The sequence below is a fragment of the Rissa tridactyla genome, chromosome 9 (assembly GCF_028500815.1).
Source record: "Rissa tridactyla isolate bRisTri1 chromosome 9, bRisTri1.patW.cur.20221130, whole genome shotgun sequence".
In the NCBI taxonomy this organism is placed as follows: domain Eukaryota; kingdom Metazoa; phylum Chordata; class Aves; order Charadriiformes; family Laridae; genus Rissa; species Rissa tridactyla.
This window is the reverse complement of record NC_071474.1, coordinates 21,684,275-21,754,249: the sequence shown is the minus strand read 5'-3', so window position 1 is coordinate 21,754,249 and position 69,975 is coordinate 21,684,275. Positions and strand designations below refer to the sequence as shown.

Genomic DNA, 69,975 nt, shown 5'->3' with positions numbered 1-69,975 from the left:
CAGGTTGCCCAGAGAGGTGGTGGAGGCCCCATCCCTGGAGACATTCAAGGCCAGGCTGGATGAGGCTCTGAGCAACCTGATCTAGTTGAAGATGTCCCTGCTGACTGCAGGGGGGTTGGACTAGATGGCCTTTAGAGGTCCTTTCACACCCAACACATTCTATGATTCTGTATTTAGGGAGTGGCCAGTATGGATTTACAAAGGGGGAAATCATGACTCCTGCAGCTGATAGCCTTCTGCAAGGAGCTAGCTGCCTTGGTGAATGAGAGGAGGGGGGTGGATACTGTTTACCATGCCTTCAGGAAAGGTTTCAGCACTGTCTCCAGCAACATCTTCACTGATGAATTGATGAAGTACAGGCTAGACCAGTGGACAGTGAGGTAGAGTGCAAACTGGCTGAATGGCCAAGCTTACAATATTGTGATCGGTAGCGTGAAGTCCAGCTGCAGGCCAGTCAGCAGTGGTGCACCTGAATCTGAGGCCAGTATTATTTAACATCTTCGTGAATGATCTGCATGATCAGACGGGGTGCAGCCACGAGTTTGCAGATGATACACAAATGGAAGGATCAGTTGACACATTGGTTGCCTGTTGTTCACATGCTGCCACCCTGCTGCCACCCAGAGTGACATCAACAGGCTGGAGAAATGGGCTGAGAGGAACCTCATGAAATTCTGCCCCGGGAAATGCAAAGTCCTGCACCTGGGGAGGTAAGTTTTTTTGAGATGGTAACAATTAATAGCTCAAGGATGCCAGAGAAAATCCACTGGCTTGAAGAGCTATAAAATATTAAGAGAAAAGAGTGAAGAAAATGGAAATCTCTCTCTCCATGAGCACTGGAGGCTGACTTTCCTCCATCTCACAGACAAAGACTTTGGTTGTCTTACTGGGGCAGTGAGCACATCAACGCTTAACCTCGTTACTTTTTGCTATCCAGTGAGTGCAATAGCCAATTTCCGTGTACACAGCAGTTATCTGCAACCTGCCTGCAGCATCTCTTGGTGCACAGTAAAAGTCAACCAAAAAAGTGATCTTGAAAGAAATGGTCATAATGGAGCAGCCCCAAAGCAGGTGTGATTGTGTCCTGGTTCTTATGCCTGTGACAGAGGGAATGAGTTGTGGGAAAGGTGTTACAGAAACACAGAATCCCATCAGCGGGAAGGGATCTCTGCAAGTCTCTCCTGCAACTCCTTGACTGAAGCAAGAAAGTGGATTATGGGTAGAGAGATCATTCAGAATTACCGGTCCCCACCAATATTACTGCATTTAGTTTTGGACCCTTGTGGGATTCTCTAAAGAGCTGATAACATACATTTTCTATACTGTATTGCATATACACATAGTGCACACACGTATATGTTATCTTACGATATTCTTGCTGTATCTTGCAGCATGCTGGAAAGGCCTCTCAGCGAAACAGTTACGGAGGAAAGAGACAGAGTGCTCAGCTTTTGTCTCCGCATTGCCAGCCCGCGGTTGGGGCAGCAGAGCTTCCCCAGCTGCAGAAAACGCCCAGCTTTTTGTGAGCAGGTCTCGGGGACAGTGGCTGCAGGACTGGTGACGCTGCAGGCAGCTTGGATGTGGGCTCTTCCGGAGGGGTCCCTTTCGGCTCCGAGGGTGACCAGTGAAGCTGGAGAGCAGCAGCGCTTTCGTGGCATCTGCAGCTTGCTGAAGCAGAAGGCAGGCACTGCACGGGTGGGAAATGGTGAAAAGGAACAGAAGTGGCTGTGTGGCGGTTGGGAGCAATTGTAGGCATTCCTCCTGCAAACCCCTGAGTGAGATTCTCCACGGGCCAGTCAAGGGGATGTGACATGGCGCAGGTGAGATGAACCCCTGCCTTCTTGTGCCCGGGCTGCCTCTGGAATGGGGGTGGGACCAGCACTGCTGTCATCCAGGGGTTTATTTCAAGGTGGAAGGGTGCAGGCTACATATAATAAGAGGGCTTTTGTTCTTCAGTTTTCACAGTGCATTCATTAACTAGTCTCTGTGTTTGATACCCAAAGCATGCTGTAACAAGACCAAACTGTCAAATCTCTTTGGCTTGTATCTCATTACCCTGATAATCAGAACATGTAGTTAAGGAGCAGAACAAGGCATCTTGGACATGTCAATGCATGCGTTGCCATCAGCTGTCTGGGCAGGAGCAGAATTTATTATTTTGTCTCCCTGTTTTTTCTTTGTCCTCGAGATTTTATACAGCCATCAATTTGCCGGCCTATCCCTGCCCACCCCAAACATTGGCTTCTCCTTCCCCGAGCCAACTCCCTGCTCAGGACCACTCCCTCCTGCCGGAGCAGCTCTGGGACGAGCGGCAGATTCCACCATGCCCCGTTCCTCCCCTTGGCCTCCTGGTTCCCCATCCTTTGGGAGTGGAAGCTGCTTTTCCTCTTTTCCAGATGTCATTCCCTGCAACAAATCCAGCAACCCCATAAGCTTTGATGAGAGTAAGGACCTTGATTATTCCACTTATTGGCCTGAAAGTGAAATGTGGAAAAAGTGAGTGTTCGTCTGTCTTCCTCAGCCAGGAGCGTTCTGTAAAACTGTGGGTGGCAAGAGAGCTGGGGATGGAGGTGTCATGTGCCCCAGGAGGGCAGCTCTCACCATGTCTGACTCCAGCTTGGGAAGTTTTCCTTGTTCGTAAGGAAGGAGAGAGCTGAGGCCAGCCTCACGTCCTCTGATCTTAAGACCATCAAGAGGGACTGTTTGCAAGGGCATGTAGCAACAGGACGAGGGGCAATGGTTATAAACTAGAGCAGGGCAGGTTTAGATTAGACATTAGGATGAAGTTCTTTACACTGAGGGTGGTGAGACACTGGCACAGGTTGCCCAGAGAGGTGGTGGAGGCCCCATCCCTGGAGACATTCCAGGCCAGGCTGGATGAGGCTCTGAGCAACCTGATCTAGTTGAAGATCTCCCTGCTGACTGCAGGGGGGTTGGACTAGACGGCCTTTAGAGGTCCCTTCCAACCCAACACGTTCTGTGATTCTATGAGAAGAGAGTGGAAGTGAAGTTAGAGGGCAGTGGATGACATTAGTGTCACAGGTTAAAACATGTCTTGGACCAGACCCAAAGCCAATCATAACACCTAATGCATTAGATTTTTTTAACATTGTTAGAGGATCAGATCGACTCGACATGTTTAAATGGATCTATTTGTTTAGTCTCCTCTATAAGATCATCCTAACTGATGGACGACTGATGCCAAGATCAGTAGCATGAATTTACGAGGGATTATTTAAGAACATCCCAAATGAAATAAAGGTGTAGACCAGACCAGCAATTGTAAACTTTGAAAAAGTACAGACATGGACTATTTGGAAAAAGAAATACATCCCTTAGTGGCAAGGAGGGACTTATGGTCTAAATAGCTCCAGGAAGGTCTATGGAATTTTCCTTTGAGATTCTGCTTAGGGAGAAGTTGAACCCTACTGTGTACCACTACCTCTGGTCCCAGAAACTACCCCACACCCTACCCTAAACACTACAAGTATGACTACCCAAAATCCCTATAGCACAAAAGCCCCTCCATCACATGGCTATCATCTACCCATACTCCCTGTTGGGTGGGGACCTCCAGGACTTTTTTGAAGAAACTTTATACAAGGGGAAAAAAATGATTACTCAATTCAGGGTTGAAATGGCAAGCACATATATTTATATCATTGGGAAAGAACAATAACTTGGTCCATAAATGGGAGTTTCTGGTCTCTGGTTCCAAGGTAACCATTGTGGAATAGACCTAACACTTGGAAAATATTGACATTGGCTGAGGATTTACGTACAAAATGTGCAGCTGTTGCTATCCCAGAATGGTGTTACCTCCAAGATGATTTAACTACGGGACACTGAAAACAGTGGGATGTATACTATACAAACGGGACTCACCACAGCTATACCTGGGGCATCAAAGGGATTTGTTATTTGGAAGGGTTGGGATGATAACTCCCTCACAGGAGAACATCACAGTTCAACATCAGTTGACTGGAGGTTAGCAAATGTGATGTCCATCTACAAGAAAGGCCGGAAGGATGATCCAGGGAACTACAGGCCTGGCAGTCTGACCTTAGCGCCGGTGAAGGTTACGGAACAGATCATCTTGAGTGCCATTAGACGGCACATAGAGGACAACCAGGCGATCAGGCCCAGTCAGCATGGATTTATGAAAGGTAGGTTCTGCCTGATTAACCTGATCCCCTTCTATGACAAGGTGACCGGCTTAGTGGATGAGGGAGAGGCTGTGGATGTTGTTTACCTGGACTTCAATAAAGACTTTGACACCATTTCCCACAGCATTCTCCTGGAGAAACTGGCTGCCTATGGCTTAGACAGGAGTACTCTTCACTGGGTAAAAAAATGGCTGTATGGCCCGGCCCAGAGACTTGTGATGAATGGAGTTAAATCCAGTTGGTGGCCAGTCACAAGTGGTATTCCCCAGGGCTCTGTACTGGGGACAGTTTTCTTTAATATTTTTATTCATTATCTGGATGAAGGAATTGAGTTGCACCCTCAGTAAGTTTGCAGATGACACCAAGTTGGGCGGGAGTGTTGACCTGCTTGAAGGTAGGAAGGCTTTGCAGAGGGATCTGGACAGCCTGAATCGATGGGCCAAGGCCAATGGCATGAGGTTCAACAAGGCCAAGTGCTGGGTCCTGCACTTGGGTCACACCAATCCCATGGATGCTCCAGGCTTGGGGCAGAGCGGCTGGAGAGCTGCCCGGCAGAAAAGGACCTGGGGGTGTTGGTTGACAGCCGGCTGAATATGAGCCAGCAATGTGCCCAGGTGGCCAAGAAGGCCAACAGCACCCTGGCCTATATCAGGAATAGTGTGGCCAGCAGGACTGGGGCAGTGACCGTCCCCCTGTGCTCAGCACTGGTGAGGCCCCATTTCGAGTGCTGTGTCCAGTTTTGGGCCCCTCACTACAGGAAAGACACTGAGATGCTGGAGCGGATCCAGAGAAGGGCAATGGAGCTGATGAAGGGTCTAGAGCACAAATGTTACGAGCAGCAGCTGATGGAGCTGGGGGTGTTCAGCCTGGAGAAAAGGAGGCTGAGGGGAGACCTTCTCGCTCTCTACAATTCCCTGAAAGGAGGGTGTAGCCGGGGGGGTCAGTCTCTATTGTGAAGTAACAAGCAATAGCATGAGGAAATGGCCTCAAGCTGTGCCAGTAGAGCTGCAGATTGGATATTAGGAAAAATTTCTTCACCAAAAGTGTTGTCAGGCATTGGAAGAGGCTTTCCAGGGAAGTGTTTGAATCACCGTCCCTGGAGGTAATTAAAAGTTGTGTAGCTGTGGCAAATGCCAGGGACATGGTTTAGTGGTGGACTTGGTAGTGCTAGCTTAACAGTTTGACTTGGTGACCTTAAGGATCTTTTCCAACCTAAATGATTCTATGATTCTATGACTATGTAGTGAGTTAGGATAGTCCTGATGGTTGCCCTACCTCAGTCTGCTTTCTAGAGCAGCCGGACACAGAGTTGAAGGAGACAGTGCTAAGGGAAAAGGCAGGGCTTGCCAGAGGAGTTTAACAAGTTTCCAGGAGTTCAGAAGTTGCAGCCTCCTTTGAGAGCAAATTAAGCGAGGCTCTTTGCAGTCCCTGAGGAGAGCAGACCTGTGGGTTGGTCCTTAAAGGAATCGTTGGTGCTATCAACCCCACACCGTTGTGCAATCACTGAAGGAGCTGCAGGGAGAAGGCGGCAAGGTCAGAGAAATGCCTTAGCTCTGTCCCAGGGGTTGGAGAAAGCCCAGGAAAGGGAAGGACATGGTTGGGAAGAGGCAGATGGTGAGAGCCTGACCTTGGTCTTTGTACCTAGGCGCCATGAGCCCAGAGGTCACCCCTTCGTGCTAAGGGCTGCAGGTGGGTGCTGGATGGGCTGAGTCAGGATTTTGCTCCTGTATGTTTGTGCATTGAATGTTTGTGAGTACAAGCTGAGTCTTAGCCCTGTCCTTTGCTGCACGTGTCCCCACCGCAGCTCCCGCTTTCCCCCAGACACCCTGAGCCCCGGCGCTGCTGGGGTTGCTGAGTCGCGTCGCAGCTGGGCTGGGGCGTGTTGGAGCTGGGGACACTCACTCACCTTGGCAGGCGTGAGGGATGAGTCTGGGGAGGGTGTTTGAGACCAGATTTCCTGAGCCCTTCCCGTCTCCTCCCACTGGGCTCTGTCCTTTCTCAGCCCTCTCCTTTTTCTCTCTTTCCCTCATTGTCCCTCAGGCCATCCAGCAGGGAGGGCTTTGCTAATCCTAGTCAGCTCTGCTAAAGCCAGTTGTCTTCATCACTTCCAGAAGCAAACCATCCCAGCTCAGGAGGTGAGTTTGACAATGTTTAGAATAAAAATTATTTCAAGGAGCACCGCCCAGGGGTATCACAGGCACGAACTTTCCCTAGCCATTAAATCAGGCATGTCCTGGGCATGGCCCATGCCTCTGACCCTGCTCCTCTCCCACCTCATGCCCAGCCACCCCAGGGACACTCCTCCCGGAGGCCGACCGTGCTGAGCGCGGAGCACCATGAGTACAGCTGGCCATGCTGAGGTCTTGCTGCTCGGCTTCATGGGCAGGGCCAGCCCCAAAGCCCCAGGAACCACTGCTGAAGAGGGGGGTATGGGAAGTGAACGGTCCTCCCTATCTTTTCGCTTCTCCCCTGCCCTGTCTCTTCCATGCTGCCTGATTGATGCACAGTTACAGTTGTTCCTTAATTTACTTTTTTCCTTCTTTCTCACCTTTTCCTCTACTGTTTCACACATAATGTGGGTTCAAGTGACCTCTGTCATAATCTCATTGAAAAGCCCTTCTTCATCTAAGCTGGAAATTCTTGACCTGCTCTTTGTCAGTGTAAGAAATTGGCCGGTGCAGGGCAGGAATAATCTCTGAAGAGCTGCGTTTCAGACAGCTGAAACCACTCACCCGCTGCTGTACTCAGCTTTCTCCTAGTTGAAGACAGCTTACATGCCTTGATATTTTTACAGAAACAATGTGTTTCAAGTCATGGCACTGGTTTTCCTTGAGAACAAAGGATCTCAGTTCTCAGCAGTTTATTCTGGTTATGCCGGGAAAACTACTGAGCACAAGAACGCGGGTCAAAATGTGAGCAAATGCATATGATGTTTTTATTCCAGTGTGAGGAAGAGGCAGCCCCATGGGGCAAGTCACTCCTGCGGTCAGAGGGAGTGCTCTTGGGACAAGCAGGTTTGCCCTCTTGTCTCCTCTTGATGCGGAGGGAAGCAAAAAAGAACTATGAACAAAGGCAAAGGATATGAGATGTCGGTTTGTTTGGGGTTTTTTAGCAGCAATGTCCCTCATGGCTTTTCTTCAACTTAATGCAGAAATAAATGTGTTTTCTCACAGGCCTCCTTCCCGGCAAGTGCGAAAAGAAAGATAAACAAAGCTGTATGGAAAAACATGAAAGGGACAACCAAACATCACCCACGGAGTTCCTGCTGCTGGGAATGGGGGATATGCCCACACTCCAGATTCCTCTCTTCCTCCTATTGCTCATCATTTATTTGGTGACTGTGGTTGGGAATAACCTCATAGTTGTGCTGGTGGTGTTAGAGCAGCACCTGCACACCCCCATGTACACTTTCCTGGGCACTCTGTCCTCCTTGGAGACCTGGTACAGCTCCACCACCCTGCCCCGGCTGCTGGCCAGCTTCCTAACTGGGGACAGGGCCATCTCTGTCTATGGCTGTATGGCTGTATGGCTCAGTTCTACTTCTTCAGCTCTTTTGTAGCTACTGAGTGCTACCTGCTGGGGGCCATGTCCTATGACTGGTACTTGGCCATATGCCAGCCCCTGCTCTATGTAAGACGCATGACCTGGAAGGTCTGTCTACAGCTGGTGGCTGCATCTTGGCTAGTGGGTGTGTTTGTGTCTGCAACAGTCACAGCCTTTTTATCACAGATTAATTTCTGTGGCCCTAAGACAATTGACCACTTTTTCTGTGACTTCACCCCTCTGCTGGAGCTTTCCTGCAGTGACACCAGTGTGGTAACACCCGTATCTTTCATCGTCTGTTTCCTGAGCATTATCTTCCCCTTCTTGTCCACGCTGGTCTCCTACGTGTGCATCGTAGCTACCATCCTGAGGATCCCGTCCAGTGTGAGCAGGAAGAAGGCCTTCTCCACCTGCTCCTCTCACCTCATTGTTGTCACTATTTTCTATGTCACCCTCTTCATTGTCTACCTGCTGCCCACAACAGCTCCACTGAGGCAGCTCAACAAAGTGTTCTCCTTTTTCTACACCGTCCTGACGCCTCTGGTCAATCCCCTCATCTATAGCCTGAGAAACAGGGAGGTCAGGGAGGCCCTGAGGAAAGTGCTCAAGAAAGCCATGGCCAGCACACAGGGTGCACGGTGCATGTTTCATCTTCAGGAATGCATCATTTGTTCTTTTGGTTTGTGTAAGTAGGTAGGACTTTGACAGGCATGTGGTGTCCAACGCCCCAGCCATTGCTTTGGGAGCATGCAGTACTGAGCATGTCTGTGGGATGGGAAGGGCCAAGGGGAAGAGATTTCCTTTGAAAAGGGGGCAGGCGTTACCCGGGTAAACTACGCTCCTTTCTTTAAAGTTAATGTCTTGCTTCTTTCTTTTAAGCCAGTTGGTGTTTCCTTATTTATGTACAGTGGAAATGTTCTCAGTTTTCTTTCTGTGAACGGAATAAGGGGAATGTTGATGAAAGGTGATCTCCATCCCTTGCAGAAGTCTGCGTGCCAGCCAGTCACGCTGGTCACTGCTGTGTGCAGTGGAGAGGCCCGTTTCAGTACAGCTGCCCATCCCCATGCAGTTACTTCCCATGATCTGAGATGCCCAGAACTGAGATGCCTTCTAGATCTGTGTGTGTGGCTGACACAGACCAAGGGACTTAGGAAGGGCTCTGCTGGGGTTTAACAGCAGTGGGTGACAATGGAGGGAGGAGGGAGGTGTGGGGGCACCGGAAAGTGTGCCCCGCAGCACTCGCAGTGGCAGGCAGGGACTCCAGAGCCAGCCTGCCAGTTATGCAGCCCCGTCCAAGGCTCACAATAACACAAGCACCTTCACAGCACCCTGTTGCGGCTCCTGATGTGTCCAGGGAACCTGTGGGACAAATATCAGGTGAAGGCAGCTCCTGGGTCAGCATTTAAAACAAAATCATAGCTCTCCCTCACTCAATACCATGCATAAACAAAGACTTCGCTTCAGAGCAGAGACATGCTGGCATAGATGGCAGATGGCAATGTACGGCTGAAATAGGGTGTGCACAGAAAGAGCAAACCCTGCTGTCCACTAGGACAGAGAGAAATAGGTTTTGCGCTCTGTGATGGCCTAGGGGGCATGTGATGGAGGGAGGTGAAGATGGTCTCTAGGAAGGACAAGGTGCTGCTGAAAACACCCTTGGGTACAGAGATCCTATGACCCAGGAACATTGTGAAAATCATTGACCTGTTCCTTGACTGTATCACCCAGGGGATGACTAAAGCATGTGGGAGAAGCACTGCCAGCACCTACTGGAAAGGGATGGGAGAGGCCCTGTCTCACGGCAGTGGTGGGAACCAATCACTTGCTCATAAGGACCAAATCTGTCTGAGATGACCCGTGGTATCTGTTGAGTTCTGAATGGGGACAGCTGTCCATAGGTCCTGTGCTTCCCTTGTCGGCTGTGTGCTCCGCTTGTGGTGGATGGTTTTCGTATGTGAATTAGCACTACAGGCCTGTATTTGGCTAATATATTCAGCTGCTGGACTGGATTAGGTGAAGCACCGTAGTCATCCATGAGACTACTGTCGTTATAGTCACTGGACATCTAGTAAATACAGTTAATGGAGGAGAGAAAGGGAGGGACTGAGCACTCTTTCTCTCTGGCACATTATTTGGTCAGATGAAGACCTCTATCAGCTGCCCTGAACATATGGATTATGTTCATAATAAGGGTTAGGGACACGTTAGCTTGTACTAAATGTGGGCATCTGCTGTGTTTTCACTGGGCCAAAGGGGTTTCTCTCCAGCCTCCATGCCTCGTCCCTCAGAATTGCTCCATTAGAGCTTGCAGTTGCCTGCACATATTTTGGACCGCTTCCTGCCCCTCAAATGTTACCAAGTGTTTGCACCTCAACAACTCACTCCTGACCTCCACATCCATTCACTAGCATGGGAGCCGAGACAAGCAGTTCACAAGCAGGTGCCCATTTTGTGCACTGGTAAGGGAAGAGGAATCTCGCATCCTGTGTGTTTGTGGCAGGCTCTGGAGGGAGCTGACTGCCCTTCCAGCCCCAGGACTACAAACCCAAGATGAGATACCTTAGAATTGTAGAATCCCAGAATGGTTTGGGTTGGAAGGGACGCTAAAGCCACGCCCTGGCTTTAGGGACTGGAAGGGGCTCTAAGGTCTCCCCGGAGCCTCCTCTTCTCCAGTGCCACCCCCTGCCCTGGGCAGGGACAACTCCCACCACAACACGTTGCTCCAAGCCCCATCCAGCCTGGCCTTTAACACCTCCCGGGATGGGGCAGCCACAGCTTCTCTGGGCAACCTGGGCCAGGGGCTCACTGCCCTCACAGCAAACAATTTCTTCCTCACATCTCATCTAAATCTCCCCTCTTGCAGTGTAAAACCGTTCCCCCTCGTCCTATGGCTCCCCTCCCTGATCCAGAGTCCCTCCCCAGCTTCCCTGGAGCCCCTTTAGGGACTGGAAGGGGCTCTAAGGTCTCCCTGGAGCCTTCTCTTCTCCAGTCCTTGATTGACTCAGCTGAATCCCTTCCCTCAGCACAGGTAAAGGAGATCCCTCCTCGTCAGTGTCTGGGTGTCTTGTCTAATAATAAGACAGGAAAAGCTGATACTTGGACCTAACTCTGTCTCTGATAGGAGTAATGACACTGCTGGAAATAAGTGTCTCTCCTCAGCTGAGGGAGGGAACATCAGCGATCACTGCAGTCTCTTTTACAGCAGCTTCCCCTGGACCCCCAGGGACACCTCAAGGGAGCCCAGAGGAGGCAGAGAAAGTGCTGCCCTGGGCTGGTGCTCCTGAGCTGGGAACAGACTCCTGGGATGGAAGGAGCTCATGGCAACTTGGCAGCGCTGTAGAGAGACAGCTCTGCCCAGGAGCATCTCCTCTGCAAAGGGCAGCAAGGCTGAGGGAACTGAATGGGTGCTGCCAAGGAGAGACGAGTGGGGCAGAGGTAAGGCAGTCTGGGGTGGAACAGCAGAGGAGAGATCACTGGGGGAGAAATCTCAGTCTCTGGCAGCAGGGCAAGGCACGCGAGTAACCCGGAAGGGTGTCCTAGAGGTGGCATATCCCCAGACAGATATGATCCGTCAGGACGGCTGTCAGGGTTTCCTTAGTGTGGAGGAGGACATGCTCCAGAGCAGGGTGTCCCTTCCGCGCTGTCAGAGGGACTGGGCACAACGGCTCCCTTCTCCCGGGCATGGCAGTTAGGTGTGGAGCCAGGGGTGCCCAGGGCTGTCCTTGAGAGCAGGGTCCCTGCACCCCAGGGGGGGGTTGTGCTGGGGCAGGGGCTCTGCTGCCTGCTGGGGTCAGCTCTCAGCCTGCCCAGGCAGCTCCCCACCCGGCTGTGGGGAGAAGCCATGGGAGGATGGCAGGGTCCTTCTGCTTTCAGGAGGGTTCTGCATGGAATCAGGGCTGCTCACGGCTCCAGATCACCCCCAGGACATTTCTGAGGCAACTTTCCAAGAAGCACATCCAGGTAAGGGCAACTGGGAAGAGAAGAAGCTTTCCTGACTCTCTGCCTGGTTGTCTGAGTTTTGAGCTGGAGAATCCCAATCTCTACACTGAGAGATGAGCAAATCTGGGAGAAGCACCTCAAAGCACCCAGCTGCCCCCCAGCCACAACCTCCCTTTTACAGACACACCAGGATTTCTGCAACCTGCTCCTTAGCTCCTACAGACACAGAGGCACCCCTGGGCAGCATCGTGCCCCTGGCAGGTTTCTGCAGGGCAGAACTGAGTGCAGAGCGAGTAGGATGGGGAAAGACAGAGAAACAGCTCCAGGTGGAGGAGATATGTCAGGGGAGGAGAAGAAACTGCTGTCAAAAGTTCTGTGGTGGGTGGATTTGGGCAACTCCCTGCCGGTTCCTCCTCTGAGGAAGGCCCTTGGTCCCCTCTCTCACCCGCAACAGCTTCTACCATGAAGACGGGGGCAGCCAGAGCATAAGCCACCTCCTCTGCAGCCAGAGCTTTAGCAGAGGAGAGCTGCCTCTCTCCTTACACGTGCCCGTTTCCTCCTGCGTGACAGAGGGCTCGGAGCGGTCGATGTGCCGATGTCTGGGGAACTGTGCACAGCTGGGTGAGAGCATGACAATCCAGAGTGTTTGCCTCTTTGCTTGCCTTGGCACGAGAATGATGGTATTTCTCCGTGTTTCTCCACCTGCCCGTGCTGCTGCTGTTTCTTTTTTCAGGCACGCTGGGATGGGGGTTTCAGCTGCAGCTCAGACGCTGACCCTGACCATCCTGACACAGCTGTGTCTGCATGGGAATGAGGTGTCCCAGCCCCCTTCTGACTTCTGGGACCCAAGGCAAGTCCACCTGGGGGGTTGGGGAATGCACCAACTGGTCCTTCAGAAGATCCCTTCTTTTGCTGCCTCACCATCTTTTAACCCATCCTCACTGGTGCAGTGCAGTCAATGGGGTTTAGGAAACAAGCAGACTCTCTCTGAAAGCCGCACCACCTCAGGAGACTTTACTGTCTCCCTGTAGTGTCATGTCCAGCTGTTCTCCACAAGGGTGCAGTGCTCCCATAGCATCTTTGTGCTAAGAGCCCAACAAGTGAAGCAGTGAAGATACTGAGGCTGTGGAAATACTGCTGGGCCTTTTCCAGCGTGGGTACTTGGTCAGATGACATGAGCCCTGCATGCCCTTGGCTAGAGAGGGAGTGTTGAGACCTCAGTCAGGTGTAGACGCAACACCCCAGAGTGCTTGGTCTGGTCATCTGAGTGAGGAGCCACACCTTCTGTGTCACTCCCTGCACATCTAGGCTGAAAATGATAGAGAGGAGTTTGGAGAGCTGCCCTTTGGATGTGGAAAACCCCGCTCTCTCCAGTTGTTTTTTTGGAGTAACTTCTGAATGTGATCACCCTCCACCTGAGAGAGGCAGAATGGGGCAGCTGGGAACAAGACTGGCAGAGACACCAGCTCTCCTGACTCTGCACAGGGAATCCTTTTGCCTCTCACAGCTCATTAGAGCTCATGCCGAGAGCAATCCAGAAGCTGAGGATTTCTGTCCCTTCAACGAATGCTCCCCCAATGTGACAAGGGCATCTAAAAATGAAGGAAGTGTATCACTAAATTGCGGTGCTACAGCCCATGATCTCGAGCACGGGGTGGGAAGATGCTGAGCAGCCTCCCTCTGTAATGGGTGCCCCCTCCCGAGCAAGGATGTGCACATAGTCCATCCCTGCTCACCTGCTGCTCTCTTGTGATCCCACCTGCAGATGCAGGGTGGTAAACTGATGGGCGGGCAAGGTATGTCTCAGTGGTGGCTGAATAAGACCCGGACAAACACCACTGCTTAGAAAAGTAAAACTCGAAAAGATAAATCCCTCCCAGGGCACTTTTCCAGAGGCAGGTGGCTCAAGTGCTAATTTAATCTCTCCCTTGCAGGACGTGAAGACTATTCCCACAGGGCCACTGCATCCAGGCTCCTGCACTCAGCCCAGGGTGTCCATCCTCCTTGAACTCCTTCATATGTGGGGCTTTTTACCACTTCAGTGTACAAACTGCTGTAGAGCAGGTCTTACTCCTAAGGAGCTCATCAGTTGAGGCCCCTGCTCCTCATGCAACATTCAGCCTGAGCAAATCAGAACTTAAGAGAGAAAGAAACATGAAGGGAGTCTTGAGAAGAAGAGACGTGGTATGGAAGTTTTCTGTAAGAATCAGAAGAGATTTTCTCAGAGAAGCTTGCGCTAAACTGTCAATGTCTTTTCCTCCTTGGACAGCACCTGGGTTCTGGAGGGACCAAATGTCCAACGGCAGCTCCATCACCCAGTTCCTCCTACTGGCATTTGCAGACACGCGGGAGATGCAGCTGTTGCACTTCTGGCTTTTCCTGAGCATCTACCTGGCTGCCCTCCTGGGCAACGGCCTCATCATCACTGCCATAGCCTGTGATGACCGCCTCCACACCCCCATGTACTTCTTTCTCCTCAACCTCTCCCTCCTTGATCTGGGCTCCATCTCCACCATTGTCCCCAAATCTATGGCCAATTCCCTCTGGGAAACAAGAGCCATCTCTTACTCAGGATGTGCTGTCCAGGTCTTTTGCTTTCTCTTCTTGATTGTAGGGGAGTATTGTCTTCTCACCGTCATGGCCTACGACCGCCTCATTGCCATCTGCAAACCCCTGCACTACGAGACCCTCCTGGGCAGCAAAGCTTGTGTCCACATGGCAGCAGCTGCCTGGGGCAGTGGGTTTCTCAATGCTCTGCTGCACACAGCCAATACATTTTCCCTACCCCTCTGCCATGGCAATGCTGTGGACCAGTTCTTCTGTGAAGTCCCCCAGATCCTCAAGCTCTCCTGCTCAGACTCCTACCTCAGGGAAGTTGGGCTTCTTGTGGTTAGTCTTTCTGTAGCTTTAGGGTGTTTTGTTTTCATCGTGCTGTCCTATGTGCAGATCTTCAGGGCTGTGCTGAGGATCCCCTCTGAGCAGGGACGGCACAAAGCCTTTTCCACTTGCCTCCCTCACCTGGCCGTCGTCTCGCTGTTTGCTAGCACTGCCATGGTTGCCTACCTGAAGCCCCCCTCCATCTCCTCCCCATCCCTGGACCTGGTGGTGACAGTCCTGTACTCAGTGGTGCCTCCAGCAGTGAACCCCCTCATCTACAGCATGAGGAACCAGGAGCTCAAACATGCACTGAAGAAGCTGATTCAATTGGTTGTCTTTCAGCAGCAATAAGATGTCCCTGTCTCTTCTGAAGTGATTTCCAACTTCTCTTGGGAACCTCCTGTGCTTTTCACGTTTTGGCTGTAATAATCCTGTTTTTCTAGCAATGTCTGCATTTACCGCACTTCTCCAGAGGCATGAGCCAGGTTGGCCTGACACAGCAGCCCTTGTACACACGTGTCTGGTACGATGGTATAGCTGGCCTCCCACGTCACAACTCTGTAATAAAAGGGATTTCCTCAGTGATAGTGTCTGGCTTTTCTTCCGAAGCTGAAGTGAAAAAAAGGCTGAAGAAATCGTCCCCCATGAGGCTGTGTTGCTGTGTTTGGGTTCTCCATGGGCTCAGGAGAGGAGGGCAGGGGCGACGTGGTGGGGAAGGAGGCCTGGACTGAGCCTTCACATGTGGGTGCCCAGTGCAGCTGGAGAAGGTGGATGATCGCAAGGCATCTGCCTATGATTTTCTCCTTTTAGCACCACAGACCGCTCGCCCTGATGAGCAGCACCACCAGCCTGGGGCCCTGCAGTGAGCACAGGGATGGGGCAGGAGAGGCCATCCAGGGCAACATGGACACGCTTCCCTGTGGAAAGGCTCTCTGGTGGCAGGGACAACCCTGGGGAAGAGCATAGGAACAATTCTGTGCTTCCACAAGGAAATAAATGACAAAGATAAACCTATTTACGGATGCACCAGCTCAGGGCAGACTGCTCCATTGCTGGGGCAGCATGAGCAGCCTTAGGAGCCCCAAGGCCAGGAGCCCCAAGGCCAGGAGCCTTGTGCTGGTGAGACGGGCTGGCAGCGAAGAGCTGCCAGCACTGGGCAATAAGGATTTCTTGGATCCAGGAGACACAGAGAGACATTGGCCTCCGTCTCCACATATCACGGCCATTCCTCAGCTTGGGCTGATGTGGGAATGACACCCCTCTCTGCCCCTCAGGTGCTGCTGTGCCCTTCAGAGGGGCTGGGTCTCTGGCGTGAATGCCCAGAGCCCTGAAGCACCCTACAGTGGGCATTGCCATGGAGCCAGCCCAGGCTGCGCTGCCGTGCTAGGCTGGGCAGAGGGCAGGGGAAGGGGGGCAGAGCAAGGTAAGGAGTGAGACGGGCTGGAAAGTTCCCAGGAGAGGAAAACAGCAAAGGCAGCCGCGTTGTGTGACCACACAAGGTGAGGGCATGCACCAGTGGGTTTCCAGGGCAGAGCCAGAGCTCATGGAAGGGAGCTGAGACATGCAGGTGCAGAAGAGAGGAGGCCAGTCTGTGCCCTCGGACACATGGATAGTCTGGGAAGTTGGTCCAGGGCATTTTGCAACTCCAGCCTCTCACGCTGGTACTTTCCATCTGTGTTCACTCACCCCAGGTTTTTAGGTGAGTCTTGCTGTGAGGCCACCTCCATCCTTCTGCCGGGTTCCGTATCAGGAGAACGGCCAGACCTGCCCAGCCTCTCTCTTGGCCTAGACCACAGCAGATCGTGGAGCACGGCTGTCTTCGAAGACTCATGTGGGACAGGAGGTAGTCACGTGCCCTGGCAGCAAGGGAGGCCAGCAGCATCCTGGGCTGTATGACCAGGAGAACAGCCAGGAGATTGAGGGAGGGGATTATCCAGGTTACTGCATCCAGATTTCAGATCCCAAATACGGGAAAGACATCAGGAAGCTGGAGTGGGTTTAGTTAAGGGCCCAAGACAGTAGAGGGCTGGAGCACTTGGTCTGAGTTTGAGGGAGCTGAGCTCGTCCAGCCTGGAGAAGGGAAGGCTGAGGGGTACCTCATCGCAGCCTGCCAATACCTTTGAAGAGTTTATGAAGGGCCAGGCCCTTCACCATGGTGCATGTTGGGAGGATAAAAGACAATGGCTGGAAGGTAAAAAAGCAGAATTTAATTCTGGATATAAGGAAAAAATTTTCCCCATGAGCTCAGCCAAGCTTTGGTACAGGTCACCAAGAGAGGCTGTGCACTCCCTGTCCTTGGGGGGTTTCAAAATCCGCCTGGATCAATTCTTGAACGACCTGGTCTGACCGTGTTCCTGGCAGGTTGGATTACAAACCTGACGACGTCCTTTCCAACCTGAGCTATCTTATGACCCTCAGACCCTTTTTCTGATGGGTACAGAGCAGACGTTTATGGGGCATGAATCTTCCTATGTTGTATGTGACCATCTAAAACAACACCTAAAACGGTGAAGAGAGGTCGACACCTCAGTGTGACTTGCTCTCTGCAAAGACTGTCATGGACAGTCCTGGGCCAGGCCTGTTTCGAGGGCATGGGACTCTGTGTAACACAAAAAATAATCTTTTCTTAATGCTATTAGCCTGACATATACTAATTAATGTCAATAAAAATGAAACAAAGAAGAACTGAAGACTAAGATCTGAATCAAAGCTTTTAAAATTATTCTTGGTTTTGTTTTCTGTTGGTTAAATGTGCTGGTCTTTGTGGGGATGGTGTGTGCTTTTTCTTTCTTTGAAAAAGAAAGATGCTCAGAGCTGGGTTTGGATGTGCGACACAAATCTCTTCACTTACAGGAACTCAGACACGTGGTGCCAGCATTGATGCCCTGAGACCCTCTGCCCAGGCTCCACCTGCAGCTCCTGAGGGGCTCTGCTGTCCCACAGGTCCTCCGTCATAGTTTCCAGTCCCAGGAAAACACCTAAGGCACACTGGGGCCCTCAAAAGCAGCACTGGTGAGACAAATGAGGTCTGCTTAGAAAGCTGAACAACTTTTTTGACGTTTAAAAAAATTCTGATACACTTTCATCAGCTGAAACAATTGAGTACTTTTAATAAAATGGCAATGTTTTTCCACCATGCCAGAATGGGAATTTCCAGGAAGTGTATTAATCATAGGAGAAGAAATATTGATCTCCCCCTGCACTTGCACCACCAGTACTCTGCTGTTACGCTGCATATTTAATCTACCTCGTCTTCCAGGTGTTCCCACCTGTCCAGATTAAAGGAGCATGTTTAAGAGGGCATCTTTTCAGCAGACTATCTGGACACGTGCCCTTCCCATTGCTCTCCAGAGACACTCTTCCCGTTCCATTTTGTTCATTTAGACACCTCCCAACTAGTTGCTGCTTTGAGCTTCAGGCAGTTAGAAGCTTGCCCTACCTCTCAGAAGCCTAATTTACTCTTTAATTTACTGCACTGTGTTTATATCTAGCCTTTCCCACCTCCTTGCCTGAAAAAGTTCATGCGCGGCTATCCCTTGTGGAAGATGGACATTATTACATGCAGCTTGGGCTTAGCGTACAGTTAAGGAGCGTTACCGTTCATTAAATTTCGCTGTGTGTAACTTTTGTTTGTTGACAATGAAATCTTCTGTGGCAGTGTGCAGGCAGCTCTCTGAGGAAAGCAGGTGGGAGTTTGTGCAAAGGAGCTCTAACATCACGCTGAAGTCGCAACTTCAGTGGAAAAATCTGACGTAAGGAAGAGGGATGCAAGTCCCAGGGGGCAGATGACAGAAACAGCAAGCTTGGGAAGGTGAGGAGGAAGTTTGTTGATATAGTGTCCGGCCTCAAGGACACTGTTTTTCCTGCCTGCCCAGAGCTCCTTAGGTGATCAGTTGGATCATGCTGCTGTCATTTCTCCTGTAAAGTGAAAAATTATAAAAATAGCTTTAGAAAGCAAAAGTCCTTTCTTATTAAATGGTCATTGAACTCTTCATCGCTCACTACTCTCCTGAAACCTCTCCAATTAGCTGTACAAGTCTTGAAGAAAATTACAGGATTGTAATGAGCCCCATGGTGTATTTGGTCCTAAATCAGATACTGAGAGGAGATGGAACAAACTGCTCAAGAAGGCAAAGTCAGAAGGAAATGCTGAAGTTTCTTAGAGTATTAATTGGCCCCGCAGAGGGCCATTACTAACAAAGCCTCCTCATGGCCTCGTTAGTGCAGAAAATTGGAGGCAGTGATGAGAGGCAGGCAGAGGCACTGTGCAGGTGGCTCTGATGCTGAGTAAAGCCTTCATGTGTTCATCAAGCCAAGCACCAAGCCCTGACCACCAACCCGATCGGGGAAGGGACACCCTGTCCCTCAGGCATGGCTCAGGGCTCTTCCTGGGGCAGTAAGATATGGGCTTTGTGACGTCAAGTAAAGGTCAAAGGCATGATACCCCCCAGCCTCCCTGGGGGATTCAAGGAGGAAATGAGGACACAGTGCCATGAGGACAATGTGTTTCATCGTAGGCCTCGGTGGCAGAGACATCAGCCATATCCAAGGGGACAAAGACCTCAGTTCTGTCGGAGCCTTCCAGCCTCGCCAGCACCCTCAGCCATCTCCACTGCAAGCTTTCCTACACTGTTCTACACCTGTGCTGGTTTCCCTGCAAGCTGCAGACATTCCCCCACTTCCCCACCTTGTTCTCACCCCAGCATGTCCTTATTTCACTGATATCTCTCCATCCTCACTGCCTGTTCCTTGAAATACAAAGTTATGGGCTGGTCACAGATGCCCTCTCCGTCACCTGTAGCAGCACAGCACTACCTTTTGAAAGACATTTATTCCTTCTCCTGTTCAGTCTGGACCTCCAAAGCTGCAGTTTCTGTTGGGTTTTGTTACTCATACTCTCTCCCACAGCCAGAGGAACATGCGGTCATCTCTGCCAGCAACTTTCAAGCTTCCTCAACCTACCACTGCACTACCCCGAGCCTCTGCTTCAACAGGCCTAAGAAGCCCAGGTCTCTCAGCCTTTCCATACATGGCCCCCAACCCTGTCTTAGCAGATCTCCTCTGGACCCTCTCCAAGAGCAGGATTTAAGCCTCAACGTTTTTCGTGTCCCAAAAGACCTCTGAGTGCTCTGTGCTAACCCAGGGTAGAGCTTGCCTCCAGCCCCTCTAACACCTCTCCTTGCTGCCCCAAAATCCTTTTGGGTGTTTAAAAGACCCGGAGCAGCTCTCCCTGTTCCTCTGGCTCCCCAGCCAGCCCCTCTGTGCTGGATGGAGCGGGGCAGCGGAGACAGCCCTGCTTTGTTTCCAAATGGAACTCGAGTCGGGCCGCACGCTGAGCTGTGCAGGCACCGAGCAGGAGTCTGGGGAGCTCTCTGATGGACTTACGGCTCTGAGCCCTCTCCCGTTTATCAGCATCGGTACCAGAGCATCCCTGTGGGCCCCCACAATACGTGGCGGGGGACAGGATTCTCCAACAGCCACATGGGCCATTTTGCCCAGGGCAGGTATTCTTCCCAGGTGGGGATCCTGCTCTTTACCACACAGGAAGACTGTCTGCTCTGTTCCAGTGTTTCACACACAGCTCACAGTGATACGGACATGGAGGAGCCAGAAATGAAAATCCTCCTGCTCCCTCCCAGATCTGGCAGCTGTGGGCCTTGGCTGGGGTTGGGACAACTGGTTTGGGCCACGCGGGAGGATATCACTTCCCGGGAGATGATCCTCTCCACATTACCATGCCTGGCCCCTCCCAGCCGTCTACATGCCCACAGCCATCTACAGGGCCACAGCATCTGCCAGGAGGTTCAGAGGCACCGGTATGAGGGGCCCTGGGGAGACAAGAGGTCCCTGTGTTTCCTGTGCGGGCTGAGCAGTACGAAAAAATGAATGTGGTTTCCTGTCCCCACCCAGGCCAGCAGTGACGAACAGATCCGACTCCCCCATGTATGAAGTACCTGCAACTGCAAAGGTGTTGCTCAGAAAAGGCTGCAAATCTGCTTGGAGTGGCGAGGAAGTCTGAGTCTTCAGCGCTGGAAGGACAGGGCTTTTCTTTGCTGACTCAGAGGAAGGTCTGAGCCCTTCTCAGCCCCATAATTTTACTTTCCCACTTCACGGTGCACCATGCAAATTCCTCTGGGGAAGCCTGCAATGCTCCTCTGGATGCTGGTCATCACCTTTGCTGCAGCCCTTAAAGGTGAGCACCCCCCTTTCCTGGGAAGAGAACATGGACGTGGGTTTTTTGTTTTCCTCCACCAGGGACCTGTATAGTTCCTGCCCTCCCATAGGATGTGTGGAGGTTGGAGGACTGATAGAAGGATGGAAATCTGACATAGCCCTGCAGTACCCCACTGCCAGGCATAGAAGAGATGGTCACCAGCCCCGGGGCCGGAAGGAATGTGAACCCCATCTGGCTCTTCCTGACCTAGGCAGATCTGAATTCTGTCTTCCCACGCTATCTTGACCCCTCTCTCCAGATCCCCAGAGCATTGCTCAGCCCTGCACTGTCCTGATGTGGGTGGGAATGGGAGGAGCCAGGCTGGCTCTGGGCTTGGCTCTGGCTGGAGAAGAAGGAGCAGGGGCAGGATGGTCCTGGTGCTGTCATGTCTCCTCTTGGCAGCAACTGTAGGAGGTAAGGCAGGTCCCAAGAGGGGTCCCAGGAGTACAGGGCCATTTCTGTGCCTGGGTATTTCCATGCCCCACTGTAATGCCTATCCCACACATTCCTGCTCTGTCACATCTCACTTATCCACACGTTGAGGTATCCAGCTCATGGAGAGAGAAAGGTTGTGTGGGGGAACAGGGACAGCTTTGAAGGTTTAACTTCCGCCCATAAAAGGGATAGGAGCAGGTTGTAGCCCCCCAGCATTCTCCTCCCCCCCTGCCAAACACCATGCCCTGGCTGAATGGACAGTCTCTCAGTGGTGGGGAGCAACCCTGAGTGAGGGGCACAACAGGTGGAAGCGATAGGGAGCCTCTGGGCACCTTGCACCTATCCTCTTGTTGCTGTGATGGTGGCCGTGTGTCTTCGCAGATGTGAGCCCTCAGGTGTGGCTGGTGGTAGGTGGAGAGGGGCTGACAGCACCCAGCCGCTCAATGTGTCTCTCCTGCCAGGGCTCTGACCTTTGGGTTTCACTTGTACCAACAGATGCCTTGTGTGGAGGCACCAAGTCTGCCTCCTACATCAACCACAGTGCTTCCACATTGCAATATGGGGCTGCCGTGGACAGGCAAGCTACCACCTCTAGGAGCACCTCCCAGGGCAGATCTATGGTCTTGCACATCCTGCATCCTCAGAACCCTACCAACTACTTCTGCATGTGGTGACTTAGCACAGCTTGCAGGAGCCAGGCAGGGACCAGGCAAGATCCTCCCTGGGTCTCTGCTCACCCTGGGACTACCAGGTCCAGTGAGCTCCTGTCTGCGCTCCACCTCCAGCCCCTCCAGTTTCTACCCCAGGGCACTGATCTCCCCTACACAAGGGCCATTGTGAAGCACCACAGGAAAGACGATGGAAAGAGAGCTAAACACTCCTGTGGATGCAAGAGGAGGAAGAGGAGGGGTACTGCTGGGGAAAAGGGAGTGAAGCAGGGGATGCCTCTCGTTCTGCTGAGCCCAGGCTGGAAGAGCCCAGCAGGGCCCAGGGGAGTCCCAGCTCTGACTCGTGCTCCTGCAGAGCTGCAGGGCACACTTGGACCATAGTCCCACAAAGGGTGCAGATGAGCACCAAAGATGAGCCCAGCATGCTCAGCCCACCTCTACCCATGCAGTGGCTGGGACTGGTCTGTCCCCTGGGCTGGTGTTCCCAGTGTTTCTGGGGGGTGTGTGGTGGGGCCAGAAGGGTCACAGGCTCTGTCTGCCCAGCTCAGGTCTTGCCTCTCCCAGCTGGGAGTCAAGAGTTGGGCTCTGCTCCTCTCTGTGTCCCTTTGGGGTTTAGTTTCTCTTATCCCTGCCCCAGAACAGAAGGCCACAATCCCATAGAGGATGGGTCCTTGACTCCTGACCTTGTCCTGCACGGCACTGCTGGGAGGTAAGAGCCGTGAGGGACGAGGAAAGAGACTGGCACTGAGTAGGCTGAGGCTGCCCCTGTACACCTCGGCTCGCTACTGCCCAACTCTAAATGCTACTACATAAGATGAATCCTCACACGGAAATCATCTTCCCTTGTCAGGAGGGGTGGGATGCTGATGCAGTGCAGCTGCAGGAAGTTTTCAGAGATTTTTCTGAGCGTGGAGCAAGGGGAAGATATTCCTAGTCGAAGTCACTAACTGCTGCGCAAAGTCCCACTCTGAGCAGCCTTGGGATTTTCTAGGGAGGTTTAAGAACCTCTTGTCCCTCTGGGGCTCACGTGCAACTGACAAAGCAGCTCTCCATGTGTCCATGCCCGGCCTGTTCTCTGCCCTCTCTGTGCATGGGGGTGTGAGTCCAGGCATAGCTGGCGAAGGGACCAGGAAGACTGGGAAGGGCTGGGGACTCCATGCTCTCTTTCTGCAAAACTTCTGGATTCATATTTAAAGATATGGCATGTTTACAAGCAGTTACCCAGATTCTCCTGGGTGTCCTTTGGGCAGTACAAAGAAATATGGGTCCGCGGTGCCACTGCCTCCAGGGATAACTCCTGGAACTAAAGGCCAAAGTTCTGGTTTTGTGCACCTTACAGCCCCGAGATGGACTACTGCACCCATGAACTTTCTATAAACACTCAAATCTCACACCTGCCCCGTGTCTTTCCAGGTACCCTTTCCCCCATAAAGATGGTGGCGTCTGGTCCCAAGGAGGGGAGGGTCTCCGGATCACTCCCGCTCACCTGTACTGTAACGGGAACACCTCTGTATAGCCCTCGATACGACTGGAATTGTGTCCGACAGGCCCCAGGAGGGGAGCTGCAGTTTTTAGGCTGGATCTATCCTTTTGGGAATAACACAGGCTACGCCCCAGCCTTCCAAGGCCGAGTCACCATCTCTGCGGATGAAGACAAAGGCAAGGTCTCCCTGCGGCTGGGTGCTCTGAGAGCCTCAGACACAGCCACCTACTTCTGCGCCAGGCAGCACACAGTGACGCTGACGGAGGGAGAGGCAGCACAAAAAGGGCGGTGGTGACAGGGCCCTTTCTCGAAATGGCAGCTGCCTGTGCTTGCTCTGGGAAACACCAACGAGGTTTGGGTTAACAGATGTTGGAACTCCAAATCTACCCATGGGCAACTGAATTTGCAGTAAAATTCGACATTTATAATGGCAGTTAGTTAGAAATAAAATTCCGTGTGTGAATAAGTCCCATGGGCGGGTCAGTCCCCCAACCCTTCACACACCTGCATTCACTGACTTCCTCACAAGCTACCATCACCTCCTCTTCCTCACAGCTACCCTGGTGCTCCTTCAGTCCCAGGAGAAGGGGGGCAGAGGGACGACCTCAGGGCATCTCTCTGGGCAGAGATGCTGTGGAGCCAGGGTAGGGGCCACAGGAGAGCACATGGCTCCTTCTCTGTGCCGCCCAAATCTACCTGCAAAGAAGGGGGCTGCACCCCTGGAGGGTGGGTGCCCTCCCAGCTCTGGGCATGGGGGGGTGGATGGGTGCTTCGTCACATGCTGGACCTGGGGGGAGCCTGAGCAGCGCCAGTGTGCAGCAGCACGGCTGAAACCTCACTGCACAAGGGGAAAGGCTTTGGGGCTGATGGGGCTTTTTGGGTGAGAGGAGCCTGCAAGCAAGGGACCATCAGGAGACGGAGGTGCCTCTGAGGGCACGGAGGTGGTGGAGAAGAGGAATGAAGAAGTCAAAGAAGGCAAATGGCATCCTGGGCTGCATTAGGCAAAGCATTCCCAGGAGGTCAAGGGAGGGGGGTCTTTCCCCTCTGCTCAGCACCGGTGGGACCACACCTGGAGAGCTGTGTCCAGTTCTGGGCTCCCCAGTAGAAGAGAGACATGGACATACTGGAGAGACTCCAGCAAAGGGACACAAAGATGATTACGGGATTGCAGCATCTCTCCTGTACGGAAAGGCTAAGAGAGCTGGGACTGTTCATCCTGAAGAGGAGAAGGCTCAGGGGTGACCTTATCAATACATAAATACCTGGAGGGTAAGCGTAAAGAGGACAGAGCCAGGGTCTTTCCAATCGTCTCCAGTGACAGGACCAGAGGCCACAAACAGAAACACAGGAAGATCCCTCTGAACTTAAGGAAACACTTTTTTACTGTGAGGGTAACCAAGCACTGGCACAGGTTGCCCAGAAAGGCTGTGGAGCCTCCCTCCTTGGAGATACTCAAAAGCCACCTGGACATGGTCCTCGGCAACTGGCTCTAGGTGGCCCTGCTTGAGTGAGGGGGTTGGATCAGATGGATTCCAGAAGTTTATTAAAAATACATCTGGAATCAAGTAATTTGAGTTAAAAGTCCTCTTACAATCCAAATTGATCCATATTCAGTGTCACCGGGTACGGGCAATGTTTCAGTAAGAAAGCTGTATTATTACCTTACTCCACCAAGCAGGTGATGCTAGCAATGCTATTTTTAATTTACGACAATTGCTGTGTGGTTTGATTAACCAGCAACAAAGGAGCAGAGGAAGACAAAATGCAGCATTCAAAAGACATCAAAGAAGGGGGGTCACCTGACACTGAAATGAAAACACAGATGTTCTTGTACAACTGTTCATCACCGTGTGGAGTAGGCATCACAGTGGTTGAAGGGGACTGAACCCCCCAACACAAACTGACTTCCTGAAAAGCCTGAAGGTGCAACACACCCTGATTCCTCACAATGTCATCTTCCCACAGACAACTGCATCCTGAAGAACACATTTGATGCTGATTGTGATTCAAGCTATGGGACAGTCACCACATGCCATGCCAGTTTTTCTTGCACTCAACATGAACATTGGGTTCAAGACTATTTAATTTTGAACGTGTAATTATCAACACCAGCTCAGTAGACAGGTTTTTACATGCCACAGTTTAGAAGTTTCTAAGTTACTCATTGTGTCCCTTTTGTATCCATTACGGAGTAACAAGTGGTTCTATGAAGAAATTTGTCGCTTCCTAAGGTATTTTAGACAGACGAACTAGGTCAGTCAGTTGCACTTGCGGCATGACTCTCTCTCCACAACATTCAGATGGTCTCTGGGGAGACCTCAGAGCCCCTTCCAGTCCCTAAAGACCCCAGAACCCCAGAGCCCTAAAGGGGCTCCAGGAAAGCTGGGGAGGGACTCTGGATCAGGGAGGGGAGCCATGGGACGAGGGAGAATGGTTTTACACTGCAAGAGGGGAGATTTAGATGAGATGTGAGGAAGAAATTGTTTGCTGTGAGGGTGGTGAGCCCCTGGCCCAGGTTGCCCAGAGAAGCTGTGGCTGCCCCATCCCGGGAGGTGTTAAAGGCCAGGATGGATGGGGCTTGGAGCAACCTGGTCTGGTGGGAGATGTCCCTGCCCATGGCAGGGGGTGGCATTGGACGAGCTTTAAGGTCCCTTCCAAGCCAAACCATTCCATGATTCTATGAACTGCATGGTTCATATTTTTTTCTACAGCCTAGATCATGTTCTCCTTGTCTTTGCCCATAACAGCTGCAGTTTCTTCCCATTAATTTTCTCCTCAAGGTCCACTTTGAGGAACAATTTCTGAGTTTCTGACAATATCCACTTACCTCACTGTCATAGGAAATCTAAGTTAATGCATTCATTCTTAAACACCTTCATGGTCTACAGATTACTGTGGGAGATGGGCACTGCAGGGTCTAAGGAGACTAAACTCCTGCTAACTCTTTACTAAGGCCTTAGAGGCCTTAGTACTTGTCTGAAATCACCCAGGCAACTAATAGCTTCAGGGAAGAAAGCAGGGCCCATCCACGCTTGGGTCGTTCCCAGGCCTCTTTATGCCATGGTCAGCAGCCAGAGATCTCCCTCCGGTCTCCTTTTTTGTGTATGTTTGCTAACCCTCACTGCCAACTTTCAATACTCATGAACTGTTAGTTCAGACAGTTTTGCACCCTTTCCCCTTGCTGTCCCTTTCACTTGGGTAGATCAATCCTACAACAGCTCACAACCACCTTATCATCTTCCTGCACACGTAATTTTTTTCTTTTTTTTTCCAGGATGTTAATAAATTTCTCTTCCTTCCTGCCCTCTTCCAGTTTGACAGCAGTTAGAGTGACGACCGCGTGGCTCTTTGTTGCCGTCTGAGGCTAAACCACGACCCCTACACACATTCAAACAAAATTTATCTTCACCTGCATATGGTGCTTCACACAAGTCTTTAGGTGCAGGTGGCATGAGGAAATGAGAATTTGTCCATCATGAAGGATTTGATCGATTGCTTTGCACAATACAGAGCAAAATCCTTATTTAATAATCCCTCCCATTTACCAATGTATCTTTACCTAATAAAGACCAATCATTTCCTTTTCACTTTTAAAGATACCAAAAGCATGGTAAAGACTTCCTAAGGCACCAAATGGCCCTCAGCACTGGCCCATCCAGAAAGACAACAACTCTAAAATCCCAGATTGAGAGTATTCCTCTTCTTCCTGGGGAACAAAAATAGTTCAAAGTGAAAAAAAAAAACAACCAAACAGAACACTTCTGCAACTCTGAAGAGTTTCACTAATTGCTGTAGAATAATACTCAAAGAACTTTTGGTTTTTCATTAGACTAAATTCTGAGCCTTCCCAGAGCAACATTATAATCCTTCATTATTGTCCTACAGGTCCCAAGCAGGTTCAAATCCTCTCTTTTGGCCCAGCTTCAGGTCTTTATTTTAAACTCTCTGTGATTTTTTCACGTGGCATATAGGGTATACAACTACCTGTCTCATACGAAATACCGTACAGGAAAAAGGGAAGGAAGAGGCGCTTTTTGTAACTAAGTTTATCACTGTGTTGAGAACTTGGAGTAGCCCAGTGACTCAAACGCTGTAAGGTCTCATACAAAAACCTATGAGGGCACAAGGAACCATACATTTTGAGGAAGAAAGGAAAAAGGGAAGGTGTTGAAGAAGAGAACTGCAGAATTCTTATGTGCATTTATTCTGGAGCTATATTGTTTAGTGCGCTAATCGAAAAGAGTTTTAAAAGCTTTGGCCTGGATCAAGCTGTTTGAAATCACTCTACTCTGAAATTATTGTTTTCACCCCCCACAATTTTGGAAACAACGGTGACTTTGGAGCACTTTCATGGCAGTCCATGTATGGATCCTTTGGACAAGCTGCTGGCGTTTTATTCCCTGATGCTACACACCTTTAGAGGTTGGTGAGGAAAGTGGGTTTATTTGACTGTGTGCCAACGGTGTGGCAACAGACAAGCTCGTATTTGGAACTGGGATCGCTTTCTCAGTTGAGCCAAGTAAGTTCCACTACTTTTACTACTAATGTATTTCTTAAGTCTGTGGTGGGGTGGACAGAGGGGTCGTGCGATGTGAACAGCATAGTGAGAAACTTCTGCTGCCTCGGATCTCCCGAACAGGCATTGTCCAACCAGGTGTTTGAGTCCTTAGCTCATATTTAGTTAACAAAGCTTTTCAGGAACAACAGAGACAGTCTCCCAGCCATGTGCATCAGCCCTTCTCCGCCAACCCCCACCGCCTGCCATAGCCACAGCGCTAAATTTAATACTGTTGTTTACACCCAGTGGAGATGATGTCCTAGCCCAGCTTCAGCATGAGGTGAAAGCAGTTGCTTGCTTTCTTTTGTGTGACACTAAGGCGTGTGGAAAGGAAAAAAAGGAGACGTAAAGAGCTGCCGGAGGAAGCAGTTCCCACGGAAAGACAAGGCACGTTAGTTTTTGCAGCAACTGCTTGAAATGTGAGCAAGCCTTTAATGTTTAGAAAAGGCGCTCTTCTGGACGTGGTCTTTATAAGGGTGGACCATCTTCCCCAGCTTTTGTGTGACAGCGTGAAAGCTGGGGCAATGGGTGAGATTGTTGATTTTTATTGTCCTAAAACATTCAGTTGCACACCACCACCTGAACACACGCAATCCCTGGATGGGCACGGGAGTCTCTCAGGTATTAGCTCACATCTGCAAGCCCCATACAGCTATACAGCTGCCTTGAAATCTTTAGGGCATCATACATGCCCATCTTGGGGTAGATGAATGCAGCTCCAGTTCCTGTGGGAGCAGAGAATCCAAAGACGTTATTTTGCAAAACATCATTTGCAGAAGTAATATAAACTTGCCAGTTATCGGTACAAAAGGTATTCTACCATGAACAGTCAATCAACAAAAGATGCTGGAGGGTGAAATTCTAAGTAATGGTATTGCCTTTCCAGACAAACACAGCATTTTCTCCACAGAAAACATCTTGCATGCTTTTAAAAACAAACTAAATTTCAGATCTGTTATACCAGTAATTGCTGTGTCACGACTCCTGTTCTTCAGGAAAGAGGGAAAAAAATCTTTCCCCAAACAGTAGAAACTGGTTCCTCCAATGACAAGAATAGATTTTCCAGGTTTCCAGAATGCTGGTATCCTGACCCTTTTTAATGTTATTTTTTCATTTCCATGGAAGATATTCAAAAAGAATTAAAACAACTAAAGACACTGCAGGAGCTGGGCCTCCTGAGAATCACCAAGCACAAAAGACACAGAAAACACCCTTTAATCACCGTACAGTTTCTGAGACATCTCCTCCTGAGAATCCAGTAAGAGAATAGCTGAGGAATTATCTGGTTCATTCCCTGTATAACTCTCATTGGAGGAAGCCAAGATCCACAAGAGGATGGAATACGTAGCCAATTCTGTGATTTTTTTAAGATTTAGAGGAAAAAAGAAATATGATTGTTTGCATAAGTATATTAACTGCTTTTTGTGTGCAATACAAGTAGAACTGCTCCCCACCCCCTCCATGCCCCCCAGTATATAGATGGCCTAAGAATCTACAAGAGACCTGTTTCTTTCTGAAGGGACAGCTGGAGAGAAGACAGAATAAATGGTCTATTTGGAATGGCATCAAATTCCTCTGTCAGACACCCCAGTGTCTTTCGGATGGCTCCGCATTATGCAGTGAGGTGGTCTCGTGACTTGGAAGCCTCTCCAGAGCTCACATAACACCATTAACTTGTTAACTTAAAGAGAGGTTTATATGCCTGGGTCGTGTTCCACGTAGAAATACTACAGAAACTTTCAGAGAACGGAATTTGGAAAGAACCCCCCCCCTTGGAACCGAACATTTGTTAATGAAAGCTTTAACCTCATCTTCCATTTTAGCCACGTTATTTTGTATCCGCAAGTCACCCCACTCATTGGAATGGCATTGTAGACTGGAGTAACAAACTGCCTTTTCTCCCTGTGTGCTATGGGTAAGCCTTTTAGCCTCATCAGGTGAAGGATTTTTTGGTAATTAAAAAAAGGATCTTTCAGTATGTATCCTGTTACAAGCATATCAGGCTACCCTTGAAGTAAATGTTCATTTTAGTATCTAAATTGTTATGAATTCAAAACAGGTATGATCATTTGTGCTGTATTCTTAAAAGTTGCCTTCCTCATTTCAAGGTCATTCCCTTAATGGAATTCATATCTATGTGTATATAGATATGTGTGTATATATATACACACACACATAGATGAGTTCTGGTAAAAGCAAGCTTAGGCTGGCAAGGGATTAGAAGCTGCAGTGAAAATCCCACTGTTATGCTCCCTTTCTCTCTTTGATCTGCTCTTTGGGAAATAGGAGGAAGAAATAAAGACAGAAAGACACTCAGAAGTCAGGGAGCAGACATGGACTGCACCTGAACAACAGACAATTTAGCTCTCAGAAAAGCATGCAGAAAATAAAATCATCCCAGAATGATGCCTCTTTTTCAGAGATTCAAGAAGAATCTGTCCCAGAAGTCATTGTGCTTAAATCGAAGGAGCCCAAACAACGTGACAACAAACTGAATGTAGCTTGTTTGGCGAGGACTTTCTACCCCAAGAACATCAGCCTTGATGTGCCCAAGAGTGACGTTGTATACGATCTGAAGGCACCTCTGGTCACATCTGAGGGGACGTACAGTACCATGAAGGTAGTTGGAGTGGAATCGGATGCAGAGGTTACCTGCGAGGTTCTGCACAAGGGGAACAACACCACAGCCAGCATAATTCTGCCAGGTACGGTGCTATGGTCCAAATGCCACGTGATTCTGGGAGGTGCATCTTCCAAGATCTTTCTCTTGCCCTTTGAGAACCTGGCAGGAACAAGTAAGTACAGTCTGAAAGGTGTTCAGGCGCTTAGTTAGGTGAAGACAAGATATTCAAAAGCACCTAGCACACATGACCTTAATTCAACTATTTGAGCACCTGCAGTTTTCTTCCCAGAAAACAAACAAACAAACAAAAATGCTAACCCACCTCCCCCCTCAAAAAGAAAAAACCCAAACAAAACCCACCTCTAATGTTTGCAAGTTGACCTTTATCTAAGGCAAAACATTTCAAGGGACATGAGTATACATGCCTGGTAGAAGAAAGCTTGAAATAACTTTTATGCAAACACAAAATAAAAAAGGACATGTTATTTTTTTTCCCCAAATGTTTTGGTTATTTTTAAATTGTTTTGGTTATTTTTAAATTGTTCGCTTTTTAAATTGTTCTTTCCCTATGGTAAAGTTAATTTCAAAAGGGAGAGAAAATAAAACTCAACAATCCTGGGGTTCTTTTTCTGCAGTCACATGTAGAAAGCTAATTTTTCTCTTCCAAGTTAATCTCAGAATTAACGACCTGCCATCTGATTCTCCAATACTGCTTATCTACTGCCGGGACAAGAGCTATAGGTATGTTCTGTGCAATTTTTGTTTTATATAGTTTGGAAGCAATTTATAGTGTCTCTCAATCATTCAACAGAAGAGAAGACCGAGGAATTTGAAACAGTTAATGCCTGCAACGTTACAGATGCCTCTACAAAAGGTTAGTTGTGTAAAGGAACAGTGGAGTACGGTTACTTTACTGGGGATTCCGTAACAATGCATGGAAATGCATCGTCTTTTCTACAGAAATGTCTGAATTGTGGATCCTTCTTAAGCAATAAGCTGCACTCAATACCAGAACATGAAAAATTGCTTTCTCTGGTGCAGAAATCCCAGAATTGGAAATACTTATTGAAAAATAACCTGCTATTTCAGGTTAACGCACTACATAGCTGACAAATTTCCATGGTATAAAATAGCAATGGGAAATAAACTCCTCACTGGGAAGACGTCTCCTTCCTTCCCTGCACTGGATACATTCCTCTGTCATCTTTCCCTTTGTTCCTGCTTCCCTCATCCACATATGATGTGCGGATTTTCCTTCTTTATTTTTGGGGGAGGGGAAGGGGAGGAGGGAGAGGGCAGATAATATCAAGACCACGCTCTCTTCCTCCTTCTCCTTCTTTTTAAAGCAGATGCCAGAATGGAGAAAGTGAATATGCTGTTCATGGCTGTTTTGGGTTTGAGAGTCCTGCTGGCAAAAAGCATTGCCTTCAACACCATCATGACTATCAAGCTGTTCCTCTTCTGAGGTAGGAAACACATCACTTGGTCCCTGGGGACACAGGAGGCGAGTGCCAGAAGTGACCCGCTGGCTTTGCATCCTCCTGTAACCCCACGAGGCGTGACATCAGTTCAGCTGTTCCCCTTTCCACTGGATAAGTGAATGTAACCCCCAAATTGCACCTCATCCCCAAACTGCCTTTGCACTGGGCTAGTCCCGAGCATCTCGGGTTCTACCAGAAATCTCCTGCTGGTTGTTTCAAGTGGCAGAGCGCAAAGTCTGGATAAATGTCCAAATTAGCAAGAACTATAAAGGGAGAATCCCAAAAGTCAACAAAATGTGAAAAGCGTGACAGAAAAAGAATCCTGAAGGTCAGGTAGTCAAAATAACAAAAAAAAAAAAAAATGCCCAATCCATTCCAGATTAACAGAAACTCAGCACCGCTGCATTAAATGTGAAGAAGAATTTAAAACAAACATTGTTTGCTCTTTCAGCTACTGGGTAAGTGAGAGAGCAATGGGCTGAAGAAGAGAGGAAAGAACACACAGCGGCGTAATTTGAACACCACGGGTCAGCTTTGCTACAAATAAACATCCAAAGAATCAACAACCTCCCCCAGTTCCAGCAGATTACACCTTTATTTCATCACCAAGCTTCAGCAGGTGACCAGAAAAGATGACCAGCAGGATCATCTTCAGCTAACACCATCTGGAAGCCTTCTCAGACAGCTAATGGTGCTGCACTTTTGTGTAGCTTAGTTTCATTAATTGTTAGTTTTGTTATTTCTGATTTCCATAAGAAATTTCCCTCACCCCTCTGCTAGCCAGTTAGCTCTCCTACTCCTGCATCCCTTGCACCGAAGCATCCAAATTGCTTAGATAGTTTCAAAAACTTAAAATTGAACTTTATACTTACTACGCTTTAAATATACCATCCCCGGTCATACTGCATTATTGCCTACAGAAATTAATGCTTTTCTGCTTAGGGATCCCAGGCACAGAGGGGGCATTGTATAGTTTTAATTCTTAGAATCTTTTATTACTGGCAATTTTCTAGTGCATGTAACTAGATCTCCACTGGACCTGAAGGAATTCAATGCAGACAGGTACACAGTAGCATTTTCATCTCTTCTTTAGAACATTTTTCTCTTTTGTTAAGTATACAGTACTTGCATTTTAGGTTTCCTTAACATACACCAAAATAAAGTTTTATTATGCTGGGTTTGCAGTGTGCCCTTTCTTCTGCAAGTTGGGTGGAAATTGTTGAAATTCCACCTTCCTATCCAGTAACCACTGAGAACTAGGAAACCACCTATTACAGCCTAGGTTTCCTTTTTATAAAATTCGTGTTTCTTGGGCTTTCCACAGGGAAAGAGACTCCTTGCACATTTAAGAGACTTCAGGAGGGCTATGAATTCTGGCCCTACTGGTTTTAAAGGAATTTTAATTATTCGTGCCCCTTTCAAACTACGCAGGCTCAAAATTGTGGATCATAATAAAAAGAGGGATGGGTCTAAAGGGAAAATAGTTAAGCCAAGGGGCAATATGAGCATTAACGTACAGACCTCAGAAGGTGAAAGAACAGGCTGCTGATTTTCCACTCACCGATACTAGGAAGGGGCCAACAGGAAACACTATGGGGTGTTTTGATCGATAACCCAGCCGTTTGGTTGGCAGTCAAAAAAACCCAACGCTGACTTTTGTCTCACAAGCTGCTAGCCGCTGCCTGCTTAAAGCAGGATACTGTGGTTAATACACATGACTACATCACACTATGCAAGACAAATTCCCCTTGCTTTTAAAAACATGTTAACCACTTCCTGGGCAGCAGGGACAACAACGTTTTTCAGATGCTGACTGGACTAGTCTCAACTTCAGATGCTGGCAGAATCTCTTTAACTAACCTTGACAAGTATAGTCAGTCAAACCCTCACTCCCATCCAGCAGATGTGGCATTTCCCTGGTGAAACCACTGTCTCTAGGTCCTGCAGCTTCATGGTCAGGTCCCAGGAGCACACACTCAGTGTGGAAAACCATGGTGGTCACGGTTTTTTTCCTAGGCATCCCAAGGGCCAGATGGACATGTGGAGCCAGCTAGACTATAAATGTCACAGAATCACAGAATCACAGAATGGTGGGGTCGGAAGGGACCTCGGGAGATGATGTAGTCCAACACCCCTGCCAGAGCAGGGTCACCCAGAGCAGGTGGCACAGGAATGCATCCAGGCGGGTTTCGAATGTCTCCAGAGATGGAGACTCCACCACCTCTCTGGGCAGCCTGCGCCAGGGCTCTGACACCGTCACAGGAAAGAAGTTCCTCCTCATGTTTAGGTGGAACTTCCTATGCTCAAGTTTGTGCCTGTCACCTCTGTCCTGTCACTGGGCACCACTGAAAGGAGCCCGGCCCCATCATAAATGTCCTTCCTCTCCCAGTTGAGCAGGCTGCACTCCACTCATGCAGCCCTAGTGACTCAGCCACGCCACCAGACAAGGCCAGACTGCTCTCACCGCACACAGACTCTACTGTATTGCTTCCTTTCCACTCTGGCTGCTGGCCCTGAGTTAACTTCCCTGCAGGCAGTGCCCAGCACTCTGTTCCCCTTCCGTCCCCAAGCATGGTGCTGTCCGCAGCGGCTCTTTAATGTCCTCCTGTAAGTGGGGCAGCCCCAGACCAAACTGTCACATAGAGCCTGCGGAAGCAGAGAGCTGCCCTGCAGCACCCCCAGGTTGTCACCAGAGCCCCAGCAACTCCACAGCAGGGTCTTGGCATGGTCCCCCACCCCATAGGCAGCTTCTCCTCATGACTCTCTCTCACGAGGGCACGCACTGATCCTTTTTGCTTCTGTGGGGCAGGTGCGTGATCAGAGGGCTGTGGGCTGAAGCACGCAGCTAAAAGCATCTGCCCACAGGAGCTGCCTTTGAGTGGTAGGAAGTGTTGTCAAAGGGCACTTCCTTCCAAGCTTCTCTGTCTTGGCATTGATGTGCCTTAATAGAAAAGCTTGCCTTCCAAATATGGAAGGAAGGACATGAGATTTCAACACCTCACTTATATCCACCCCTCCTCCTGTTAGTCCAACAGGAAAACTGTCTATAGGTGCATGTTAGAAAATAAAATAACTTGACTGTGGAATATTGGAATTAATTGTGGTTTTGCTTAAAGTTAGGTTGAATTGAGACTGTCTAAATTTAGCATGCATAACTTCACTTAGCATTAGTAGCTAAAGTTGTCGGCTGCGTGCTGTGAACTTTCACCTAGAAAAGCCGAATTCATACAATGAGTATGGTACAAACCGGGAGAGAAGGAAGGAGATTCCATCCTCAGAAGCTGCACCTCATCCCAGCAGGAGCTGTATCCCTCCTGAGACAAGGACAGCTAGCAGCCCACCCAAAGGTAAAGAAGGAAACCAGCAAGGAGTAAGAAGACCCCAGACCAGGAATTACCACTGGACCCAGAGGCACACGCAAGGCACATGGACAGCATGGGCAGGACAAGCAAGGAGGTTGTAAAGATATAAATACCCAGGAACTTCTCTGTTCTGGGCTGCTCTCAGAGGAGGGGGCCCAGCTTGAGCTGTAACAAACTGACACTGTGCCAGAACCTAGAGTTACAGAATCACAGAATCATAGAATGGTTCGGGTTGGAAGGGAACTTCAAGATCATCTAGTTCCAACCCCCCTGCCATGGGCAGGGACACTGTGCTCTGTGAGACAACCATCCCATTGCCTTGGGATCCTCTGTGAGGGACCTGTAATGTTGGGCCCAGGACGACAAGTGAGAGCCCAATCCCCTGCAAAGCTGCTCAGCCTGCCTGTGGTGCTTATACTTGGCTGCCACGTGGAGTGGGGGTGTGAGATTTGATGCTGCCTGGCTTGGTCAGGATGTAGGGTTTCAATTCCAGAGACATCTCTCTCTGCAGAATTTGTCACTTTACATTGGTCACAGACTCTTCTCCTGCCTTTTTCTTATCTGGTTTTAGCTCTATGATGGATGAGTCATATTTCGGAGGCCTGCTGGAGTGGGTCAGGTGTCTGTTCTTTTCTTGGACACAGGATGAATTTTTTTCTTCTGTTCGTAGAAAGGACTTTAACAGTATGAGGACTGTGAAAGGCCTTCGTTTTCTGGAGAAATTAAAGGATTTCGGTCAGACCAGAAGCCTTGAGAGCACTCAGACAGCGTGGAGGGACACGATGAGGACTGCCCTCATGGAGGCTTCTTGCTGTTAGATCAGCTGGGGAGAAGCAGCATCCAGCCCCTGTGCTCTGGGTCAGACTTGCAGATCGCGTATGTTTCATGGCTCTGTGTACGACAACAGAAATGCGCTGCTCAGTAATGTGGCTGGGGAGAGAGGGGACAGAGAACTTCCTCATCTCTCAGGGTCTGAAGCTGTGCTGGAGAGAGTGCTGTTAGCAATGGTTCCTCTTTAGAAACACTGTCCTGTAACAGTGCGTCTCTTCCCAGTGTGTGCCTGGTAGCTATCAGAAAATAATTTGTTGTTAATCCTCTGTTATTTCCCAGGGTATCTTTAGCACACTACCATGGCAAGAGAGAATATCAATGACTTCCTTTTGGAAGCACTGGAGGACCTTACGCTGGATATGTTTGAGAAGTTTAAGTATAAATTATCATATATTGATTATGATGAGATGGCCAATATCTCCAAGTACTTGCTCAAGAAAGCCAACGATCCAGTTAAACTTGCAGACTACATCTGTGACCACTATGGAGCCGACCTTGCTGTGGATGTAGTTATCTATGTGCTTGAACGGATCAACCAAAGAGACACTGCAGCTAAACTCAAACAGGAGAAAGCAAAAGGTAAAGGAACTTTGGTTACTGGCACTTTTGTATCCTTCTTTTTGATTGTTCCTAGAAAATATGTAGGAGAACCTTCATCAAATCGAGAGACAGCGGACTTCAATCCCCTGAGGAAGTCTGAAAAGCCCAAGGACCCCAGGGTGTTGCCTCCTTTACACCGGGAATTGCATGGATCTCCCCTTGTCATTGGTCTTCCTGCTCATTTAGGTGACTGCTGCCACAGTGGCTGCACACTCTGCAGGACCACCTGCTCCTGGCCTACGATGTAAGGATACAAGGGTCTCCAGAGGCACTTGCTCTGCTGTCTTGTCTGCTCTGTCTTGCTCAAGCTATTTTAGGGGAGTTTCTAAAGGCAGAGACACCAAGAGGACTGTTGTGCTCCTCACCTGACACACATCACTGACAGTCTCTGTACTACTCTCCTAACAGCTACATATAATGTCTCCTTCGGCCCTGAGGCCCCGTCCACCCCCTGCTTCATTAGCCCAAGGTACTTCTCATTGGGATAGATGTGTTTGGGTTTTATCGCCTACACACTCCACCTGCTAGCAGGAAGTGTATGATCACAGCCACAGTCCTAAAGACCCAGCAGGGTCAGAAGGAAAATAAGCAAGTAGCTGTTATAAGCCTGGGGGGGAGCGTACTGCTATAGAGGTCAGTAATAGAAACTGGTTCTTAGCACTATTTTCAAGTTCCACTGAGGCGTGATTGCATTTCAGCGATGGGTGAAAGGTGTTTCAGACTTTTTTCAGCTCAGCATCAATAACAGAATTGGAAGAACAAGGTCTATTGAATAATCCAGAGATCCTTTAAAATGAAAGACATGACGTATACTCAAAGTACAATAATTTTCTGACAGAAGTGTTTTAATTTTAGCAGGAGAATGAACATTTACTTTCATTTCAAATTCTTTTATTGCATATCCTTGATTTAGATTACAAGATGAAGTACAGAGAACATGTACAAAAGAATTACCACTGGATAAAAGACATGAACGCTTGTATTGGTGAGACGGTGACTCTGAACTCCAGATATACAAGGCTGGTTCTTGTTAGTGGACATCACCATGAAAAAAAGAAAGAACATGAAATCACGGCTGTGGGACGGAGACATGCAGAAATCATGCAGGAACAAGTGAATTCTTCCATTTCTATAAGTGATCTGTTTAAACCTGACAGGGATACACAGGCACCAAAGACTGTCGTGATACTGGGAGCTGCAGGAATTGGGAAGACAATGACAGTAAGAAAGATTTTGCTGGACTGGGCATCAGAAAGACTCTATAGACAGTTTGACTATGTTTTCTACATACATTTTTGGGAGGGTACTCTTCTTAAAGCTGAGGGAAGTTTGACTGACACGATCACCAAATGCTGTCCCAGTGATAATCCACCTGGAGATCTTGAGGAGACCAGAAAAAACTTCCTGCTTGTCATCGATGGCTTTGATACACTGAGGTTTTCTTTGGACAGGCCACAGAATGACCTGTGCTCTGATCCCTGGGAGGTAAAGCCAGTGGAAATCATCCTGAGCAGTTTATTTAGGAAAATCCTTCTCCCTGAATGCTCCCTGTTGATCATTAACAAGACCAGCTGCCCTGCAGAAGCTGCAACAGTGCTTGGTGTGTGAACGCTCTGTTGAGATACTGGGATTTTCAGAAGTTGATAAGGAGGAATATTTCCACAAGTTTTTTGAAAATAAGGAAGAGGGAAGGAAGGCCTTTCAGTTCGTTAAAGGAAATGAAATGGTCTTCACCATGTGCCTTGTCCCCATCATGTGCTGGATTGTCTGTATTGTTATAGAACAACAGCTTGAAAGTGGTGAAGATCTTGCACAAACTGCCAAGACAACTACAGGAATATATCTCCTTTATGTTTCTCTTACTAAAATCTCTGAGCAGTAAGTTGAAACAGAACTTGCACATTATCCTCAAAAGACTTTGTTGCCTGCCTGCTGATGGGATCTGGCAGCAGAGAGTCCTCTTTGGGGAGGAGGCGATCAAGGAATTCTTGTTAAATCAGACAGACACTCTCCCACTTTTTTTGAATGAGAGCACTCTTCAGAAGGGCATTGCTTGTGGAAGCGCCTACAGTTTCATTCATCTGAGTGTCCAAGAGTTTTTTGCATCTCTGTTCTATGTAATTAAAGATGATGGTGAAACAAGAGATAAGCAAGAAGATCCTAAGAGGGATGTGAAAAAATTGTTAGAAAACTATGCAAACTCAAGACATGATTTCATGTTAACTGTGTGGTTCTTATTTGGGCTCTTAAATAAGGAACGAAGAAATGCTTTGGAAAAAGAAACAGGGTGCAAAATGTCTCCTGAAATTAACGAAGAGTTATTAATGTGGCTTCAAACTAGCCAAAAATCAGCCTTAGCTGTTAATGCAGAAAAAAGAGCAATGATTCATGATTTGGAGGCTTGCCACTCTTTGTATGAAACCCAAGATGAAAGTTTTGTGAAAACTGTGTTGGGTTATTTCATCGGACTATATCTACAAGACATCAATTTCACACAATTAGATCAAACAGTTCTTTCATTCTGTATAAAAAAGTGGCCTAAACTGGAGTCACTTGTCGTGGGCTATTGCTCCTTTATCTCAGAAGATCATGAAGAGCGTTCAGACCAACAGCCAGCAAAGCTGTTGCATCTGTAAGTAAAATCCTAGATCCCTCGCTTGCAAATTGTCTTAGCAACTGAAAGAGTTTTAGTAACCAAGAAATGACTGGCTTACCTACCAAAAAATTAAGGCTAAACTTTTCATAAAGTGAAGGTGCAATGATGGAAGCTGCTTTGTGATGAGCCTAGCGGGCTGTTGCACTAGTAATTACTGGGGATGTGAGTCAGTTCAAGAGTAAGCAGGCAAATACAAGAGCATGTGTCATCTAAGTGTCTAAGTTCCCATTGTAATCAAAGAAGACCAGAGCCCAGATCATCATTCAGATAGTCACCTGCTGGCTGGCTGGTCAAGTGAGATCCCTCTGTAGCCACCACTGACTGAACTTAGGAGAAAACTACTGAATGTGGTGGAACTCTTGAACTGTCTGGCTTCCTTGTACACACTGACTTAGGAGGCATCAGCCTCAAATACAGTCCCACACAAATGCAATCCCATGCAGGGTGTAATAAATAGAATCATGTTTGTTAATCAAATCAGGCTTTCTTAAAGGCTGGTGAAAAATTACAATGTTTCGACTCTTCACATACTTAAATCGCAGGCATCCAGTGTGCTATCTGGTGCACTTTGACAACTCAAGGCCTAAATCACAGGCATCCGGTGTGCTGTCTGGGGCGCTTTGACACCTCAAGGCCTAAATCACAGGCATCTGGTGTGCTTTAACACTTCAAAGGGAAGAGCTAAGTTGTGCGATAAGCTGAAAAGAGTCTCCCCAAGGACACTGATAAAGATGAGGAGCCTTCAGCCTCACGACCACCAGGAGGCGGGACAAGACCGACCCCCTAGCAACACGTCGCTCAGACACAGAATATACCAGGATTGACACATATACGGGAACCAGAAGAGTATATAATCAGCTACTTTCGGGAAGTGGGCGTGCGCCGTTGGCGGAGCAAAGACTCCCCGGCCGCCCAGCGCTGTTTTGCTTGCTGCCGCTTGCTTAATAAACTAATTTGATTAATTGGACTGGTTCCTGTCAATTATTGGGCCACAATCTATAACACCTTCCCCTCAGGAGAGCCCCAGCGTGGCGTCCTGAGCTGTGCACAGGAAAAGCCATGTGTCAGCTGGGGATCCCAGCTCAGGGTGTTTCCTCTCCTGACCTGAGCACAGCATTGGCTTAGCTGCCAGTGGCTCTGGAAACAGGCACGTGGCTTGCGGGGCAGGATGCAGCCCCTTGGAGGTGGAGCGTGGAAGATGGCCAAAGGGATGGGACCTGGGGGAATCTTCTGCTACTGTGGGAGCCACCTGAGACATGTGCAGGCACCTGCCTGAGCTGGTTGGGGTGAGTTATGCCTGCCTGGGCTGTCTGTAGAGTCACCCTGTCCCAGCCGAGCTTGTCTCATCAAGTCTTTCTACTGAGGGAAATCATAAAATCATGGAATGATTGTACCGCAGAGCTGATCCCGGTCACTGGAGACCCCTGGATGCCCTTGGGTTCCTCCTGCCCTGACTCCAGCACTGATCCTTTTGGAGGGGGAGCCCTCAGCGTCTCCTCCACAAAGCCCTTCCCGCTGCCCCGGCTTGTGCCTCTGAACAGCAGGAATGGGCAGGATCCAGCCTCAAGCACCATTCCTGGACAGGGCTGTTGCGTGAAAGGGGCAAAGTGGTTTTGGCAGAAAATAAACCCCCTTGCGTTCTAACCCTCCTCACCAAGGTGGGAGGCTAGGTGTGGCTGGGTTTAAATGCTGAGTGATGCCCAACTCAGCACTATCAGTCCAGTCACGTTTAATAGGTATTAAACTATTACAAATTGGATACACTAATAGTGGACTGCACCTTCAGGCTAGTGGTGCTCGTGAACTAGCATGGCCACTCTTGAGTCGTTGGTCATGTTCAGTGAGAAACCGAAATGACTAGCTACTTAAACCAGTGCAGTTTATTTAAACAACAGATATATAGGTTGTTAGGATTGCTGGTGATAAATACACTGTCTGCAAAGCACGTGCAAATGAAAGTATTGTTACATACCCAAAACACGTGACAAAGTTATAAACGATACAGCCTGGCTATAAATGTAGGAAAGAGATTCTCTAGAGAAATTTCTAAGTTTCCCGAGAAAGCACTCCTTATAATCTAAATCTTATCCAAAGGCCTCCCTATGTGGGGGAAGAAAGGCTCAGCCCATCGACTGATCCCGGAAGTCAGTGATGGAATTCTCCGCGATGGTGTCTTCCCTGGGTATCCCCCCTCTCTCAGGCTATATTTATACTATTTGTTATCTTCAAGGTGGAGTCTGAGTGACTTTGCTCATACATACTTTTATTATGATTGGTGTAAAATTCTCTTGCCTCACAATTATAATGAGCAAAGTTCGCACAAAGGACAGCATTTCATCAAAATTTGACAAAATGTTGGCTCCGAGTATCGAGCAGGCAGCTAATTGTCAGCTAATGTGTTTCATGGTATCATCCCATTCCCGTATCTGCTATACATCATAAGGTAAAGCCGTGGAATAATTGCATCTCACCCTGTACCTCATGTAGCTTCACAAGCGTCCTTATTGGGGAGCCACAGGTGGTATATTCTTCGTGACAGCTGTGGCTGTTTTCTACCTCAGAAGCCTCTTGATTTTATACTTTTCCTTAATGTGTGAACAATGCTGTACTTTTGTATTTTTAGCCAATTTAGTAATTATTCCACGGGGCCCACCCCCAGTCTTCCCTCCAGCCAGTCCTCACCCTTCGGCCCTTCCCTTCTCGTCCACTTGCAGGGGGTCCGGATTCCCTCCCTCGGCTCCTTCGACACTGTCCGCCAGCGGATCCAGGTTGGAGACAGGGCCGTGACTATCCAGAGCCCCACGTTTCACCTGGCCGTGAGCCTTGCAGTTGGCCACAACCTGACGGATGACAAGGCCTACCTGCCCGGTAAGACGGCGGATTAAACCCGGGCTGGCTGCACGGTCATTGCATCCCTTCCCTGGATCCAAAATGCTTCCCGAAAGCAACTCCCCCTCTGCAGAGCAGGCCCAAAAATGGGGTTTCTCTGGGTGATGCCATGATTGTAATACGCAGCCCTTGGGAAATGCCTGCAGAAGGATACCACTGGCTGAGTGTCTCCATCCCTCTCCTGTGGTTTTCCAGGCAACAAGGAGGTGGAGCCCCTCGCATATGCCAAGGTGGCCGCGGCAGCCTCTGTGTCCCGGCTGAAGGCGGAGGCCTGCATCCAAGGCACCACTTCCCTCCTGTCCCACTGCCTGGGGAAGGGGGAGAACATCGCCCTTGTCCTGAGGGACGTAGGAGTGCTCCTCATCGAAGACAGGAGGGTAAAAATGAAGTATTTTTGCACCTTTCTGGAGAGGATGTCTGGGACGAAGAACTTGGCAATAGCTGGGTTTAAGGTGAGCGGTTTGGCTTCTCCACGGCCTGTGCACTCCCACAGCGGTGCCCCAGCACCGCTTGCATGTGGCCCACCGCCAGCCCCTCGGGACAGGCGAGAGCTACGGTCCTACCAACTCTCACTGCCTCGGGCTCCTCCAATATGAAATGCCTCAGCCATGCTGAGGACATCGTGGCATCTTTGTGCTCCTCCGTCGCAGGTCCCCCAGCTGCTGGACATGGTGGTGTCCCAGGTGGTACCTCTGGCCTCCCTGACATTTTCTGGCCATGTCATCTTGGTTTCTCCAGGTTTGTACTGGAGTTTGCGCCCAAACCACCACCCAAGATTTCCACCTTGGGAAAAGTCCCTGGTGAGGAAAATCAGGGGAAAAAAGATGGTTTTCCAGCTCTCGGACAAGGCACGGAAGGACTGGAATCACTTATCCGGCTGCGGGGCTCCCGGCTCTCAGCCCTGTCCGCACTCGCAGCCCAGGCAGCGACAGCCAGCGCCTCTGCACTCAAAACCTGATGAACAGGGGTTTTCGCCCCGGAACGAGCCCCAGGGATGCTGCATCGCTCCACGTGGGGCACCTGGAGCGGGGGGAGGCTGTGTGTGTATCTGACAGCAGCGAGTCCGATGGGGACCGACGAGGGAGGCTGGTGCCTTACCCATGACATAAAAATCGGTGATTTTTGCTTTTCTGCATGAAAATGGTTTGGTTTGGTTTTTTTTCCTTCCCAGCTGCACAAATTCAGGTGGATTTGGCTTTCCTGGCAGCCCCAACTTGGGATTTTTTTTCTCCCAAATTGTCGTTTTGCCCCCCAGGGCAGACCCAGGATCGGGGCCTTTGGGGTATTTTTGTGCCATGGTGGCAGCTCCCGCTCAGTGTGCGCGGCCCCGCGGGGGAAAGTCCCCGTTCGGGGGAATTGGCCCCAAATTGGGAGGGGAAAAAGGGGAAGGGGCAGCTTTGGAAAGCGCTTTCACGTCTTCAAGAGAGATTAGAGAGGAGGGTGAGTTTCTAAATCCCTTCTAGAAATAGGCTTTCTTTGCATTTTAAAAACCTTAGAGAACATAGACATTTACATTAACGGATCTGTTCACGTGCAGATGGATCAATTTAGCGAATATGTATTATCTGTTTACACTTAGACAGAATATCTGTTTAGACTCAGATGCATTTAGACTTCTATGTTAACACTTATTCTGTAGAACATGGATTTTGACATATATTTTGACACTTTAGTATCTTTTTATATATAAATAAGTATATATATTTATATATTTATAAAATATATTTCTATGTATTTTATATAGAAATAAATAAAGCTCCAATTGCATGCAGCCACCTGGGGCTCCCCCCGGACAGAAACCAAAGGTGTTTTGGCTCTGAGGGAAGGAGCTCCCATGCCTTCTGGCTGGCTGGGACCCCTCCAAGGTAGCAGCACAGGCCGGTTTGCCTCACCATGCCTCAGGGCCATGGGGACTCCCCACCCCGGTAATCACAGGCCTGTCAGTCTCACTTCAGTGCCTGGTGAAATTATGCAGAAGGATTTTCTGGAAGTTACTGGAAAACACCTGAGACACAGTGCAGTCCTTGGTCATAGCCAGCACAGGTTGACGAGGGGAAAGCCCTGCTCAGCCAACTCAGTTTCTTGTCTTGACCAGCTCACACGTGTAGTTGACCAAGGAAAGCAAGTAGATGTGGTGTTTTGGGATTTTAGCAAAGCTTTTGGTACTGTCTCTCAAAGTATTCTTCTGGGTGAAATGTCCAACATACAGCTAGACAAGTCGATAAGAGGTTGGGTGACAGGTCTGGCTCAAAGGGTTATAGTAAATGGGGTTCCATCAGGCTGGTGGCCAGTCACCAGTGGGGTTCCCCAGGGCTCAATTTTAGGGCCAGTGCTCTTTCCTGGTTTTATAAATGCTCTGAAGGCAGGAATCAAATGTACGTTGAGTAAGTTTGCCAACCATATTGAAGTAGGAGGAGCTGTGGACTCCCTCGGGGCTAGAGAGGCCTTACAGAGAGATCTGGATAGACTAGAGAGCTGGGCAATCACCAACCGTATGAAATGTAACGAGAGCAAGTGCCGGATTCTCCACCTGGGACGGGGTTATCCTGGGTACACGTACGAATTGGGGGACGAGAGGCTGGAGAGCAGCCCTGTGGAAAGCGGTCTGGGGGTCTGGGTTTATGGCACGTTGAACAGGAGTCAACAGTGTGCCCTGGCAGCCAAAGGGGCCATCTGGGTCCTGGGGTGCATCAAGCACACCATCGCGAGCCGGTCGACGGAGGTGACTGTCCCCTCTGCACTGAAGTGGTGCGGCCCCACCTCAAGCTCTGCGTGCAGTTTTGGGCGCCTCAATAGAAGAAGGACACCAAACTGTTAGAGTATGTCCAGAGGAGAGCGACCAAGATGGTGAGGGGGGACCTCATGGCAGTCTACAACTTCCTTAAGGCGGGCAGTGGAGGGGAGGCGCTGATCTCCTCTCTCTGGTGACCAGCGACAGGACACGAGGCTATGGAATGAAGCTGCATCAGGGGAAGTTCAGACTGGACATTAGGAAAAGGTTCTTCACCGAGATGGTGGTCGGGCACTGGAGCAGGCTCCCCCGGGAAGTGGTCATGGCACCCAGGCTGTCAGATTCAGGGAGCGTCTGGACAGTGCTTGTAGTCATATGGTTTACTTTTAGGTCATCCTGCGGGGAGCAGGGAGTTGGACTCGGTGATCCTCATGGATCCCTTACAACTTGAGGTATTCGATGATCATAGAGACCACACGTCCTCTCTGGCATTTCACAATCCTCATTGTACACGTTTTGTTTCTTTCGATGCAGTCAGAATTCCCCCTCTCCCAGCTTATCCCCACTGGGTACTGAAAAGGCCCTGGGGCACCTCGTTTGAAGCGCTCAAATGCAGCCACCCATGGCTCCTCCCGCTCAGAGCACCCAGCCATGAGTGGACTGAGCCCCTGGTGTTCATGGCAACCGGGATTAAAATACGAATTTTGCACAGCGTGGGAAGGCCGAGCGTGTCCCGACCGGCTGACCTGCCAGAGCGGTCATTTTCCCTCTGTGCTGTCTGCTGGTTCCAGGAGAATGCAGAGGATTACGGGGCTGACCAGCACGGGCGCATGTTACCTGGACACGGGACACGGAGGAAGGAGCCATGGGCTGGGCCCTGCCCCACCACAGGGCGCTGGCACAGGGGCAGTGGCAGCCCCACCACAGAGGGCAGCAGGGCAGTGGGTGCCTTGTCACCGTCACCAGCGAGTCAGCGGTGGCCGTGTCACAGTGGGCAGCGTGACCAGCAGTGGCCGTGTCACCGTGATGTCGCACTGGGCCTGTGACACGGCCACACAGGGGTACAAAAGGGGCCGCAGGGCGGTGGGTCCTGCACCCTGGAGAGGCGTCCTTAGGACGAACAGGGATGAGCTCCCAAATGGCTGCTGCCACTAAGGAGCGACCCGCCAGCGTGAGGCGGAGGAAGATGGACTTCTGGGATGGGATGGAGCACACCTTCCTGATGCCCAGCATCACCGCCAAAGGTACGGGCACCCACAGCCACTGCCGGAGCGTTTTCATGACCGACCGCTGCAGCGCTGCGTGGGCGAGATCAGCACTGCAGCCATCTCAGGGGTGTCTCCATCTGGGGCTGGGGACAGCAATGACACTTTACATCTACAACGCACTACAGCTCAGGGCATGTTGGAGGGTTGAGAGCCGGTGGACATGGAGCATGACCTGGTTTTCCTTTGTTTTCCAGAGAAAAAGGCCATCTGGGATGCGGTGGCCAGCTGCGTTGAAAAACAGCTCCTGCTGCGCAAGGTGGGGCGACACCCGCAACCTCCTCATCCACCCAGAGGGTGGGGGGTCCCCATGGCCCTGAGGCATGGCCTGCAGTTACTCTTCCCCTCCTCAGAAAGCAGGAAACCCACCCCAAAAATCCCCACCGGTGGGGCACACAGGGCTCATACTGTGGGGTATTACGTGTGGTGGAATCCTAGGGTGGTCAGAGTTGGAAGTGACCTTAAAGATCATCTACTTCCAACCCCCCCACCATGAGCAGGGACCACTTTCACTAGACCAGGTTGCTCAAATCCCCATCCAACCTGGCCTTGAACACCTCCAGGGGTGGGGTGGGTTTGTAAGTGGTATTGTACCGCAGAGCTGATCCCGGTCACTGGAGACCCCTGGATGCCCTTGAGTTCCTCCTGCCCTGACTCCAGCACTGATCCTTTTGGAGGGGGAGCCCTCAGCGTCTCCTCCACAAAGCCCTTCCCGCTGCCCCGGCTTGTGCCTCTGAACAGCAGGAGCGGGCAGGATCCAGCCTGAAGCACCATCCCTGGATGGGGCCACCCCCAGCCTTCCCTCCAGCCAGTCCTCACCCTTCGGCCCTTCCCTTCTCGTCCACTTGCAGGGGGTCCGGATTCCCTCCCTCGGCTCCTTCGACACTGTCCGCCAGCGGATCCAGGTTGGAGACAGGGCCGTGACTATCCAGAGCCCCACGTTTCACCTGGCCGTGAGCCTTGCAGTTGGCCACAACCTGACGGATGACAAGGCCTACCTGCCCGGTAAGACGGCGGATTAAACCCGGGCTGGCTGCACAGTCATTGCATCCCTTCCCTGGATCCAAAATGCTTCCCGAAAGCAACTCCCCCCCTGCAGAGCAGACCCAAAAATGGGGTTCCTCTGGGTGGTGCCATGATTGTAATACGCAGCCCTTGGGAAATGCCTGCAGAAGGATACCACTGGCTGAGTGTCTCCATCCCTCTCCTGTGGTTTTCCAGGCAACAAGGAGGTGGAGCCCCTCGCATACGCCAAGGTGGCCGCGGCAGCCTCTGTGTCCCGGCTGAAGGCGGAGGCCTGCATCCAAGGCACCACTTCCCTCCTGTCCCACTGCCTGGGGAAGGGGGAGAACATCGCCCTTGTCCTGAGGGACGTAGGAGTGCTCCTCATCGAAGACAGGAGGGTAAAAATGAAGTATTTTTGCACCTTTCTGGAGAGGATGTCTGGGACGAAGAACTTGGCAATAGCTGGGTTTAAGGTGAGCGGTTTGGCTTCTCCACGGCCTGTGCACTCCCACAGCGGTGCCCCAGCACCGCTTGCATGTGGCCCACCGCCAGCCCCTCGGGACAGGCGAGAGCTACGGTCCTACCAACTCTCACTGCCTCGGGCTCCTCCAATATGAAATGCCTCAGCCATGCTGAGGACATCGTGGCATCTTTGTGCTCCTCCGTCACAGGTCCCCCAGCTGCTGGACATGGTGGTGTCCCAGGTGGTACCTCTGGCCTCCCTGACATTTTCTGGCCGTGTCATCATCTTTCCAGAGTGAGTACATCTGTGGAAGCAGCCTCTAGCTGCTCAGCTGTGGTCTGGTAGCGTTTGCTCCCTGTGACACCGCGGCACCAGGCAGCGACTGTCATGGATGTCCCCAGCCCGTGGTCACTCCTGTGAGGCAGATCTGATGGGAAAGATGAAGGACTTTAGGTGACACCTTCTTCCCATCATGGCCCGGACTTCTTTGCAGGGTTACTCCATTTCCCGGGGTGGTCCTCTGGGATGGGGTGTAGTCAGCTTGGGAAAAAAACATTTTTGTGTGCAATGCCAAAATCTGCTTGTGAGCAGGTGATGGCAGCAGGGGCTGATGGTGCCGTGGGTCATGCCCATGTCATCTTGTTTTCTCCAGGTTTGTACTGGAGTTTGTGCCCAAACCACCGCCCAAGGTTTCCACCTTGGCAAAAGTCCCTGGTGAGGAAAATCAGGAGAAAAAAGATGGTTTTCCAGCTCTCGGACAAGGCACAGAAGGTAAAGCTACTCCCGGCTCCTTTCCATACATAGCCAACCAGCTTCTGTGATATATTGGGCAAAATCCTTCGGCGATGATTGTCAAAAGACTCCAACTTGTGCCGAAGCTTCATGACAGCTTGGCGCAGCCTTTTTTGCTAACGACACTTTGGCTTCCATCGAACCGAACCCAAAGGTTGGGATGTGCCCAAGGGAACAGTGGGAGGATGACAATTCAAGGCCCCTGGGAAACGACCCCTCTGCAAGAGCCCCTGTCCCGTCACTGGCACCACCCAGCTCCTCCTCAGGGCGGCAGCATCTCAGCCAAGTTCTTCTGACAAGGTCTTTCTTTCCCAGTTCCAGTGAGGTTTCCTCAACTGTCCTCGCACACTTATTCCACCTTGATGCGTAATAAAGCCCGACAGCTCCAGGCAATGGAGGAGACGGAGAAGAGGAAGAAGTCTCACATCAGGTGAGTCTGGAAGCTCAGGGCTGGCATCTGCACAGGATTGTCTGCTGACCCAGCACAAGCCCATTCCCCACCCCAAACTCTCACTGTTCATCACCACCCAACAGTGGAGAAGGCAGAGCCCGGAGGGGTGGGATGAGGCTGCCGGGAGCCCCCAGTTTCACAGGGCTGGCTCCTCTCCTTCCCCTCAGGAGAGCCCCAGCGTGGCCTCCGGAGCTGTGCACCGGGACAGCCGTGTGTCGGCCCAGTGTTCTGGCTCAGGGGGCCTGGCTTAGAGAGGCACATGGCTCACAGGGGCACGATGTGGCCGCAAACCCATTGTGTCCTCACGCAGACTGCTCCCGTTGTGTCCTTTCAGGGGGCTGCCAAGGATCCCGAGAGACTCCTCTGGAAAAAGGCAGCCTGTGACCAGCCAGCTCAAAGGCAGATCCCTGCAGAAAAGCCAAGCATCAATGCAGAGCCAAGCACAGGCAGCGAAACCTCTCAGCGAAAAGAAACCTGTCAGCGAAAAGACAGTTTCCTTCCAAAGCAAATTGCTGCCAGTGAGCTCTGAGGCTAGGCTGCCTGAGGAGCTCACCTGCAAGGTCTTCATTCCACAACCACCAAGACCTGAGACAGAACAATTGCTAAAATCAAGGCCTGAGATGTTCTGGTCAGTGCTGAAAGAACCGCAGAAGACCATATTAGCGGGATACACCTTTGATCCCTCCCTTTTGGTGCCACCAGTGTACGAGGCATCCACATCTATGCAACGCCAACCACTGAAGGCCAGATCAGTGGTCTCCAAGATGGAGTGGCCCTGGCTGGAGTGAACAGGACTTCCGGTAGCAAAACAGGTACGTGATGTGGACCTGTGCCATCCTGGGGTGCTATTTCCTTGCAGAAACGCAGAGCTGGGGGGACAGTGGGGACTCCTCAAAGAGCCCTCAGTTCTGATTCTATGATTGATGTCATGGCTAAGGTCCCCCCTTGGGTTCTTCCATCACCAGGGGCGAGGTCCTCACTTTCCAATGTTGTCCTTTCTTCTGTAGCCCCAGGAAACACACGAGGCCATGTTATTTGGCCATGTGTAGACGGCCTAACTAAGCGCAAGGCTGCTCTGGGCCCGAGAGGGGACTGTTTCTTCCCAGCTCGTTGCTCCTTTAGCTTCCTGGTGGGAAGAGAAAGGCTTTTGGGGAAGGTCTGGCACAGCCTGGGAGCAAACCGCTGCTGCTGGAGAGGCTGCAGAGAAAGGGTGAATGGAGGGAGAGAAACAGCTACGCTGCCCTCAGTGTCCCGACCTGAAGCCACGCAAGGGGTCTGCGTGTGGGCAAAGATCTCCCAAAACCTGCACTGTTGTTTTAGAAGAGTCTCTCTTCTTTTGCAGAAACCCATCTCTCTTTGGGACACAAGGAGCTCGGGAAAGAGATGAATAAAAACACAATGGAGAAGTTGCAAGAGTGTCGACTTCTTTAATTGTTCACAACGGTCGTTCACCGGAACGGGGGAGAAGGGTTTTTCCAGCGGGCTGTGCCTCTGACCTCAGCCTGGTGTGGTGCTGGAAGTGGGGCCACCTGAGGGCCTTTCCCTCAGGACCTTTTCCATCTGAGGGACTTTTTCCATGGTCACTATATAAAGGAACCTGCTTTCTGGGGCAAGAGAGGGCAACTGAGCCCTCCAAGCAATGTGGAAAATATATAAATGTTCATGAAGGGGACAGGAGAGGATGCGAGTGCATCTGAGCAAGCATGGAGGGCACCTACGTGCCAGGGCAGTGGAGGCCTCCTGAGCTTTCACCCAGGAACATGAAGGACGGGGAAGGAGAGAAACCAAGGCTGAGCCCAGCTCTGCTGGGCTGGACATTCTAGTTCTACTTGGGGCTCTTTCTTATGATATTTATCTCCCAATTTATATCCTTTTTATATCTCAACTTATGAAATCCTCAAAGTAGGTCTGCTCTTTCACCAACCCATGGGCCACTTTCACTGGCAGAAGATCCATCTCCAGTCCCAGCACCATGGTACTCATGTAGCCACTTTGCAGCGGCATACCTTTCTGCACTGGTTTACAAGGGATCTGATGGTGCCCCACTGGAAATTTGAACATCTTGTTCAAGTGTCAAGCCAATGGGCTCTGTATTATAGAAAAGCTGGCCTGCATTAAACACAGAAAGCGTAACAAATCATTCTTACAGGTACACTTCTCGGATCAGCAGAGATCATTTCCAGGGAACTTAAGCACCAGACAAGAAGAGTAACTGTTTGCCTTAAGTTACTCCTGGCTTTTAAGACTAAGAACAGACGTTTCCACGTAGACTTAATACAAGACGACTAAAAGTTGTTCATGAAAAGTTATGTGACAATGTTTTTACATTCTGACATAGAGTCTAGCAGAGAGTCTGGACATCCAGGAGCCTCAACTCTTACGTTCTGGAATTTCCAGCTGATTACTCAGCCTTACAAGGTCTACAAGAAGAAAGCTTAGTTAGGCTTAGGGTGAGCTTTAGGGAACAGGATCTGAAAAAACCCTTACTAACACCAATCCCATATGCTTTGGGAAACCAAGTAGCTTTAGGTACTGACGCTCAGAAACTTATAGGTTAACTTCTTCAAAACAGGCATCTCACTGTTGCTGGAGTAGAGCAACTCACGCATTCACCTGCCTCCCGATGGAAAGGATGCCAGGATCACAAGTCACCAGCATCCGATTTTCACTGTCTAAAAGGCTTAGAAATCATGAGACCATCACCCCCACTTGTAAGCCTCGGCACTCGCTTCCTTTTCCTCTCAACCACTTAGCGCAACTGCACTGAAGGAGTTATTTCTTTTTAACATAGAAGGATTTCAACATCCAAAACTATTTCAGTACATTTTTAGCCCGAACCATGGCATTTTGTAGGTACAAGATCAAACAAACTGGAGCACCAGGAGGCCTAGCAACATGCCTTCTGATAGCTGCTCATTTTTATTGGGGCTTTTTTAAATATCCTGTCCTTTAGGACAGTCGGGTTCCCTCCTTCCCAGAGAACTCAAACTTGCAGAATAAACTTTTCAGAAGGCAACACACACACACAAAAGACTGCTCGTTCAGTGAGGCCTTCTCCTTGTATCAACAGAATCGCATTCACCAAAAAAGAACCAACTATCACTTGACTGCTCAGTTGAAGGAGGTTGCGGAGCTTGTTGTTAGACAGGGGGGTGGCAGGGCAGAAAAGATCGACAAGCAGGAGACCAGCGGACCGCCAACCCTAGAATATCTCAAGTTGGAAGGGACCCATAGGGATCACGGAGTCCAATTCTGCTTGAAATTGAAAGACAGGAATATCGACAATTGTCTTGCACGTTCTTTAATCCTCAGTTTCTCTTCCAAAATGACTAGCACGCTAACACCATCAGGTATTTCAATAACGCCAACTGATCTAATACAAAAGCCAAGGCCGCCCATGCCATGAAGTTAATCAGTGAGGCTGTCAACTACTCACTCATACTGCTCAGAGAAGAACACAGACATACAGTACCACCACCTTAGAAGCATGGGAAAGGACTGTTTCTGGTCAGATAAAGTCAGTGGTTGGAAAGAGCGGAGCATTTACAGCTATGAAAAGTCACTACTCCAGCCCAATTACAGCAGACACACGGCCTGGAAATACAACCACTAGATAGTAAGTAATACGAGCTTTGCAGTTTTTCTCCATCCAGTTGTTACAACTCTGGCAATCTGTATGTGACTTCTTAGAATTCATTGCAAAGAAACCAGCAGCCTGCCCAAGCAGCTTGTAGGTTGCCAGCAGACATCTCTGTTTTAAACATTGAGGTCTGCACGCGCAATTGACTTGTAACGAGCCGTATGAATTGATTTTACATTAGGAGAGGTTCCTATTATCTTCCCTGTCCAACAGCCTTTCCTGGTACCAAACCTGCCATGTTTCAAACAGGTATTAAACTTAAGTTTACTTGGAAGAATTTAGCCAAACTCTATTGAGTACACTTGAGTTCCCCATTCATTCAACGAGTTGAGCTCATTTCTAGTAAGTTACAAAATCACAAGAATTCAAGCCGAATTCAAGCCTTTGCACCAGTCACGTAGCGCAGCAGCAAGACAGACCAAATTTTGACTTTCAGGACAAGTTTTCAGCACGCAACCAACTCTGACCTGCAAGTAGTGCCCAAAATTCCCACACGCTGACTGTGCGGCCGCGTAAATCTGGTATGGGCCGACCCACTGAACCGGGTAAAGCGCCCGTGAGGAACTCGGGCAGAAACCGAGCCTCGTCTCCTGCCTTGGGTGAGGCCGGGGCGCCGGGAGCCATCGCCTCGTCTGCTGCGCTAACTCCAAAAGCCTCTAAAACGCGGCCAGCGGAGCGCGGGCAGCGCCGCGGGGAAGAGCTGGGCGACGTCGGCCGGGCAACCGCCACCCCCGAGGCGCCTCGCGCCGCCCAACGGCTCCGCGCGAGCCCAACGGCCGGCGGGAGCGGCGCGCGTGGGGCCCAGCGGCGCGGGGCAGAGGCGCAGGGGGCGCGGGGCCGGGAAGGGGCGGCGGCCCCGCGGCCAAGACGGCCGGGCCGGGCCGGGCTGGGCCGGGGGAAGCCTGTGCTGGGCCCGGAGGCGTCTGCACGGCCAAGGGCTTTCCCCGAGAAACAGACGGGGCTGCGCTGGCAGACCGCGTTCGGGTGTCGGGCCGGGGGGAGCCGCTCCTGCGGGCCGGGAGCCGACGAGCGAGGGGCGACCGGCGCTCCAGAAGCCTCGCTCAGCACATGCGGGAAAATCACCTCAGAAGACACGGAATCTGCCCGCGCAGGCGCTTCTTCTGGACTCCCATCGGTGAAGCCCCAAGCGGCCCGAGGCAGAAACCTCGCTTCTCCCCAGGTGCTCTGGGGACTTTACTCAGCACGAGCCCCAGCTTCGTCCTGTGCCCTGGGCGCCCATCGGTGACCTCCACAGAGAAAAGCCTGTTGGTCGAGAGGTTTTGGCCGGGATGTGGCCGAGACACCACAGAAGGTGCCTGACCTCGAAGAGGGTGTGGAACCAAAGGACGTGTCACACGTGTTTGTTCTGCTGCAGCTGCTGACTTCGGCAGAAGACAGCAAAAAGTGGAACTTCTGGACCAAAGTCGAGCCCAGAGTGTATCCCAAACTAACCTGGGGCAACGATAATGCTAAAACACCCCCTCTGTTGCAAATAATGAGCATGCTAATTAGGTAACCTCCCTCAATGGTCTAAACATGACCCGAGCTGCATCTGTACAGTCAGGAGTGGCGAGTGAATCATTATTGACCAACTAGCTGTGTTTCATCAATAGAAAGATTGGGCAGTTGGAAACATGACCTGTGCTGGCTGTTGATAAATGCCCGGCACCTGATTCTGCAGAACTGAAATAAAAACAAATATCTCCACTCCGTGTGTGTACTGGCTTTCGCACAGCGGCTGAAGAACCCTCATTTTTGGTGACCCGGGTGGGACAGCCATAAGGCCTTGCCCGGACCGTCTTGCCGTCCCCGGTGGCAGAGAATTAGATGGGAGAGGACACCAGTGCGCACCGTCCAGTTGATCAGGGAATCCTCCGAATCCCCTGCGGTGTCAGGGCAGTGAGCCACTCAAAGGTGCAACGCCCAAAAGAGAGATCTGTGCAAGGGTGAAACCGAGTCAAATTCCTGAATTTGATTTAATTAGTTCAATTAAAATCATTCAAATGAATTTGATTTAATTAGTTAAATTAGATCAAATTTAATTAGTTCCGCAGAAGACTATAAAGTCGTACATAGATGCTTGGTATCAGGGGAAAAGTTTACCTTTGCTGACAAATGGAAGTCAGAGCCGCGCATGCACAGAGGAGATATTGGTTTAGATACAAATGGACTATAAACTGAATATAAGTGGAATATTGGTGGAATATAAGTGGAATATGGGATAAAGCCAATCCACGATTCCTCCCCGTAGTCCTCTGGGTTGTATTTAACAAGTTTGGAGGAGATCTGATGACTTGCCATGAAATGAAAAGACACTGCAACCAATGGTGGCCAAATTATAAACTGGATGATGATAAGCAATGGCTGGAAAATGGGACTTTGCAATTTAATACTATATTACAATTAATGTTGCTTTGTCGCTGACAGGGAAAGTGGGTGGAGTGCTTTACGTTGATGCTTTAGAAGGTGATTCCAGAGATAATTACAAAAGGGATAATATAATGTAAGAGGAATAATATAATGGAAACAGATACTAAAAAGCAGTATTTCCATCTTTATTATCTGGAATTATTATCTAGAATCATTTGATAACATATCTTCACATCTCAAAGTCAGCAAAGACCACAATTTGCTGCATTTAGACTCAGTGGGGCCTTCAACCTCACTAGACTCACGGCTTTCAACCAGCCTCAAAACAGCAGAAATTCAGAAGCACATCTATCAGGAGATGAACACAGAATCCAAACAGGAACAAGACAGCAGAATTAAGCTACAGCACTGTATCTGATAAACAATTTTGGACTACCTTCAGGGTTCAAAACAAATTGTCTATTAATAATAACTGGATAATCCACACCACAGAACTATCAACATACTTGAGTCAAAGGATTCCTTAATAGAAGACCAAAAACATTTTACAAAGTAATTGATTACGCATTCATTTCTAAAGGTAACTTCACCAACTGAACTCTCATTTATAAACACTGATGGAAGTTTGACAGTATTGATTGCACTTTGATGCTTATTGGGAGACACCATGTCAAAAAAACACCTTTCAGTCCTGTCTAAGCACTTAAAAAAAAGGCAGCATTACCACAAAGTAATGCATGAAGTTGCCTGAGGAGTGATGTTTTTACTCAAGATCTAGACCGTTTATTCCAGAGCCTTCTCATCAGCAGTCTGAAATTCAGTAAACCAACCCCTGATTCCGAGTTGTTTGTCAGCCCGTTCATGTTGTTTTCACTCACTTAACAACTGAACAGCTTACTATCACTTTACTTTTTCTAAACATACTTAAGCCGTACATTTTTGCAGACTCATCTGTGGTCTCGTCATCTACAGCCAAATTAAAGAAAACTGATGCAAGTCTTGTATTTTTACACATGGACTCAGATTATCAGAAAAAAAAAAAGCAATTATGTCCATACAAAATGAATTTTGTGGTATATTCTGCTAAAATATCATTTGTTCAACTTATCCCTCTCAAAATGGAGATGAGTGAATATTGGTAAGATTTTAAACAAAGTTTGAGGACTATTTCATGATAGCAATGTTTAGAAGTATGAATTACTCCTGATTTGAGACATTTAATAAAGTCATCTTTGTCCTTTCTTCTTTTATTATGAAAGCACTTCAACTAAGAGAAATTTGAGCGTGGCTATCTTCTCACAGTACTAACTAATTCCTAACCTCATTCCTAACTAAAGTATAATTAAGATACCACATGCCATTGCATATCAGTTAAACCTCTCATTACGTTTCTGAAGAACTGCCGCACAGTGGAGGTAGATACCTGCAATTTGAAATGAGAGGCAGACATGAGGTACTCTAACATTTGATCTTCATTTTATGTTAGTGTAAACGGATCACCCAAAGAAACGTCACTCACTTTGAATGTTACCAGAAAGCTACATTGAGGAGGGGTGGGAGGGAAAAAGGAGGACAAATCAACACTTTCTCCAAATTATAAAAGTATTTACCAAAAAAATACCTGTTCAAATTGCAGTGAAATTACCATTAAACCAATACAATAAATCCTTTTAGGATTTAAAATGCTGCAGATCTAAGAGAAGTGAATTAGATACTGAGTAACATGCTTGTGATCGAGGCAGATAAAAGAAAATAAGTATTCATGACAGTTTTCTGTTAAACTAAAGCCATAATCCTGTGAAAAATGTAGTCCACAATCTTAGAAGAACAGGTTGCCCAGGGAAGCTGTCGATGCCCCATCCCTGGAGGTGTTCAAGGCCAGGCTGGATGGGGCTTTGAGCAACCTGGTCTAGTGGAAGGTGTCCCTGCCCAGGGCAGGGCGCTTGGAACTAGATGATCTATAAGGTCCCTTCCAACCTAAACCATTCTATGAATCTATGATTCTATAAATCCCCTACAACTGAAACCAGGACTGAGTTTCACGAGTATGTTACGGACTTCACTAGCTGAAGTCCGTAACTTTGGTTTTAATGTAAGTCACCTCTAGCTACAGTTAGAAGAGAATCCTTCCTTATTGCAAAGCAGCAGGGACAGGAAGAATTTATTAACAAACAGGAAGAACTGTATTTTTAAATGCAACACCACCTAACCACAGGAGCTAGCCCTGAAAATGTTTACTTGAAGACCTTACAAGTGTTTCAGAGAGTCTTCAAACACGTAATTCTCAATATTCTCTGCCCTTTCACACATGGCCCCTGTACACTCACAGATTGAATAATGATATTATCAGGAACACATTGGAACAAAGCCGTGCAGTGGTTTGTGCTGTGTGGGACTGGAATGTTCTCATCCTTGGTAAACCCAAACCATTGATGCTGGGTTTTAACCAGTGCTTGACACTAAGGCAACGTATTAAGTCTTTCCAGTGGTCTTTACCAGCAGAAGCCACATGAAAAAAATTTGTTCGTGATACTGCCCAGAAGTGCACAGACTTATCTGTTCTAAACTTTCTTCTTCTCCTATTTACTGCCTCCAGAGCAAAGTAAAGAACATCCGCTACTCCCAAGTACTTTTACTCCACAGGAAACTGCAATGACCTATCAGTAAAATAATTCCTAAAGCTATGAGAAACGAGACTAAGGTAAAAAACTGGCAGAAAAAAAGCATCAACTTATCACACTTTAAAATCTGTTACTTTTTGGTAAAATAGGTCAGCCAACTACTGACTTTGGCTCCAGCGCCTTTCTTATGTATTTAGGGATAAATAACTTCTCGAGTTTCAGCTTTTGGGCAATTCAGTCATTGATACAAACTGGACGCCAAAACAACAAAGAAGGTAAGAAGAGACCAGAAGCCCTACCAGAAGCCCGCACATGTGCAGTAACCAATGCAAAGGGTTGCAGGAATTCATGGGCAGAGCACTGTCGACGCCTAAAAACTAATAGCCCGTGATCAAATTAGCTTGAAATACAGCCAGCCCCACTCCAGCCACTATTGAAAAGAAAGGAACATGGTTTGGTGGGGGCAGGGTGACTTCCAAGCAGCACAGAAGTTTCCAATCGTGAACCTTCTCAGCAGGAAATTTTACCACCCTGGTAATTTTTGCACCTTTCTGGAGAGGATGTCTGGGACAAAGAACTTGGCAATAGCTGGGTTTAAGGTGAGCGGTTTGGCTTCTCCACGGCCTGTGCCCCAGCACCGCTTGCATGTGACCCACCGCCAGCCCCTCGGGACAGGCGAGAGCTACGGTCCTACCAACTCTCACTGCCTCGGGCTCCTCCAATATAAAATGCCTCAGCCATGCTGAGGACATCGTGGCATCTTTGTGCTCCTCCGTCGCAGGTCCCCCAGCTGCTGGACATGGTGGTGTCCCAGGTGGTACCTCTGGCCTCCCTGACATTTTCTGGCCATGTCATCTTGGTTTCTCCAGGTTTGTACTGGAGTTTGTGCCCAAACCACCACCCAAGATTTCCACCTTGGGAAAAGTCCCTGGTGAGGAAAATCAGGGGAAAAAAGATGGTTTTCCAGCTCTCGGACAAGGCACGGAAGGACTGGAATCACTTATCCGGCTGCGGGGCTCCCGGCTCTCGGCCCTGTCCGCACTCGCAGCCCAGGCAGCGACAGCCAGCGCCTCTGCACTCAAAACCTGATGAACAGGGGTTTTCGCCCCGGAACGAGCCCCAGGGATGCTGCATCGCTCCACGTGGGGCACCTGGAGCGGGGGGAGGCTGTGTGTGTATCTGACAGCAGCGAGTCCGATGGGGACCGACGAGGGAGGCTGGTGCCTTACCCATGACATAAAAATCAGTGATTTTTGCTTTTCTGCATGAAAATGGTTTGGTTTGGTTTTTTTTCCTTCCCAGCTGCACAAATTCAGGTGGATTTGGCTTTCCTGGCAGCCCCAACTTGGGATTTTTTTTCTCCCAAATTGTCGTTTTGCCCCCCAGGGCAGACCCAGGATCGGGGCCTTTGGGGTATTTTTGTGCCATGGTGGCAGCTCCCGCTCAGTGTGCGCGGCCCCGCGGGGGAAAGTCCCCGTTCGGGGGAATCGGCCCCAAATTGGGAGGGGAAAAAGGGGAAGGGGCAGCTTTGGAAAGCGCTTTCACGTCTTCAAGAGAGATTAGAGAGGAGGGTGAGTTTCTAAATCCCTTCTAGAAATAGGCTTTCTTTGCATTTTAAAAACCTTAGAGAACATAGACATTTACATTAACGGATCTGTTCACGTGCAGATGGATCAATTTAGCGAATATGTATTATCTGTTTACACTTAGACAGAATATCTGTTTAGACTCAGATGCATTTAGACTTCTATGTTAACACTTATTCTGTAGAACATGGATTTTGACATATATTTTGACACTTTAGTATCTTTTTATATATAAATAAGTATATATATTTATATATTTATAAAATATATTTCTATGTATTTTATATAGAAATAAATAAAGCTCCAATTGCATGCAGCCACCTGGGGCTCCCCCCGGACAGAAACCAAAGGTGTTTTGGCTCTGAGGGAAGGAGCTCCCATGCCTTCTGGCTGGCTGGGACCCCTCCAAGGTAGCAGCACAGGCCGGTTTGCCTCACCATGCCTCAGGGCCATGGGGACTCCCCACCCCGGTAATCACAGGCCTGTCAGTCTCACTTCAGTGCCTGGTGAAATTATGCAGAAGGATTTTCTGGAAGTTACTGGAAAACACCTGAGACACAGTGCAGTCCTTGGTCATAGCCAGCACAGGTTGACGAGGGGAAAGCCCTGCTCAGCCAACTCAGTTTCTTGTCTTGACCAGCTCACACGTGTAGTTGACCAAGGAAAGCAAGTAGATGTGGTGTTTTGGGATTTTAGCAAAGCTTTTGGTACTGTCTCTCAAAGTATTCTTCTGGGTGAAATGTCCAACATACAGCTAGACAAGTCGATAAGAGGTTGGGTGACAGGTCTGGCTCAAAGGGTTATAGTAAATGGGGTTCCATCAGGCTGGTGGCCAGTCACCAGTGGGGTTCCCCAGGGCTCAATTTTAGGGCCAGTGCCCTTTCCTGGTTTTATAAATGCTCTGAAGGCAGGAATCAAATGTACGTTGAGTAAGTTTGCCAACCATATTGAAGTAGGAGGAGCTGTGGACTCCCTCGGGGCTAGAGAGGCCTTACAGAGAGATCTGGATAGACTAGAGAGCTGGGCAATCACCAACCGTATGAAATGTAACGAGAGCAAGTGCCGGATTCTCCACCTGGGACGGGGTTATCCTGGGTACACGTACGAATTGGGGGACGAGAGGCTGGAGAGCAGCCCTGTGGAAAGCGGTCTGGGGGTCTGGGTTTATGGCACGTTGAACAGGAGTCAACAGTGTGCCCTGGCAGCCAAAGGGGCCATCTGGGTCCTGGGGTGCATCAAGCACACCATCGCGAGCCGGTCGACGGAGGTGACTGTCCCCTCTGCACTGAAGTGGTGCGGCCCCACCTCAAGCTCTGCGTGCAGTTTTGGGCGCCTCAATAGAAGAAGGACACCAAACTGTTAGAGTATGTCCAGAGGAGAGCGACCAAGATGGTGAGGGGGGACCTCATGGCAGTCTACAACTTCCTTAAGGCGGGCAGTGGAGGGGAGGCGCTGATCTCCTCTCTCTGGTGACCAGCGACAGGACACGAGGCTATGGAATGAAGCTGCATCAGGGGAAGTTCAGACTGGACATTAGGAAAAGGTTCTTCACCGAGATGGTGGTCGGGCACTGGAGCAGGCTCCCCCGGCAAGTGGTCATGGCACCCAGGCTGTCAGATTCAGGGAGCGTCTGGACAGTGCTTGTAGTCATATGGTTTACTTTTAGGTCATCCTGCGGGGAGCAGGGAGTTGGACTCGGTGATCCTTATGGATCCCTTACAACTTGAGGTATTCGATGATCATAGAGACCACACGTCCTCTCTGGCATTTCACAATCCTCATCGTACACGTTTTTTTTCTTTCGATGCAGTCAGAATTCCCCCTCTCCCAGCTTATCCCCACTGGGTACTGAAAAGGCCCTGGGGCACCTCGTTTGAAGCGCTCAAATGCAGCCACCCACGGCTCCTCCCGCTCAGAGCACCCAGGCGTGAGTGGACTGAGCCCCTGGTGTTCATGGCAACCGGGATTAAAATACGAATTTTGCACAGTGTGGGAAGGCCGAGCGTATCCCGACCGGCTGACCTGCCAGAGCGGTCATTTTCCCTCTGTGCTGTCTGCTGGTTCCAGGAGAATGCAGAGGATTACGGGGCTGACCAGCACGGGCGCATGTTACCTGGACACGGGACACGGAGGAAGGAGCCATGGGCTGGGCCCTGCCCCACCACAGGGCGCTGGCACAGGGGCAGTGGCAGCCCCACCACAGAGGGCAGCAGGGCAGTGGGTGCCTTGTCACCGTCACCAGCGAGTCAGCGGTGGCCGTGTCACAGTGGGCAGCGTGACCAGCAGTGGCCGTGTCACCGTGATGTCGCACTGGGCCTGTGACACGGCCACACAGGGGTACAAAAGGGGCCGCAGGGCGGTGGGTCCTGCACCCTGGAGAGGCGTCCTTAGGACGAACAGGGATGAGCTCCCAAATGGCTGCTGCCACTAAGGAGCGACCCGCCAGCGTGAGGCGGAGGAAGATGGACTTCTGGGATGGGATGGAGCACACCTTCCTGATGCCCAGCATCACCGCCAAAGGTACGGGCACCCACAGCCACTGCCGGAGCGTTTTCATGACCGACCGCTGCAGCGCTGCGTGGGCGAGATCAGCACTGCAGCCATCTCAGGGGTGTCTCCATCTGGGGCTGGGGACAGCAATGACACTTTACATCTACAACGCACTACAGCTCAGGGCATGTTGGAGGGTTGAGAGCCGGTGGACATGGAGCATGACCTGGTTTTCCTTTGTTTTCCAGAGAAAAAGGCCATCTGGGATGCGGTGGCCAGCTGCGTTGAAAAACAGCTCCTGCTGCGCAAGGTGGGGCGACACCCGCAACCTCCTCATCCACCCAGAGGGTGGGGGGTCCCCATGGCCCTGAGGCATGGCCTGCAGTTACTCTTCCCCTCCTCAGAAAGCAGGAAACCCACCCCAAAAATCCCCACCGGTGGGGCACACAGGGATTATGCAAGGGTGATATCACCTCAGGTAGGTGATATTGTACCGCAGAGCTGATCCCAGTCACTGGAGACACCCTGGATGCCCTCGGGCTGCTTCTGCCCTGACTCCAGCACTGCTGTTTTAGAGGGGAAAGCAGAGGGAGAGGACTCAGCATCTCCTCCCCAAACCGCTTTCCACTGCCCTGACTTGTGCCTTTGAACAGTGGGAGCTGGCAAGGTCCAGCCGAAAGTACTGTCCCTGCGTGGGGCCTCCCCCAGCTCTTCCCTCCAGCCAGTCCTCACCCTTCAGCTCTTCCCTTCTCTTCCACTTGCAGGGGGTCCGAATTCCCACCCTTGGCTCCTTTGATGTGGTCCCCACACAGACCCAGGTTGGGAACGAAATGGTGATTATCCAGAGTCCCGTGTTTCACCTGGCCAGGAACCTTGGAGAAGTCCACCATCTCATGGACAGCAAAGACAACCTGCTTTGTAAGTCGTTGGATTAAGCCCTGGCTGGCTGCATGGTTAGGGTGAAGAGCGGGTGTCGCATCCCTTTTCTAAAAGCTAATTACCCTCTCTGCAGAGCAGGTCCAGAAATGCCCTTTCTGGGCAATGACTGCGATAAGCAGCCATTGGGAAATGCCTGTGGAAGGGCCACTGGGTGAGCACCTCTGTCCCTCTCATGTGCTTTTCCAGGCAACAAGGAGCTGGAGCCCCTCAAATATGCCAAGGTGGCCACAGCAGCCTCTGTGTCCCGGCAAAAAGTGGAGAGTTGCATCCAAGGCACCACGTCCCTCCTCTCTCACTGCCTGGGGAAGGGGGAAACCATCGCCTTTGTCCTGAGGAACGTAGGGGTGCTCCTCGTTGAAGGCAGGAGAGTGCAAATGAGATTCTACTATGATTTCCTGGAGAGGATGTCTGGGAAGAAGAACTTAGAAAGGGCGGCGTTTAAGGTGAGCATTTTGGTTTGCCCACTGCTTGGGCTTTCCCACACAGTGTCCCAGCACTGCTTGCATGTGGCTCGCCAGGACGTGGCCATCCATTCAACACCAGTGAGAGCTACAGTTTCAGCATCTCTCACTGCCTGGGACGACTCCTAAATTGAGTGCCTTGGACACGTTGAGGATTTCCTGGCATCTTCATGCTCATCCGTTGCAGGTCCCTCAGCTGCTCAAAATGGTGGTGTCCCGGGTGATACCCATTGCTTCCTTGACGTTCTATGGCCGTGTTATCATCTTTCCCGAGTGAGTATGCTTGCAGCAGATGCAGCTGATCAGCTGTGGTTTGGTAGCATTTGCTCCTTGTGACCACGGGTGTCCTCCCACGGGGACGCGGGCAGTAATTATCATTCATGTGCCCGGCCTGTAAGGCAGATCTGATGGGATGGGAATTTAGGTGACCTGGACTTATTTGACAGGTGGCCCCGTTTTCTAGGACAGTCCTCAGGTATGGGGGATAGTTGACTTGAGAAAACAACGGCCTTTACAACAGTGCCAAAATCTGCCTGTGAGCAGGTGATCGTGGCAAGCGGCAAGGGCTGGTGGTGCTGTGGGTCATGCTGGTGTCATCTCTTTGTCTCCAGGTTTGAACTGGAGTTTGTGCCCAAACCAATCCCCAGGGACATTCTGAAGGCCTTGAGAAAAGTCCCTGGTGAGGACAGGGGGACGAGAAAAGAGGGTTTGCCACCTCTCAAGCAAGGCGTGGAAGGTAAAGCAGCTCCCAGATTGGGCAACCAGCATCTGTGATCTGATGGGACCCTGGTGATCGTTACCCTGGTAACGATTGTCAAAAGGCTCTGACTTGCGCCAAAGCTTCACACCAGCTTGGCACAGCCTTTTCTCCAAACCACTCATTGGCTTCGCCACAACAAAGCCCTGCGGTGGGATGTGTCCAGGGGTATGGTGGGAGGACGCAATCCAAGGCCCTGGACTCCCCCCAGGGAATTAGAGCTCTGAAAGACTGTCACCTCAACAGCACCAGCTCCTCTTTCCCAAATCTGGCACAGATAACGCAGTTGCAAACGTATACTGTGCCATGGAAATGAGGAGCTGGGCAAGAGCCAGTGCTGGGGAGAGCATGAGGGCTCTGGATATGGCAGCTGCAAGGGCAGCAGAACAGCCACCTTGGGCATTTTGGGAAGAGGCCTGAGCACCCCTGTGTGTCACTCGGGCCAGCAGCATCATCACGATGCTCTTCTGACGAGGTCTCTTCTTCCCAGTTCCAGTGAGCTTTCCTGAACTGCCCTTGCCCGATCGCTCAAGCTTGACTACTACTGAACGCGAGCAGCTCTGGCATAAGAAAGCGACGGAGATGAGGAACACCTGGGTTAGGTGGGTCTGGAAGCTCAGGGCTGCCGTCTGCACAGGGTTTCTGACCCAACAAGAGCCCATTCCCCAGGCCCAAACACTCGTCACTCGCCACCACCCAACAGTGGAGGAGGCAGAGCCCAGAGGGGCAGGACGGGGCTGCCGGGAGCCCCCCATTTCGCAGGGCTGGCTCCTCTCCTTCCCCTCAGGAGAGCCCCAGCGTGGCGTCCTGAGCTGTGCACAGGAAAAGCCGTATGTCAGCTGGGGGTCCCAGCTCAGGGTGTTTCCTGACCTGAGCGCAGCATTGGCTTAGCTGCCAGTGGCTCTGGAAACAGGCACGTGGCTTGCGGGGCAGGATGCAGCCCCAAACCCTTCATGTCCTCATGCAGACTCCTCCTGTTATGGCCTTCCAGGTGGCTATCAGCAATCCCAGGGGCCTCCTTTGCCAAAAAGCAGCCTGTGGCCAGCCATAGGAAGAGTAAACCCGTGCCCAAAGGCCGGGCACCAGAGCTGGGCCAAACACAGGCAGCACAACCTCAGACGTGCAAGGGAAAGAGAAAAGGAAAGCAGAAAGAGGCCCATGGAGGGGGAGCGTGGAAGATGGCCAAAGGGAAGATCTTACACAGTTGTGGAGCCCAGACCCTGCCTCCACCACCCGAAATAGCCGTACTTTCGCCATCAAGCTCTGAGGCCAGCCCACTCAATGCGCACCTCTATGATGTCTCCTTTCTGATGCCACCGGTGGATGAGGGGTCAATGCGATGCTACTACCAGAAGAGAAGATCAGGGCTGCCCAGAACGAAGGGGCCCTGCCTGGACTGATCAGGACTTGGGGTGCCTGGAGCAGAGGGAGCACCATCTGAGGTAGCAAAACAGGAACGTGACGTGGACCTGCGCCATCCTTGGGTGCTATTTCCTTGCAGAAACGCAGAGCTGGGGGGACAGTGGGGACTCCTCAAAGAGCCCTCAGTTCTGATTCTATGATTGATGTCATGGCTAAGGTCCCCCCTTGGGTTCTTCCATCACCAGGGGCGAGGTCCTCACTTTCCAATGTTGTCCTTTCTTCTGTAGCCCCAGGAAACACACGAGGCCATGTTATTTGGCCATGTGTAGACGGCCTAACTAAGCGCAAGGCTGCTCTGGGCCCGAGAGGGGACTGTTTCTTCCCAGCTCGTTGCTCCTTTAGCTTCCTGGTGGGAAGAGAAAGGCTTTTGGGGAAGGTCTGGCACAGCCTGGGAGCAAACCGCTGCTGCTGGAGAGGCTGCAGAGAAAGGGTGAATGGAGGGAGAGAAACAGCTACGCTGCCCTCAGTGTCCCGACCTGAAGCCACGCAAGGGGTCTGCGTGTGGGCAAAGATCTCCCAAAACCTGCACTGTTGTTTTAGAAGAGTCTCTCTTCTTTTGCAGAAACCCATCTCTCTTTGGGACACAAGGAGCTCGGGAAAGAGATGAATAAAAACACAACGGAGAAGTTGCAAGAGTGTCGACTTCTTTAATTGTTCACAACGGTCATTCACCGGAACGGGGGAGAAGGGTTTTTCCAGCGGGCTGTGCCTCTGACCTCAGCCTGGTGTGGTGCTGGAAGTGGGGCCACCTGAGGGCCTTTCCCTCAGGACCTTTTCCATCTGAGGGACTTTTTCTATGGTCACTATATAAAGGACCTGCTTTCTGGGCAAGAGAGGGCAGCTGGGCACTCAGAGCAATGTGTTGCAAAACTGAATGTCCCTGGAGGGGAAAGGAGTGGAGGGCGTGCAGCCGGGGAAGCATGGAGGGCGCCTGTGTGCGGGGGAAGTGGGGCCACCTCAGCTTTCAGCCAGGGCCGTAAGGGGCCAGTGAAGGCAAGAGAGCAAGGCTGAGCCCAGCTCTCTCTGCTGGCCTTTCTCCTTCCACCTGGGGTAGAGCCAGGGCTCTTTACTCTCCTATTTATCTCCCAGTTTATCCCATTTAGATCCAATTTGTGTGTCTACCTAGGAAATCCTCCAAGTAGGTCTGCTGTTTGGCCATCTCGCGGGCCACCCCCAGAGGGAGAGCTCGTCCATCTCCAGTCCCAGCACTATGGCCCTCATGTCCCCTGCTGTTTCCTGGCATTTTCCTCCTTACTCAAATCCATCCTATCCAACCAACTGTCCATACAGGAAGGTTCTGCTCAGGACCCCCTCGGGCATCTGGGAGAAGGGGCTGCCCTGGTGAAGGGGCCAAATGATGAGTGTTTTCCTCCAAGCTGAAGGTCACTTTGCAGGGGTGGGTATTTCTGCACCGGTTTGCAGGAGACCCGAGGGTGCCAGGCTGGGCATTTGAACACCTTATGGAAGTGCCAAAATGGAGAGACCTCCCCAGAAGCAGGAGCTCTCTGTTGGGTGAGTTGTGCCTGCCTGGGGTGTCTGTAGTGTCACCCTGTCCAGCGGAGCTTGTCTCATCAGGTCTTTCTACCAAGGGAAATCATAAAATCATGGAATAATTCTGGTCGGAGGGGACACCCAGAGGTCTCCAGACCAAGCCTGTGCTCAAAGCAGGTCCCATCAGGCCTCTCCAGGACATGCCCAGCTGAGGTACGACCACCACCAAAGTCACGCCCCTCTGGCTGCAAGAGCTGCCCGCCCTTTGTCTAAAAAGCCCTCCTTTCTAACTTCCAAATCCTCAGCTTTGATTCACAGCCGTTGTGCTGAGGGCACAAAGCCTCTACATTTTGATCGTCCAAAGCTGCATCTTAAAGCAAAAAAAACAAAGTCTCATTTCAGTGTTCAAAGCCTCGTTTTTAAGACCCAACCCCTCGTTTTTAAGACCCAACCCCTCGTTTTTAAAGACCAAACCCTCATTTTCAAGATGCAAGCCACATTTTTAGTGTTTGTTGTGAGCATCATTTTTAGTTTCCATAGTGGGCTCTTATTTTTAGAGCCCAACGCATCAATTCTAGGGTGCAAAGCCTCAATTTAATCACCCAAACACTCGCTTTCAGAGTGTTCGAGTGTCCGTCTAAAAACGAATCCTCATTTTTAGATCTAGACTCTCAAATTCAGTTTCAAAAGCCTCATTTATGTGGGCCAAAGCCTCATTTTTAAGGCCCAACGCCTCCTATTGAGGGGCCAAATACTGATTTGTAGGGTCTAAACCTTCTTTTTAGCTTCCAAAGCTTTATTTGGAGGCTCCAATGATAAGATACAGATCTTTCATTTACAGTCTAAAATCTCATTTTACTGTCCAAATCCTCCTGGGTTTTGGTTCTATTCCCAGATTTTGAGGGTCACATTTTCAGGCACCAATGCCTCTTTTTTAGTGTCCGAAGTCTCACTTATTGGCTCCAAATCCAAACGTTTAGAGTCTAAAGCCTCACATTTAGAGTTTCAAGACACCATATTTCTTTACAAGTCTCATTTTTAGTGCCCAAAGCCTCGTTTTTAGGATCCCTGCCCTCATTTTCAGGACCTCAAGCCTCATTTTGACAGCCTAGCTGCTCATCTCTAGGGTCTACGCCCTCACTTAGAGAGCAAATCCTCAGCTTTAGGGTCCAAAGGAGTTTTGCCTACGCTGCAGCCAGGCCCACGCCTGGGAGCTGCCCGGGACTCCTCCCCGGACGTCTCCTGGAGACTTTTGGCCTCCTGTAAAAGGGAGCTGAGGTCCAAGAGGTCTCCCCGCGGATTCTTGTGTATGGTGGAGGCAGATCTGCCCCCGCGCTGGCTAAAACCCCCGCCTTTCTAACTTCCAAATCCTCCGCTTCGATTCACAGCCGTTGCGTTCAGGGCACAACGCCCGGCTGACAGCACAGCTCGGGCAGGGGATTTTCCCGCAGCGACGGCTGCCCCCATGACACCCGCCCCTCAGCCCAGAGCCCGCCCCGCCCGGCACGGCCACAGCCAATCGGCTGCTGCCGCCGGCAGCTCCGCCAATCAGAGCTGGGCCTGCCGTGACCAATCCCAGCGCCGCTCGCGGCGGGCGGCAGAGCGCTGAGGGGAGGCCCCGGCCCGGGCTGAGCGCCGGCCGCCGCCGCACCCCGCAGCCCCCGCGGGGCACCCCCAGCCCCCGGCTGCTCCCGGACCCCGCCGCCTCCCCCGCGGCGGGGAGGAGGGCCCTGGCGCTTCCGGCCAGCGTCGCCTCCAGGAGCACGGGGCCTCCTGCCACGCGGAGGAGCAACACGCCCGGTGCCATCGTGATGTCTGCGGCTGGGGGAGCCCGGGAGCCAAGGCCCTCTGGGCTCTGGGCCCTTGGCTCAGCCTCAGGCCGTGACGGGACCTGGGGGCTGGCATCTGCACAGGGTTTCTGACCCAACAAGAGCCCATTCCCCAGGCCCAAACACTCGTCACTCGCCACCACCCAACAGTGGAGGAGGCAGAGCCCAGAGGGGCAGGACGGGGCTGCCGGGAGCCCCCCATTTCGCAGAGCTGGCTCCTCTCCTTCCCCTCAGGAGAGCCCCAGCGTGGCGTCCTGAGCTGTGCACAGGAAAAGCCGTATGTCAGCTGGGGGTCCCAGCTCAGGGTGTTTCCTCTCCTGACCTGAGCGCAGCATTGGCTTAGCTGCCAGTGGCTCTGGAAACAGGCACGTGGCTTGCGGGGCAGGATGCAGCCCCAAACCCTTCATGTCCTCATGCAGACTCCTCCTGTTATGGCCTTCCAGGTGGCTATCAGCAATCCCAGGGGCCTCCTTTGCCAAAAAGCAGCCTGTGGCCAGCCATAGGAAGAGTAAACCCGTGCCCAAAGGCCGGGCACCAGAGCTGGGCCAAACACAGGCAGCACAACCTCAGACGTGCAAGGGAAAGAGAAAAGGAAAGCAGAAAGAGGCCCTTGGAGGTGGAGCGTGGAAGATGGCCAAAGGGATGGGACCTGGGGGAATCTTCTGCTATTGTGGGAGCCACCTGAGACACATGCAGGCACCTGCCTGAGCTGGTTGGGGTGAGTTGTGCCTGCCTGGGCTGTCTGTAGAGTCACCCTGTCCCAGCCGAGCTTGTCTCATCAAGTCTTTCTGCTGAGGGAAATCATAAAATCATGGAATGATTGTACCGCAGAGCTGATCCCGGTCACTGGAGACCCCTGGATGCCCTTGGGTTCCTCCTGCCCTGACTCCAGCACTGATCCTTTTGGAGGGGGAGCACTCAGCATCTCCTCCACAAAGCCCTTCCCGCTGCCCCGGCTTGTGCCTCTGAACAGCAGGAACGGGCAGGATCCAGCCTCAAGCACCATTCCTGGACAGGGCTGTTGCGTGAAAGGGGCAAAGTGGTTTTGGCAGAAAATAAACCCCCTTGCGTTCTAACCCTCCTCACCAAGGTGGGAGGCTAGGTGTGGCTGGGTTTAAATGCTGAGTGATGCCCAACTCAGCACTATCAGTCCAGTCACGTTTAATAGGTATTAAACTATTACGAATTGGATACACTAATAGTGGACTGCACCTTCAGGCTAGTGTTGCTCATGAACTAGCACTGTAACTATCGAGTCTTTGGCCGTCTATTGGAGACTTTTGGCCTCCTGTAATAGAAAGCTGAAGTCCCAAGAGGACTCCCCTTGGATTTTTGTA

General features: G+C 50.5%; 4 protein-coding genes and 1 gene segment (V, D, J or C); all 5 read left to right on the top strand.

The window, feature by feature from the left end:
- The first annotated feature begins 7,383 nt into the window (after nucleotides 1-7,383).
- LOC128914947 (olfactory receptor 6B1-like) lies at nucleotides 7,384-8,402 on the top strand. Its single transcript, XM_054214677.1, is given in 2 exon segments — nucleotides 7,384-7,680; nucleotides 7,683-8,402. Coding segments are annotated over 2 exon segments (1,017 nt in total).
- Nucleotides 8,403-13,913: 5,511 nt separating this feature from the next.
- LOC128914805 (olfactory receptor 14J1-like) lies at nucleotides 13,914-14,876 on the top strand. The gene has a single exon (XM_054214406.1). The coding sequence runs from the start codon at nucleotides 13,941-13,943 to the stop codon at nucleotides 14,874-14,876; it is 936 nt and encodes a 311-aa protein (XP_054070381.1). The 5' UTR covers nucleotides 13,914-13,940.
- An 8,748-nt stretch (nucleotides 14,877-23,624) lies between these two features.
- Nucleotides 23,625-33,159, top strand: LOC128915233 (T cell receptor delta constant-like). The segment is given in 6 exon segments: nucleotides 23,625-27,844; nucleotides 29,403-29,798; nucleotides 30,304-30,678; nucleotides 31,318-31,380; nucleotides 31,853-31,972; nucleotides 32,439-33,159. Coding segments are annotated over 4 exon segments (561 nt in total).
- Nucleotides 33,160-37,701: 4,542 nt separating this feature from the next.
- Nucleotides 37,702-45,632, top strand: LOC128914946 (NACHT, LRR and PYD domains-containing protein 3-like). The gene is given in 8 exon segments (XM_054214676.1): nucleotides 37,702-38,337; nucleotides 38,339-38,637; nucleotides 38,639-39,412; nucleotides 42,060-42,304; nucleotides 42,521-42,777; nucleotides 42,976-43,063; nucleotides 45,447-45,508; nucleotides 45,591-45,632. Coding segments are annotated over 8 exon segments (2,403 nt in total).
- Nucleotides 45,633-46,182: 550 nt separating this feature from the next.
- On the top strand, nucleotides 46,183-51,471 carry LOC128914944 (coiled-coil domain-containing protein 81-like). Its single transcript, XM_054214675.1, has 9 exons — nucleotides 46,183-46,300; nucleotides 46,474-46,580; nucleotides 47,173-47,326; nucleotides 47,543-47,799; nucleotides 47,998-48,083; nucleotides 48,442-48,560; nucleotides 48,897-49,011; nucleotides 49,735-49,844; nucleotides 51,371-51,471. The coding sequence occupies exons 1-9, from the start codon at nucleotides 46,183-46,185 to the stop codon at nucleotides 51,469-51,471; spliced, it is 1,167 nt and encodes a 388-aa protein (XP_054070650.1).
- Nucleotides 51,472-69,975: the final 18,504 nt, after the last annotated feature.

Coding starts and splice junctions, on each gene's coding strand:
- LOC128914805 (XM_054214406.1), top strand. CDS start 13,941: ATGTCCAACGGCAGCTCCATCACCCAGTTCCTCCTACTGGCATTTGCA.
- LOC128914944 (XM_054214675.1), top strand. CDS start 46,183: ATGAGCTCCCAAATGGCTGCTGCCACTAAGGAGCGACCCGCCAGCGTG. Junction 46,581..47,172: donor AACAGCTCCTGCTGCGCAAG/GTGGGGCGACAC, acceptor GTCCACTTGCAG/GGGGTCCGGATTCCCTCCCT. Junction 49,012..49,734: donor AGGAAGAAGTCTCACATCAG/GTGAGTCTGGAA, acceptor TGGTGCCACCAG/TGTACGAGGCATCCACATCT.